A 72,089-nucleotide genomic window follows, 5' to 3' on the forward strand; every position below is an offset into this window, starting at 1 on the left:
TTTTTTTTTTTTTTTAGATAAATGACTTAAAAACATTAATTCCAGCAACTCAACATTCAACTGCAATGTTTCACAAGACAAATATCACACCTTTAGACAAATTGACAAGTTATAACAACAACAACAACAAAAAATAAATAAATAAATAAATAAAAAAATATAAAATAAAAATAAAGCAAACCACATATTTCCTCCTTTTTCCTAATAAGACATTCAATATATATAAATTTAGTGAACACAATGGGGACATTACAGTATCAAAAATTTCTCCATAAATTTTAACAAAATTTCGTTCTTTTTATTTTTAACTAACTTTAACGATTTCTTTAGCGATTCCATCTCGATTAAGAATAGACTACATTTAGGTATGCATTTTGCAAATTTTTGTTTATGGATGTAATATTTACCATGCAAGATATAAAAGTTCACCACATATTCAAACATTTTGCTTCTATGTGTGAAAGAACATATAACATCTTTTATCTTTGATTTACCTTTATTGAGTTAAAGAAGGCCTAATGACGTCACTCAGTCTCGTGAACTGTCTCGTCTTGTCGCGGTGCAGTTTGATCTCTCGCCAGTAGATGGCACTAAGACGCCTTTTGAAACACATTTTTGCGTTTACTCATCACCTCGTGATCGTTTCCAGAGGTCTTTCAAAGTAGTAGTTAACACTACGAGTAAACTAAAAATAAATAAATAAATAAACCCGCCTGCGACGTTCCTTTTTTTTTATATATATTTTATTTAAGTATAACAAAAAATACAAGTTTACAGAACAAATTGGCATACAATTTACATTCAAAAACATCAATTTTGAAAGGGGCTAAAGTTTATACAAAAAAACAAAACAAACAATATATATATATATAAAACATCAATATATAAACAATACATATATATATATAATAAATTATATTTATCAAATAATCTGTATTAATATACAGATTAAGACAGGGGATGAAAAAAAGTGTTATAATAAATTATATTTATCAAATAAATCTAACAGGATTCCAGCTTTTTTATTTTTTTGTTTTCGATAAAGTTTTTAAATATTGTCTCAAATAATTCTTAAATACTATAAACCTAGGGGGTGATTTAAAGAATCTACATTTATGAATAAAGTTCTTCGCTAACAAAAGTAAGACATTAATCAACAAACCTTTTTTGCCATCTTCTTCATAGTTTCCATATTTAATATCTATAAAGGACAGGTTCAATTTAACCACATTTCTCTCTTTTAACCATAATTGCATTTTGTCCCAGAAAACACTAGAATATTTACAAGCAAAGAAAATATGCTCTGTATCATCTGGAGATGAGTTACAAAATGTACATAATAGCATATCAAAATTAAATCTAACCCTTTCCTGCGATATTCCTCGTTTATCAAGCGATTGTGTGATTTGTCATCGCTTGGCGCGCCGGAAGTTGTCCGCACGTCATATTCATGCGTCGTGCGCGCCCACCGTTGATCGCACGCAGGATTGAACGTCTACAGCTACAAACATGGTAAAACATACATTCCTCTTTAGCTAATGAGTTTTAAATGATCATAATTGTATTGTTGTACATTTATAAAAGTTATAGTGTCGCCTTTCGTCTGAAAACGAACGCATGAATGTAATAAGAGGCGAAACTCGAGAGCAGGGTCATTTTCACCGTTGACAGAAGTTTTCAAATAACGTAAACAGATTTAATAATAAACGTAACGTTACGGACTTCCACTAATTAGATGCTTATAAGGTTCTCAAGTTTGAGAGTTGCATTTTCATACGAATATATGTGTTACACCGAGCACTTAAACACAAACTGCTTAAATCAACTGTTCTTATTGTTTACTTTCAGGCTCGAAACGCAGAGAAGGCCATGTAAGTGTTCTCTCTTTATATTTCTGTCCTTGCTGTCTGCACAAGCTCCTCTCAATGCTTCTCCCTTTCTTCCTCAGGACGGCCCTGGCCAGGTTTCGTCAAGCCCAGCTGGAGGAGGGCAAGGTCAAAGTGAGTCCAGCAGCGCTCTTTATTATTATTATTATCATCTAGACACTGATGTGCTGCTTGTGTTCACCTGATCTCATGACACCTCCACAGGAGAGAAGACCGTTTCTAGCGTCGGAGTGTAATGAGCTCCCTAAAGCGGAGAAGTGGAGGAGACAGGTCAGTGCTTCTGATAGATGTTGGTTAGATACACATGCAGATTAACTCTCACGTGTCTGGCTTAACCTCCGTTTCTCTTACTCTGCTAGATCATCAGCGAGATTTCAAAGAAAGTCGCTCAGATTCAAAACGGTGAGAAATATATATAAATACACACACATGTGTTAATGTACATGTGGTGTTTACTGAGTAACTCCATCCTGTCTTCCTCAGCTGGTTTGGGTGAGTTTAAGATTCGCGATCTGAATGATGAAATCAACAAACTGCTCCGAGAGAAAGGGCACTGGGAGCACCGAATCAAGGAACTGGGAGGCCCTGACTATAGGGTGAGAATATGAGTGCTGCATTACATGCTTTTAGTGCATTTCATCTCAAATCATGTTACGTTCAATGCATGTGGATGCTGTATTGAATCAAATAAATTATTAATCTGCCATTGTGTGTTTTATCAGAATGAGCTTGTGCAAGCACACACAAGTGTTTTCATAGCATCTACAGTGAGGTCCAAAAATCTGAGAGAAGATAGTTCAGTTTTGCATTTTTCCGTAATTAGTGTTCATCTCAGAAATGAACACGAGAATGTTTCAGTGTCTGGTTTTGTCTTTTCGAGTTAACCGGAGCGATGTCACACATTTACGTTATGTGGTTAGTGGCTTAAAAATAGTCAAATACATCTGAAATATCTCTTTGTTTTATATAATGTACATATTTTTTTTTTAATTCTACAAAATCATGTAATACTTGGTTTATTTCCGTATGTAAATGCCAGATTGTGCACGGTATTTGCCTTACGGTGGTGTTTGTGTTTAATAGAGAGTGGGGCCGAAGATGTTGGACCATGAGGGTAAAGAGGTGCCGGGAAACAGAGGATACAAGTATTTCGGTGCGGCCAAAGACTTACCAGGAGTCAGAGAGTTGTTCGAAAAAGAGCGTAAGTTTTTGTGTGATGATCTGTTGTAGCTGAGAGGTTCGTGATATCTCTGGTTTAAGAAAAGCATTGTGACTTGCTGTGAATTATTGCTGTTTTGCTGACGTCCTTTGACCAGAAATGTGCATTTTGGGCATCCGGTATAACACGATCATCTGCCTGACGTTTTTCTGTGTGATTTCCCATTGCAGCTGTGCCAGCGCCCAGAAAAACACGAGCTGAGATGATGAAGGAGATAGATGCGGACTATTATGGCTATAGAGATGAGGACGATGGTGTTTTAGTACCGTTGGAACAGGAATATGAGAAACAAGGTGGGGCAAGTTGAGCTGAACACTAGAAATACAGATTATCAGTGACTGTGATGACCAATACTGATGCTGGTAATGTAAGGGCCCTTGTTTTCTCATTTATAGAAGTTGTTCAGCTAAAAATGGGAGCTGGTACATTTCTTTATTTAGCATACAACCCAACAGTATTTCAATACAGCAATGTCAAGTTTTAAGCATAAGGTAGATTATTCATTTAATTCACAGTACGTGTTGTTTCAAAGCAGCTTTACAGAAAATGCATGTGTCTACATTATAAAGCAGAAGTAATGTTCTTTTCACAAATGAACAGTTCAAGATAATAGAATCATACAACTAGCTAACATTAATTAATTACAGACAGAAGCTCATTAAAGCGATTAGTGATAAGTGTGATCAAAATGATTAAAGTTTACTTCATTAACTTAAATTAATAACATGCAGCATATGCAATTTTGTATTAAGTAAAATGAGAAAGTCAGCAAATAAAAATGAAAATAATACAGAATGAAAAAGGGGTAAAGCAGGTAGCAGAATATGGAATAAACACACACTGCCTGTGAAAGATTTTTATTGATTCTGAAAGACATCTGTTCTGATCACCGAGGCTGCATTTATTTGACGAAAAATACAGTAAAAACTGTAATATTGTGAAATATTATTATAATTTAAAACAGCTGTTTTCCATGTGAATATCTGTTAAACTGTAATGTATTTCTGTGATGTGCAGCTGTATTTTCAGCATCATTACTCCAGTCTTCAGTGTCACATGATCTTCAGAAATCATTCTAATATGATGATCTGCTGCTCAAGAAACATTTCTGATTATTATCAATGTTGAACACAGTTGTGCTGCACAATATTTTTGTGAAAGTTTAGAGTATGTATAAAAAAAATACTTGCACATTAAATAGTTTGTGACAGTAAAGACATTTATAATGCTACAAAAGATTTTTAGTTTAAATGAATGCTGTTCTTTTGAAATTTCTATTCATCTGTGAATCCTGAAAAATCAAATGTATCAGTTTCCACAAAAATATGAAGCAGAACAACTGTTTTAACTTGATGATGAGGGTTATGATGGTTTCTGAAGGATCATGTGACCTTTGATTGTGTTTTACATTACATTCACACAGAAAACAATTATTTGAAACTAATAATATTTCACAATATTGCAGTTTTTACTGTATATTTCAATAAATAAATGCAGCCTAAGTTAACATAATAAAATAAAAAAACATAAATAAACATAAAAAAAATTTATAAACCAAAAATAATTTTCTAGCATGGGAAAAATATTTTGATAGTCCAAAAAGAATTTTCTAGCATGGGACAAATACAGTATAATCATGATGTCATAACTGATTCATTCTGCGCTTTTGATAGATTGATTGATTTTTTTTATTTTGTGTTACTTTACATTTTAACAAGCTCAAGTGTTTCATTCATCAGGAAATGGATGAAGTTGATTATGCATTGCTCATTTATGAATCAAACCCAACTGATACATGTAACGAAAATGCAAAATCATTTAATTGTCATCAAAGCTCAACCAGTGACTGATTGGGATGTTAATGTGAACACCGCTGGAAGACTGCATCTTTACACACTGTGTCTAAACCTGGCCGTAGATTGAGAGCGAAGTTGTTTTTTATTATTATTAGTAGTACTAGTACTGCTACTACTGTTATTGTTATGCCATTACATATTCATATTTTGTGTTGATTGTCAAGTTTATTGTAAATAATTGCGGGTCAGTTGACGGCAGGAGTAAATCAACTGCATCACTCACTTTACTTGATTTAGTGCTGAAGACCATTAACAAGAGCGAAACCAGCACGTGTTTTGAGCTCCTCGTGCCTTTAGATGAACCGAGCAACCACAAGACCCCTCTGAAACCAGATTTAGGGGGTTGTGGACACTCGCACACTGGCATCATCCGGATGAAGCACTGCATTGTGTGAATGTACGCCGTGGTACAGTTGTGGCATTGTGTGCTGATAGCATTTCCTGACATGTGTTTCCCATTTGTGTCTGTTAAAGCGAATGCTAGACGTGCAGCAGAAGGTTTGGTGCGACTCATAAGAAGCATCACTCTGCAGCTGACTGTCCAGTGACCTGAAGCGCACGCTCGCGTCACATGACCGCTGCCTTTCTCATCTGAGACCTCTGCAGTTGCAGTTTAAAATTCATGCACAGTTCATATATATGATGTTAGGAGTGTATGGATGCTGTATGTTTTCTACAACTGTAGAAATAACAGCGGGGAGAGATTCTGCCCTCATATAAGACTTTGCTTACACCGCCTCCTCTGAGTTACATGCAATGCAGAAGTATTGATCCTGATTTGTGTTTTCTGTTCCGGCAGTCATAGCAGAGGCTGTGGAGAAATGGAAAGCAGACAAAGAGGCTCGATTAGCTGTTGGTGGAGGTGTGAAAGACACGGAAGAGGAGGAGGAATATATTTACGCTGTCAGGGATGAAGAGGTAAACCTCTCCGTCCGTGCCGCTCTGTTTAATTCAGTTTCTGCCACTGCATTTATTCCATTCGTCTCCTTTTGTAATGTGTTTTGAGCAGTCTGATGATGAAATGGGAGAACAGATGGAGGGAGAAGATGGTTCACAGGCGTTCATCGCTCATGTTCCTGTTCCCACGCAGAAGGAGGTTTGTTTCAGTTTAAACTGAGTTCAGTTCAAATCATGTAAAAAATCCAGAAATGAAAGTGCCATCATTTACTCGCCCTCATGTCCTTCTGAGCCCAAACGACATCCATGAAATACAAAAGAATCTCATAAGAATCCAGTAGTAGTCCAAATGATTTATGCACGATGCTTCGAGTCACTTTTTAGAAAAAATAACATCATTTATTCTCTAAAAATTTACAGCTTTCAAATCATGGCCAAAAATGGAACTAAAACAGAAAAAAAAAAATCAATCTCCAAGCAATTGTAGTTTTTGGGTGAACCGATACTTTAATAAATCACACCATTTAAAATGTGTAAAGTAAAAATCTGTTGAAATGATGATGTTGTTGTGGCTCACAGATTGAGGAAGCCCTGGTGAGACGGAAGAAAATGGAGCTGCTGCAGAAATACGCCAGCGAGAGTCTGATGGCACAGAGTGAAGAGGCCAAAGCATTGCTGGGTTTATAGAGGCATCGGTGTGTTGGGCTGGAATGGGGTCATAGGTCTTACACAGCCATGATTGTTAATGTGAACGAACGCTGATGCCAGAGCTGGCATTATTTGATGACATGTGCTGTATAAGAAACAGAATCGATGTGGTTGAAGATGCTTCTGAACATCAAAGTGCAAGCTGAAAATATTCATCTAGATTAACTTGACATGATCAGTGTGATGCAGATCAACATGTAGTGGTTTAGCTGCTATTTGGACTATACTTTTGTCAGTGTTGTTATGCTGATCATGTCAAATTGTGTCTTACATTTAAGTACGAACCGTTTTTTTGTTTTTGTTTCGTTTTGCAAATTGGTTCTTTAAAATGGAAAAACAACTTAAATTGTTCATCCTTCATTTGTTCAAACTGTGGAAGGACAAGAAATCTCTGTAAATATTTTGTATGCCATGTTCACTTACCCTTCTTGGACAAGTAAACTGCTTTTTTTACAACACTGTATACTGTTAATGTGCTTCTTTTGTAAATGCATTTGAAAGGTACTAACACACCGAAAATACTGACGCGTAACTTTAAGGTCCAAACCGATCTCTGATGAGAGACTTTCTGGTTCATGTGACCAGCCAAACCAGCGTTACTCAAATAAACCACAGTCACATTTACACAATCAGAGCTTAATCTAATATTCTTGTTCAGTGCCCCTTTTCTGCAGTGTAAGGGATGTAATACAGGCTTTGTGTCTTTCTTTTCTTTCTTTTTTTTTTTTTTTTTTTTTTTTTTTTTTAATCAAAACCTATTCAACAACGTTATATTAAAATTAGTGCTGGGCAACATTAATCGCATCCAAAATAAAAGTTTTTGTTTACGTTAGTATATGTGTGTTTAGTGTGTATATTTATTATGTGTATATAAATGCACACGCATACAGTATATATTTTGAAAATATTTACATGTATATATTTATATAGAAATATATTTAATATAGAAACAATATATTTTTCTTAAATATATACATACATTTGTGTGTATTTATATATACATGATAAATAAACACAATACACACACATATATACTATGTAAAAAAAAAACTTATTTTGGATGTGATTAATAATTGCCCAGCACTAATTAAAATGTATTTTAAAAAAAATAATTACAAATGTAAAAACAAATTTACAATAAAAAATTGTGATCAATTTTTTTTTTTTATAAAAAATGTAAAATAAGAAATTTTAAACAAAAGTAAATTAGAAATTAAGATATGCTATTCCACTCTATTTTTTGGCAGACAAATTCAAAGTTCCTCATGGCCCAGTCATTAACGTTGGCTCGTGGGTCTGGTTTGGGCATCTCTGATTTTTATTTTATTTTATTGATTGATTGATAGATGCACTCAGTAGCCTAAGCTTGGCTCTTATCAGTACATCAATATTATCTGTGCTTTATGACTTTATATAGACACCTTCTGTTCTTCATCTTTAGGCTACATAAAGTTATAATAACTCATTAGTAGTAGTAGTTTCTAATAGGTGCTGATAGTTTCGTTGTGTAAAACAATTAGTAAATAAATAAATACAGAACGCACGTTTAAAGCAACAGCAAGAAACCATTTCTTCACGTTATGATTCGTCATATCTTTTTTTATATCATTTATGGGACTCATTATTTTGTAATCACGTTTTCTAGGTGGCCCGTTCGTGCGGGTGACGTCACTAGTAGCCTACTTCCACATCTGCCGCAGTAGTAGGCTTTGTTTCGATTCGTACACCCTCCCCCTCCAGACCACTCTGTTTTTCTTAATAAAGACATGTAGCTTTGTGGGAGCATTTATTGCGCTTCATCGTGTGGATTTTAATGTATGACGGCTAGCGTCTCGAAGTGAACACTAGTGTTGTCTGCTGTCTAGTGGAGGGTGCTGGTTCAGTGTGGATGGGGGTGTCTCATTTCCCCATTTGCCGGCGAGAAGGCTGTCTGTTTCCTGACTGGACTCGGACCACCTCCTCTCTGTCGTCACATCACACCGCTACAAAACTTCATGGAGACACTGGACCCGGTCGAATCCGGCCAGAAAAGCGTCGCATCGAAATGAAGATCCTTCTGAACGCGCTGCGGAGGTCGGCGAGCGGCGTGGGTCTGCGGCAGCAGCGCGTCGCGGCGCCGGGGCGACGCGGACTGTGCAGTAAGGTAGAGGACGTGTTTACATTCCTACATCAGCAAGCATCATGTGATGTTTGCTTAACCTGGATCCATTGTTAGTGTGCATTTAAACTAGGTGCGTTAGACTGTCAGAAATGCGTGTTCGTTCCTTGTCTGCAGGTTTTTTCGTTTCCCAATTGTTATTCCACAGAGAGCTCTCGCTTGAGAATGAACTCTTTTCTTTCATTTTCCCTCTCGTGTGCTTGGATGAATGTGAATATTTGCTGCTATACTAGTGGAGCTTGGTTTCTGGAGTGCTGCTGAACGCTGTGGTTCCTCGAGTGTCCAGAGGAGCCCTCTGTATAGCACACAGTGTACAGCTGTGCACTTACTGATCCGTGTGTCATACTGAGGCGCACACTGTCTGCAGTGCTTTAGATTCACAATCAGTATCCTGACATCTGCGAGTATAATCAGTTAATGCATTTTATATGCGTAAAAATATATTTTGATCCTGTCCCTTGTTTATGTCATTACACGGTTACTACAAAGTTAGTACAGTTCATTTTGTAGCTCTGAGCAAAAGCAGTATCATATGCTTGAATAGATGTAATGATCTGTCAATAGTTTTATGTTATAATACATTACAGATTGTATTCTGACTAGTTCACGTGTCTGATAGCTAATATACAAAAAAGAATATTAGTTTTCAATATTTTATTAATATGCAAGCAGCGATGACGGGCCCAAGCCATTGGCACAACCGGTTCCACGGTGGCACAGCGGACACACGCATTTACAAAAACCCTCTGCAACCATCTACAGACACCTTGCCGATTGAATCGCCATTGGCTAGCAAATTTTTTAGTTTACTCGCCAGATTGAAAAACTATACTGATGTTTGTAAAGTGGCACAGCTTTTTAAATATCTGAAAATACACTCTTAACACCAGTCAGTCAAGAATTATAACATGACAATCAAGTATTATTTAATAATAGAAGTTTAGTAATTAGAATTAAATCTTGGCAACAATGTATGAATGCAAATTAGTCATTTTAACTGAACTTAGGACTGGTGGTGGTGCTTTTTTTGGTCATTCGGTGTTCCTGTAAAAAATTGGGAAAAACTAACAATAATACTGATAAGATAATAATAATAATAATTAATATTATTATACAAATTCTACTAATAAGAACCATGTAAAACGCACTAAGGATTAATGAGCTGCTGGGTCAATGAATATTAATCAGTTGTGTGTGTTCGCTTGAACTGATTCGCTGAAACCAAAACAGGGATGATGAAAGGGGAGTGCCAGCCAATGAGATTGCCAATTGTGCATTAGCTCCGCCCACTACCAGAGAAAGCGGCAGTTCTTAAAAGCTGAAGAATTCCAAAGGAACGGTGTTATTTTGACAGGAAAATACAACAAATCATATTGTTTACATGTAGCGTGGCAATTCTGCATCTTATGTAAGACTCTCTCGCTCGCTCTCACTTTGCGCATGTGAGAGAAAGCGACAGCGAGACGTGCGCCTGAACACTATAGTTTACTAACTATTACTTTATTAAAAGATTAATAAATGCTGTAAAAATATATTGTTCATTGTTAGTTCATGTTAGTTAATGCATTAACTAATGTTAACAAATGAAACCTTATTGTAAAGTGTTTTTAAAGCTTTTAATGATCTGTATTTATGAAATAATTATATGAAACTATATTACCAGTACATATTAACTTATTTGATGTATTTGTTTGTCATTCTAACTAACTGAACTGTGTAGTAAAATATTTTTAATTATATGAGTGAGAGAGAGGATGTATAAAACTTTTAATGATCTATAAGATTTTATTTATTTATTGATATTTGAATGCTCTATAAGCATTTCTAAAATAACTGTAAAAATGCACTGACAATATAGTACATTTCAACTAATTCTATGCATTTATTTGTCATTCTAATAGTTCAAGACTGAGCTGAACAAGATTAGGCTTAAAAGATTTCTTATCCTATGAGCCCATCTTGTGGATAACCTTAGTATTACAGCCTTCATCTGCCAGCTGAAATGTCATAGTTTTTCATTTTCTGTTGGCCCCTAAGCATTTTAAATTTATGAAACTAAGCATGTTTCCTAAGAATGACTTGTTCTCCATAAGTAAAAAATTTTGAAAGTTTGGATAATACAATTTAAAGACATAAGAAAATTACTGTTTCCTTTTTTACTGTAAATTTAATAAATAACCATGGCAACACCATTCAAAAAATTCAAAATCTGTTCGCAATTTATAATCTTCAATATGTTGACAAAGTTTGGTGTGAATTGATTGATCGTTAAAGGAGGAATAGGCCTATGCATTAATTCACAGCCTGATTTTTCCAAAAATCCACATTCAAACCAAAATAGCCGACTCCCTGTTGGTCGTAGCTAAACACTGTAAATTAGGAAGTTGTCTGGCTTGATGGGAACAATATATGTACCGAGTTTGGTGACTGTAGGCAAAACTAAACTCCCCACTTTTATCAAAAGGTGGCGCTATAGAGTACCTGCTCCACACCCATTTATGAGCTTTTGCCAGTGTCTAACTATTATTAATACAGATATGAGTGTCGAATTTCATGAAATTCTAAGCATGTTAAGTGCCTTAAAAACACCTGAAAAGAATATTCAAGTTTGACATTGAGTATTTAAGATATCAAAAATCCCTTCACAGCTTTACATCTTCCATGTTTTGACATTATTCTGATGAAGTTTGAAGAAAATCTAGTAAAAATTACAGGCTGATTTCAAAGCATTTTGAAAATTACACACTTCCTGCTGCCAGTTGCTGGCACTATAACTTTGACTCCTAATGGTTACATCTGTGTGATCATCTTTGTGATACAACAAACTGCTAAAGTTTGATCAAAATCTGACAATGTGTGCAAAAGTTATTAGACACTTCCTGTTTCTCATTTCTCGTCATAAATTTGTTGCCTTGCCATGGCCAAACCGTTCAAGATATAAAAAAAATACTTTGGCAATTTTGCATCCCCAATGTCTTGAGGTCATGTTGACCAAGTTTGGTGGCAATCGGTTGAAAATCCTAGGAGGAGTACTGCAAATTCCACAGTGTGCGCTTTTCTCAAAACCCTGAATGGCCAACTTCCTGTTGGTTGGAGTGCTGACTGTCAGTGCTAAAGTTGTTCGGCCTGATAAGATCTATTTATGTTAGGGCTGTCAAAAAAACAAAAAAAAAACAAATTGAATTTCGAATATTCATAGATTTTAAAATAAAAATCCACATTCGAATGCAAAAATGTTGCCATTTTGGATGTGCTTCAGGTTGCCTTATCAATGGCACACAAGATGTGATGATGATGTAAGTGTCGTTGTATTTTAATGTTTTTCTTAGCTTATCCAGTTGAACCCACTAGATGCAGCACTGCGACGTAGTTCATTCAAAATATTGCGGAAAAAGAGAACATAAATGCGGAGAAGATCTTGTTTACGTCAAAACTGAAATCAAGTTGTTCATACAGAACACATATTTATATATCGCATTTTCTAGAGGGACATCTATCACCGTTGCATGTTTAGAAAGCCATGTAAAATTTATGTAAGTTAAAACAAGTAAAAAACATGTCTCGAGACTTTATGGTGGGTTTTCCCCATTCCACTGCATGTTTTTAAAGGGGTCATATAACATTGCTAAAAAAGAACATTATGTTGTGTATTTGGTGTAATGCAATGTGTTTATGCGGTTTAAGGTTAAATAAAACATCATTTTCCACATACTGTACATTATTGTTTCTCCTCTATGCCCCGGCTTTCTGAAACACGTCAGTTTTTCCAAAGCCCATCGTTCTGAAAAGCGAGGTGTACGCTGATTGGCCAGCTATCCAGTGCTTTGTGAGTGACTGAATACCTCAAGCGTGTGACGGAAATGTTACGCCCCTTACTATACTGTGGTGCCGTGTCCCGGTGCGATGAGACAAAACCAATACAACCCATTATAAATGAGGCATTTGTAACATACAGTGGGGACATAATTACTGATAATGACTTATACTAGGGTTGTGACGGTGAGGAAATTTTCCCACTGGTTAATCGACGTGTGACAACACCAGTAATACCGGTATCACCGTGGGGGCGGGAGCGTTCCTCTTTTCCTTGCTTTCCTTTGCTTTTAAATAGCTTCTAAAAGTAGCGTCGGCATTTTACTTTCACTTTCAAATAGCAGCAATTCGTGTAAAGCAGTTGTTCGTTTTTAGTTTGTTTGAATTTTCCCTCTTTTCCTCGCTTTCCTTCGAATTAGCAGCTGTTCGGCTCAACTGCTTGAATGCAACAACAAAATACAACGTCAAACTCACTTTAGCCTATATATAAAACATAGAACTTTTATTAACAAAACAAATAAACATACACCATGTTATAGGGCAGGCTATGCCTAATATAAAATAACAAATAACTTGCATAAAGTTTAAATAGGTATACAAAACTGGAAATAGACTAAGTAAACATGTATAATATATAACCAAATAAATAAGAAACGTAGAATGTTTATTAGCAAAACAAATAAGAAAGCCTAAACGTATATCCATGTCTGCATTTGTGATCGGAGAAAAGACAAACAACAAGTGCTACTCTTCACTGCTCAAAACTTGCGATGGAATCATCAGTGGCAAATCCTTTAAATATGAAAACATACTTACAGACTGTGAGTCAGAACAGCCGGCATTGTAGTCTTCTCTCCCAGAAAACAGTCCTCCGTTAAATGCGTTGCACATACACGAGTTAAATACAACTTAACCACTGATTTCTAGTTGTGTCCTCTTTTGGAAGACCAAACGAAGTAGTTTCGCACACAGCAAGAATCAAAGAACATTTGGGCGGTGTTATCCAAATCATCCCACATTGTGACATAGACATGTGGGGGCGTGTTTAAACGAGGCGTTTTAGGAGGTCGTGGACGAGTCTTAACTTTAATAAAGAATATCTCTTTGGGTTTGAGACTTTAGTCTTTGCAACTTTAGGGATCTTATCTATTCACGAACAGCTTGTGACACTCCAAAGAGAAAGGAAAACTAGAAATCGCATCATATGACCCCTTTAAATGAAAAAGTGCTGTTTATGATTGGTTTTCGTTCCTTTGTATGAAATACATACATACATGATGCTGTTTCATTTCTAATTGTTTAAGCAACTTAATTAATTATATATGGTTTATAAACATTATAACACATTAAACATTATGCACTTTTTTCAAAGATAGGCATGTTATTTTATTGCTTTGAAGAAACGTCTATTAGTAGCATTTTGCTCGATGAGAAGTCAAAAGCTTTTTTCCCCCTTACTGAAATTATGCCTTTTAAATTTGGGGCAGATCATACACCAGTGGCAGTATACTAAAGGAAAAAATAAAAATAAAAAATTAGGCAAAATAAGAAAAATGTTCACATCTTCATTCTGTTCAAAAGTTTTCACCTTCTGGCTCTTAATGCATGTTTTTTCCTTCTGGAGCATATGTGAGTGTTTGAACCTTCTGTAATAGTTGTGTTTGAGTGCCTCAATTGTCCTCAGTGTGAAAAGATGGATCTCAAAATCATACAGTCACTGCTGGAAAGGGTTCAGATACACAAAAAACACACTAAAAAACAAAATACTCAGCAGCAGCAGTATTATTCTTAAGAACAAAACACATCATAATAACTGTTCAGAACAAACAAGGGATTAATGAACAACTATCACAAAAAAAAAAAAATAATAATAATCATAATAAAACCAGCTGTGGGTCATCCAGGTAATAACACATTATTAAGAATCAAGTGTATGTAAACTTTTGAATGGGGTCATTTTTATGAATTCAACTATTATTTTCTCTTGTGGACTATATGCAAATGTATTTAATGTTAAATTTCTTATTCAGGTCAGTACTAAATAAAAAATAACATGCATTTTGTATGATCCCTCTTAATTTTGGTAAAATAAGATTTTGCAGATATATCAAAAAATGTAAAAATATAACCAAAAATTTTAGAATGTAAAAGTAAAAAAAAATGTAAAAAAAAAAAAATAAAATATTCATAATTATTAAATATAAATAACACCGAATTGACTATAATTTTTGCAGTCAATATCAATATTCGCAGTGCATAATACTTTTCTTTGTTATAACTTTTAACATTGCTTGAGGCATACATTAGACACAAATGCATTAATTTTTTCATATTGCTCAGTGAAGTTCAGCTCTGTGCAAAGGCAGTATTACAGACTTCCAGACTAAAGCTGTGTCTGTTACCATCGTCTCAGCAGTTTGTTTGTTGACCATGCAATTCATTGCACACACAGTGAAACCAAACCTCTTCCCCATACTGAAGATGTGCATATCTTAAGAAAAAAAATCTCTATCTAGCTAATAAATATCAAGCAGTTGCTATGGTCTTGCTATGCTCTGCTTTTAGAAATCTAGTCTTCTGTTGTAAGAGCTGGAGAGACATCAATGGCTTTTTACAGAGAAAAACACAAAAGCTCCCTAAGGGGAAGTGCAGCTGTTCTATTTGAGCAGATTGAAGCGAACTGGTCGTAATCCTCAAGTGATTGCAGACAGAAGACATGTTAGGGACAAATGTCCAGCAGGGGTCAAGTGTGACGCAGCATCATCTTCTCTTGTGCGTAATCGTGTGCGATCTAATCTGTCTTGGGAAAGAAAAATCTTGGAATGAGGTTATGCATTGTGTAGGTGGCTTAGCATTTTATTCAGTTAGATAATGTTTTAATTTTATTATATCTTTATTTCATGTTGCCAAAGCATGAATTTAAACATTCAGTGTTGCTTTCTTTGTATTTAAAACAGTCGTAACAGTAAATAGTGTGTAATTACAAGCACCTAACACTAAAATCCTAAACCTAAAGTAAATACATGTTGTTAAATAATTATATTTATGTAATTATGTTATGTTTTAGAACATAATCAATATACTTCTTTGGGTAATTACATTGTATCAAGGACACCTTAAAATAAACGAACATTCTAATTTTATTTTATTTTTTTACGGCGAAATTTCACTGGCAAACGTCAGTCTGTTGCGAAATCTTTCGTTCTCATTTGAAATATATATGTATATAATGTACTGTAATAAGAATTTGAACTTTTGCATTATGGTAACAATGCCAAAAACCTTTATGATCCTATATACATTGACTAAATAGCTGCTTTTCACTCACTGAACTATAAATTATATATATATATAGCATATAATATATCTATTAATATATATATATATATATATATCTATATATATATATATAGAATATCTCTATTATTTATAGGTCAGTGAGTGAAAAGCAGCTATTTAGTCAATGTGTCAAGTGAATCACTCACTCAGTCACTCATAGTTTGCTTTATGTAACAAAAACATTCATTGTTAATGTAATAAGTAACAGAAATAAATATTTTTCATCACTTTGAATGTAGTTATTTGGGTTTAATGCTCACAATATATTTTTTGTTGTGTTTTGACACACACCACACAGGGTTATTTTTATTAATAGAAACTAAAACTAAAACCATACACACACACACACACACACACACACACACACACACACACACACACACTTTAAATAACATTTACTTATATATATAAAATAAAAACGTTGTTTCCACAGCAACATTTCTCATTTTAATTTAGTTTAACTTGATGTTCTATAATAACAAAATAAAAAAAAGAAAATAAAAATTAATAAAAAAAATCTGAAAACACACACACACACACACACACACACACACACACACACACACACACAAAATACAAACACAACATATATATATACTAATATCAACTTAAAAAAAGATATATATGTTTAATAATTTAACTGTAATAGTGAAATAACACTGCTTCCGTGTTATTTTTTCCAACTTGAATGTGTAACATTTCGTGATAACAGTCGCCCAACTTGGAGATAGGAGTTTCTCAGGTGCACATAAATGCATTATATTTTTAAATTGGGCTGTAATGGTGCACAGAATTCACAGTTCAGTATGCATCTCAGTGTTCAGGGCACGGTTTGGTTTTGAAACAGCAGGGTGTGCAAAGCATCTGTCTTAAGGTGCCTGACTGTGAAGCACAGACAAGCTCGGTATACTGTGAGTGATTTACAGCAATAACAATCATGTGCAAGAAGTAGTCCTGTGTGCTTCATTTCCTTTAGGCACTGCAGAATATAATTTCTCATGCTTATGTTGTAATCTCCTCAACAGTCCGAGCCGAGCTTTGGGTTGCTGTTTGACATCGATGGCGTCTTGGTGCGAGGAAAAACCCCCATCCCAGCAGCAAAGAGAGCTTTCCAGAAGCTGGTGGACGCAAAGGGACAGTTCCTGGTTCCGGTTGTCTTTGTCACCAACGCTGGCAACTGTTTACGACAGAAGAAGGCAGATCAGCTGTCTCACATACTGGGTGTTCCTGTGAGTTCTGCTCGCTCATATTCATGATGAGAGCTCGGCTTGATGCAGGCATTGCAACTTTTTGTATAAAATTAATTCAGCTTGAGTCTCAGTTCACTGAAGGCATGACAAATCAAAGTAACCTTGATATTTTGAGATACTTATGAAAATGTACTGTACACTCCTTACCCGGTCCAAAAGATCACTTACCTTTCCACATTTACACTTCAGAAACATGGCCTGTTCGGTCCTACAGAGGTATTTGGGTTAGAGCTGAATATCTTTGCTACACACCAGCAGAACGAAGCACGAAAGTTTGTCGAAACAACACATTTGTGTTATTCTTTTAAGATAATTTGCCCACTCAATATAATTATTACCTAAATGAACACCGAGACCTAAATATTTGGTACACTATACACAATGACTGTAACAATCAGTGAATAGTGTTTGAGTGTGAATGTGTCATTTTGACTAGAAAATGAACTCCAGATGCCACAAAACAGTAAGTTACTAAACCTAACAACAAAAGCAACCATAAACAGTGTAAATACTACTCAAAAACAGTGAAACATTTCACCTTTTTAATTATTCATGCCCCAGTGAAATACGGGATCATAACTTTGATATTTACTTAAAGAATCCTTGTAAACATAACAAACAATTCCAAGTAAAATATACTTTATAAAAGTTCAAACTTTAATTTCTACAAGCTTAAATTGAGTATTAATATAGAATTTACTTTAATTTTTTTAATTCTTGCCTGAACTGAATTAATGTAGAAATTGCATTTGTTTTTATGTAGTATTTACTTAACCACAAAATAATTTTTATCAGTGCACATTAGTTTGTTTTCCATGTACCAGTTAAGACTTTGGTCCGCATGGGTCTGAACACAATCAGCAGACAGTCTGAATAAAAGCGTAAATCCGCTGTCTGACAGAAGGGGGCGCTGATGGAACAGCAGAAATACAGCTGTTTCCGCTAACCTCTGTAACCAAAGCAGCGCTGCACTTTAAAAGGAAAACACCAGTTTTTCCGTATTCCAGTATGTTCTTCCCTCAACTTAGACGAGTTGACAAGTAGCTCTCCTGTCTCGGTGCGTGCACTCAATCGCTGTAGCGCGCGGCGCCACTATGCTAGCATTTAGCTTAGCACTGTTCATTCCTTAGGATCCAAACAGGGATGGATTTCGAAGCCACCAAACACTTCCATGTTCTCCCTATTTAAAGATAGTTACATTAGTAGTTACACGAGTAAGTATGGTGACACAAAATAAATCGTGGCGATTTTCTAAGCGGATAAAAATTATAACTATATATATCCGCTTAGAAAATCGCCACGTTTTATTTTGTGTAAATAAGAGATTGAGTGCATGCACCGAGACGGGAGAGATATGTATCAACTCGTCTAAGTTGAGGGAAGAACATAGTGGAATATGGAAAAACAGTGGTGTTTTCCTTTAAACATTGATTTATCAGGCATTAAACTTGCTTAATACTGAGCAGCATTTACCACGGGTTCTTCAAGTCACGATAATCAAAGACGGCTTTAATGATAATTAAAATAAGAAACCGTGTTACTGTCCATAAGGACTTTTTACCGTGGTTTATCGTCAAACCGATAACCGTTTCATCCCTAGAATCCTCTGGGTTTGGTCATGTTATTTAAAAAGTTACAATAAATAAAATTTTTGCTACATGCTCCAAACCATAAAGCATTAATGTATGGTTTATAATAACTATTGATATGGATGATAATCTGCTTGTTTGATTTGTAGATATCGCAAGACCAAGTCATGATGTCTCACAGCCCTTTGCGAATGTTCAAGAAATATCACGACAAGTACGTGCTGGTGTCTGGACAAGGTCCTGTGCTCGACATCGCCAAGAAGTATCCTTCCCTGTCCAGTGTCTCGGGCTCTTCTCTGTAAACCCGATGTCTGCATTTTAGTGAAATAAATATACAGATTGCATGCGGTTTGTAAAAATAACCACAGTGGGATTTTTGGCCAAATCCTGTCGCTCTGGTTTGAACAAAGCCACATGGTAGAGGACGGCCAAACATGAGTTGCTGGCTAGTTGTGTAACAAGAACTTGGATTAATGACAGCAGGGTGGACAGCTAGTACACGAGCTAAACAAATGAAACAACTGTGATGCTTTTTATCGAGAGCGATTATCTCTGGTCTGTGTGATTATGACACTCTCTCTCTTTCCAGCAGCTCAAAGATATCATTAGATGGGACTGTATTATAATGTGATAGTATTTACAAGCTTTCCACGAGGAAAAAGGATTATCGTAATCCCCCAAATCTCCTGTATTTGTTTGTGAATACAAATGGATTTGAATCATTAAAACAGTGATAATGACTTTTAGGTTAATCCATGAGTCAGATGAACTCTTGACTCACTGAATCAGTGTGGGCTTCACAAACGTGGTCAGTATCGACATGCTGCGTGAATCTTTCCCTCTGCTGGACATGGTGGACCACAACAGACGGCCCAAAGTACCGGTAAGTCATTAAGTTAAACATCTTATGAAAAACGACTAAGGATGTAAATATTTGCTGTGCTTTGATTATTACTTTTGATTATTATTTACTAAATGATGCATCACGAAATCTGAATTCTGTACCAGTGTGATTTAACTTGATTGCTTCGGTACAATTCACCGTAAAAAACAAAAACAAATGTACACTAGTATTTAAAAGTAAAAATACTTCTAAAACAAATAAACGCCTTTATTCAGCAATTGATCAGAAGATTTATTATGTTACAAAAGATTTCTATATCAAATAAACGCTGTTCTTTTGAACTTTCGATTCATCAAAGAATAATGAAAAATAAAATGTAGCACAGTTTCTACAAAAATATGAAGCAGCACAACTCTAATAATATTTAGAAATGTTTCTTGAGCAGCAAATCATCATATTATTATGATTTCTGAAGATCATGTGACACTGAAGACTGGAGTAATGATGCTGAAAATTCAGCTGTGCATCACAGAAATACATTACAGTTTAACAGATATTCACATAGGAAACAGTTATTTTAAATTGTAATAATATTTCACAATATTGCTGCTTTTACTGTATTTTTTGATCAAATATTAAAATATTAAAATTAAAAATCAAACCAGCCCCAAACTATTTAATGGTGGTCTATCTAGATGCACAGTTTACACTGTGGAATATTGTCAAAACATTGTAAATATTGGATTGTATGAAATTAATAACGGAGTAATTATTATTTTTTACATTCCATAATCAATGTTTTTTTGTGTACTCAAGATAATTAGGGTTGTTGTAAGTGTGTGCTTTACACTCTATTAATACCTTTTTTGTAACCAGTTTTGTCATTGATTCTTCTGGGCAGAGATACACTGTGTTATTCACCGTCAGGTCAGGTTAGAACAGGTGAAACATTAATGTAATGTGAAGAGACTGGCCAGAGGCAATGATGAGGAGGTTATTTATAGGATAAAACACAAGAACAGAAGATTCTGCTGAATTCACAGATTTCCTGTGACTGTGTATTTGAAGAATTTAAAATGGTTTGTACTTGTATATATAGTCTCATAGGTTTTCTAAATCCCCAAAGCTGTTGTTCTGTGAGGGAATCAGTTGCTGGATAGTTTATGAGATCGCTCAGATGACAAATAATGGTGCATACTTTCCTTGTTGTTTCAGTCTTCGCCTGTGGTGAACCTGCCCAGAGTTGAAGGTAAGATATTTCTGAAGATAACTGGATAGTTGTGGGATTTGGTGCTTCAATGGGAAACATGGCATGGCTGTACTGTAACCATATATTCAGCTTTACCATGAAATCAAGATCTTTTTTTTTTTTTTTTTTTTTAACAAATTTTTTAATTTTTTTTAAATTATGCACATAATTATTTTTAAAAACTTCACGTGTTCTCGTAGTCTTTAAACAAAACAATGTCCAGTAAAGACATTTATAATGTTGCAAAAGATTTATATTTCAAATAAATGCTGTTCTTTTGAACTTTATCATCAAAGAATCCTGAAAAATAAAATGTTTCTCAGTGTCTACAAAAATATTGGGCATAAAAAATATTGATTGAACTGATTTCAACACTGATAATAATCAGAAATGTTTCTTGAGCAGCAAATCATCATATTATTATGATTTCTGAAGATCATGTGACACTGAAGACTGGAGTTATGATGCTGAAAATACAGCTGCGCATCACAGAAATAAATTACACTTTAACAGATATTCACAGAGAAAACTATAATAATATTTCACAATATTACCGTTTTTACAAATTTTTTACAAATTAAAAAAATCTTACCGACCCCAAACTTTAAACGGTAGTCTGTATGTACTTCATATGTATTAAGCTGGAACCTGTATTATAAAAGAAAAATCAAACAATAATGTAATCACATAAATAATAGAGTGTAGTTTTTGTTTTTTAATTTGCTTGTTTTCTGCTGTTACTCTAGCTGTAGTTCTGTTTGGGGAGCCCATCCGATGGGAAACAAACTTACAGCTCATCATTGATGTGCTTCTCACCAACGGCAATCTGAGCAATGTCTATGAAACCACTCACTCCACTCATCTGCCCCTCTTGGCCTGCAACATGGATCTCATGTGGATGGCAGAGGCACACTCACCAAGGTGATCAGCTCGCTCTGAACGCTGATTTATTAGTTGTCAGACTTCTTACACCAGTGAATATTTCTAAGCAAAGATACAAAATTTAAAAGTCTCGGCTACAAAAAAACCTGTTTAACACGTTTACATTTTGTGACACTATGCTCCAATAGCAGTTTTATCGTGTTTGCTTGTTGCATCATATCCATAAAGGACTTACAATCTCTAATACACTCTTAAAGGGATACTCCACACAAAATGAAAATGTTGTCATTAATCACTGACCCCCATGTCATTCCAAACCTGTAAAGGCTTCGTTCGTCTTCAGAACACAATTTAAGATATTTTGGATGAAAACCGGGAGGCTTGTGACTGTCCCATAGACTGCCAAATAAATAACAGTGTCAAGGTCAAGGAAAGTATGAAAAGCATCATCAGAATACTCCATCTGCCATCAGTGATTCAACCATAACGTTAGGAAGTGACGAGAATACTTTTTGTAAGCGAAGAAAACAAAAAAATAATGACTTTATTGTATTTGACAACAGTCTCCTCTGTGTCTCTCCACATCACCGTATGCTCTTCTGTATCATCCGCGCCACAAGGATGCGCTGTTTTTACATGTATTTAGCTTTGATTTGAAATAAAACAGAAGAAATGAAATGATACAGAAGAGCATACGCAGCATACGGTGATATGGAGAGACACAGAGAAGACTGCTGACAAAGGAATTATTGACAAAAATATTTTTGTTTTCTTCGTGTACAAAAAGTATTCTCGTCTCTTCATAACGTTATGGTTGAATCACTGATGGCAGATGGAGTATTCTGACGATGCTTTTCATACTTTCCTGGACCTTGACACTGTTATTTACTTGGCAGTCTATGGGACAGTCTCAAGCCTCTCTGTTTTCATCCAAAATATCTTAAATTGTGTTCTTAATACAAAATAATCACATACTGCATAATAACAAAATTGCATTCAATCAATTATTACAAAAATCTAAACTCTTAAAAAATTATCCCTCCAAAAATAAAACTTAACAATCATGACTGATGGTTCCATGAAGAACATTTAACATCCATGGAACCTTTCCATTGCACAAATGGTTCTTTATAGTGGTAAAAAAAAGATTATTTATTTATTGCATCCCGGGGTTAAAATATAAGTTTTTTTGTCAGGGTTCCCCTGGTAATATTCACATTTTAGGGGCTAAATATCACGTTATTGGTATTGGGGTCGCTTCAACCCGCAGACATGAAAAACAACCGCAGACTTGGCAACACTGGTTGGCATTTACTACACAGAGCCGTAATTCACTGCCAATCTACACAAAATTGGACTACAAAATCGCAGGCGATTCTTTGTCGATTTTGAAAGCGATTTTGTGTAGCTTGTCGGTGGACTACAGCCATGTCCACTAAATGAAGCTACACCAAAACCAATAACGCCAAATCTGCGGTTGTTTTTCATGTCCGCGGGTTGAAGCGACCCCAATACCAATAACGTGATATTTAGCCCCTAAAATGTGAATATTACCAGGGCAACCCTGACAAAAACGTATATTTTTACCCCGGGATGCAATTTTTATCGGGGAACCTCCTGGAAACGCGATTGGGCTAGTTTTGGACTAGTTTTGAGAAGCAACTGGGCAGGATTTGTTGTGAAAACCTGGCAACCCTGATCTGAACGCACGTGCTGGAGATATACTACTAATCACAGGAGCGTCTTTACTGAGGAGATGCGCGTGAAAATCGCATTCGCTTTTTTGCACAGCCCTAAGTTATAGTATTAAAATGTTCTCTACACTAGGAAAGTAATGGTTCTTTCAAGAGCTGTTTGCTTAAAAGGTTCTTCTTTGGCATCGATGTGAAATAACACTTTTGGAACCTTTATGATGGATCTCGTATAAATACACATGCTGGTAAATGCATTCTGCTCTTATATACATGTAGACAATGTAGGTATGATGCATTGAAGTGTACAGTAGTAGTAAATTGAGCAAAGCCACCTCCAAAGATCTGAGACTGGCCAATTAATGAATGAACAATCTCCCATCAACAGATTCGGTCACGGCACTTTCATGGTGTGTTTGGAGAACATCTATAAGAAGATCACTGGCAAAGATCTGAAGTACGAGGCCCTCATGGGGAAGCCCAGTGAACTCACCTACCATTTTGCTGAGTTCCTCATTAGAGAACAAGCTGCTGAGAGAGGCTGGAGGGCACCGATCAGATCCCTGTATGCTATCGGGTGAGACACATGCACAGTATAGCTTTCCTAAGAGTGGATGGGAGAAAATCTACCCTGTGCCTACACTGTTTGTTTAAAAAAAGTGTTGTTTTATGCTTATGATATTATTTATCATATCCCGTTTCCAGAGCAAAATATACAGTGCTTTGCAAATGTCTTCTTGATGCATGTTTGATTTTTCCATACATTCCTTTTGTGATAAAATATTCAGGTTTTTGACAAATGGCCCACACACATATCTGATCTAAGAATCATCCAGTATGTCTGTAATTACATGAAGAGATGAAACATCATAAGACACTTGGAGAAATGTAGTATTGTGAAAAGTTTCAGGCAACTGTGGAAAAATAAAATTTGTAAAGTAAGCGTGTTTTCAAAAATAATGCCATAGACAGATTTGATCACTTAACTTCTATTAACTACATCACTTCAGTATTTGATATGACCGTCCTTTAGTTTTGTTCTTATTAAAATTGTACAGTTTTTAATGTAGTTTTGCAAGTAGATTTCTCTCAGCATGAAATTTGCACACTAAAACTAAAAATACAAAAAAACTTTATAAAAACATATACACCAAAACAAATGGTCACACACACACACAGTCAGTGTCATATACATACAAATTTAATTGTATATATATATATATATATATATATATATATATATAAATATATTTATTTATATATATAAACAAACAAAATTTATTTTTTTTTTTTTTAATAATCTAACATTCATTTTGCACAATACATGTCTGATCATAATAGTTTGGGGAATAGTTCACCCAAAAAGGGAAATTTGTTGTCAGTGTACTCAACCACAGGACATCCAAGATGTAGATTTGTAGAAATGTAGCACTGCATCAGTGTCTCAGCAATGGATGCTCTGCAGTGAATGGGTGCCGTCAGAATCAGAGTCCAAACAGCTGATAAAAACATCACAATAATCCACAAGTAATCCACAGCACTCCAGTCCATCAGTTAATGACATGCGCAGCGAAAAGCTGTGTGAAAGTAATAAAGCCATCATTAAATCAAAGTCATCATTAAAATGTTTTTAACTTCAAACAGTTGCTTCCAGCTAAAATATGAGTCCATAATTCATAACGCTACATAAAGTGAAAAAGTCCTGTTGTCTCTCACATCAAAATCCAGCCACATATTTGTTTAGAGCTGTTTTGGCTTGTAAACGGTGCTTGATTTCTCTGCAGAGTCAGACCAGAACACTTTTTCACTGGAGAATGCAATATTATGAATTATGGACTGGTATTTTAGCCAGAAGCTAAAAATGTCTAAATGATAAATTCATGACAAACACACAGCTTTTGTCTTCTCCAGATGTTAACTGATGGACTGGAGTGGTGTAGATTATTGTGATGTTTTTATCAGCTGTTTGGACTCATTCTGATGGCACCCATTCACTGCAGAGCATCCATTGCTGAGACACAGATGCAATGCTACATTTCTACAAATCTGATGAAGAAACAAACTCATCCACATCTTGTATGGCCTCAGGAAAATAATTTTTGGAGGAACTTCACCTTTAAGGGTTACTACATATTACAACAGTAATATTTAGAGGCCAAGCACAGCAAGTTTGTAGATACCTTTTAGTTTTTTTGCTGAAAGTCTATTGCCCTCTAGAGCCGTATAGCAGAAAGTAGTGAAATTTGATTCCATTCGTGATTTCACGCATGTTCTGGCTTCAAACTTTTTTACTCCTCCTTTCACTGGTGTAAAAATCACTACATAAGCACTGGACACATGACAGGTGAAGTAATTCACAAAGCAACAGCTATGCTGTGTTGAGCCCCATCTTACTCTTGCAAACATCACTTTCCTTCTTCTATTTTGAACAACTGAATAAATAAATTTATGAATAAAAAATAAATGTACAACAAATCAACCATGACAGAAAACAAAGCAGAATACCAAACGTGTCTATTAAATTGAAGAACTGGACATTTTAGGAATGAATTGCTAATCTTCTATATGCAATTAGGGACAACCTGATGACTGATATTTATGGTGCCAACCTCTACAACCGCTACCTCGATGAACGGATGGCCAGGAAGTCCACCAAAGCAGTGGCGAACATGGTGACTGGAGCAGGGACGCCCGCCAGCGTCCCTCAGGAGGTGGACATGGACAACGGCTGGGAAAGTGAGCTTGCGTCGCCCTCCGCCACGTCCTGCAAGTCCATCCTGGTGTGCACCGGCGTCTACAACCCCCACATGGAGTTACCTAAAGACGCCAACCAGTGCATCAAAGAGACAGTCTTCCACGGCCACCGAGACTTCCGCTTCGACCCTGCTCTGGTGGAGCCGGAGAAGATCGTGGAGGACGTGGACGCTGCTGTTGAGCTCATCTTTGAGATGGAGAAGTTCGGGACAGCCGTTTAGTGACGTAAATATAGTGATGTTATTGATTTAATATCAACAGTCTGTATGAATCCGCCTTTCCATTTTAGTATGTGTTTTATGGAGAAAACCTCCACAGATAAGCACAATGCATAACTGAGAAAACAGGAGCGATCATTAAAGATCTCGTGGCATTTTAGCTTTACTGGATAGCATGATTTCATTTTACCTGTCAAGTGTTCGTGGTCCAACAGTATTGTTTCAGAAGCTCTGACTGAACAGATTTGCATATTCTACTCTCTAGTGTGAGTCGAGAGGCCACTGAGTCATGAATAGGCTGATGTGGGATGAATTAAATAAGGGCAAAACTGTGGCAGAAGCACAAAATGGATTGAATCTGTGTCCTTCTGGAAGCGGTTTTCAGCTCCGACAGCTACTCTTCTGCACCCCTGGATTGCAAGGGCTATCAGTCTGCCTTTTTAAATAGACCATTAGTACTTTTATTATTTTTTTTAGTTAGTTTAACATCATATTACAGTAACTTGCTGTTTTGTTGTTGTAGCATTACAGGTCATTTTTATAGAGTTGTTTGTATAATACCTCATATTAATTCAACATGTTTCGTATTGTTATCTTCATTGTGCCATTATTACATAGGTAACTGTTACATTGTTATGCCTCCATTCTTTTTTTTTTTATTAGCTTATTTATGTTTGTTTTGGTTACTGTTACACTGTAACATTATGGTGAGATTTGCACTGAGACAAGACAACCTGTAAAAAATAAAAGCCATCTACTTGGATAAATGATCTTGTGTAAGGTTTACAACTCCAATATACAAATCTACTAGTTCAGAATTCTGCTAGTACATTAAAGGCTGATAAACAGTTGCCAGTTTTGTCACTTGAAACAATAAAGCAAATAAAGTTTAACCTCAAATGAATAATCTGTACATATATCTGATTTAAGAATTTTGAGGTAGTTTTGTGACCATTAAAGACGTGTTTTTTTCTTTTCTAAATTAATTAAACATTTAAAACAAACATAATTCTGTAGTAAATTCTTAAAGTCTTGCATACAAGTTATGCTGTGATAGTTTTATTGATAAAATGATAATAGGACAATTTATTACCAAATACAAATTGATCATGGTTCTCAAAACTGATTGACAAACAGCAAAATGCATAGTAATAACATGATGACAATACTACAACAATATTAAAAGGCACTATAAATGATCTGAAGAATGCTCTTGTCCAATGATTTACCTTCTAGTACAAACATAAAATATCAAATACCAAATACTTTCACCCATAAACCACATAAACAAACAACAAAAATTCTGTATAATGAAAAAGCAAATAATTTTTTTTTCCAAACTACAAATTTGTGAAACTAAAGACTTAACATTCTTAAAGGCTGCCACCATACCATATCCTAAATATATATTTTGATTTAAAAGACCTATATATATTTTTTTTTCTCGATTTAAAAAGACGTACGTGTCAGTCGGTGATATATAAAAAGTACCAAACTGAACTCTTAACCTTAAGAAGATATTGCAAGCAAATACAAATACACTATTGCATGTGAAATGGCTTTCTTGAGATTGATGTTACTTCCTAATTCATCAGTGCAATCTTGTCACAAATTAGACATGGTACAATATTATGTACCGACTATTAGAAAAATGCTTTTTTTGCAAGTTTAAAAAGCTAGTTTATTATACTCTATTATAATTTAACAAGGCTTTGTGGTACTAAATGAATGCAAAATACAAAATACCAATGCCCATGTGACATCTATAATAAAATGTCACTTCAAAAGGGTTGCATTTTTAAAATTGGCCGGTTTATAAAAACACATTTACACAAAATAGTACATAATTAGAGTGTAAAGTAACCCATCATGGCAGCCGTTAAACACTGTATACAAACCAATTTACCCTAGAGAACTGCAGATGGCCACTCGTTTACCACAGTACCTGGCTACCTTCATTTTCAAATGCACTCTTAAAAATGTTGCTTTTTTTTTCTTCTTTAAATCTTAAAAATTAACTGAAAACATTGGCAAAATGCCTTAAGACCGTGGCTGCTGATACCATGCTGAGAATTCAGGTCAGCCAAATCTATGAAGAACGAGAGATTTCTGGTCAATATGGATGAAAGGGAAAGTCACGAACCCAATGTACCTCAACAAATCCCCTTCCGTGGAATAGAAGTCATTTGATTCTGTGTTCTGGTGCAAATGTCCATTTCAACATTTTCACTGCTGCATCTGCACTTGAAATCTTGAGTAGCTATAAAATGTAGGAATATTGATGACAATGACTTAAGCCTTGCTGAGCCGTTGTTACAAAAGGTCTTGAAACAGTTACATAACTATTAGGAAGATTAAGCAAGTGGCAGTGGACCTTAGTCTGGCTAGATGACATTTCATTTACTACTAATGGAATGTGAAAGAGTTCAGTGTCGATCATACAGATGACAAAGCGCTAAAAATATGTCCACAGTCTATCCCTCACAGCCTCGTATCATTTGCATCAAATAAATGCAACCAAAACATACAGTACAAAACTTCTGCTGAGATGTAAATGTGTCACATACTGTACACGTGTAACTTTAACAGCGATAGGATATTTTATCAACAGCTTGGTTTCTGTTTGTTAGTTGTTGCTCTAGGAAGCCCCGCCCATTCTTGCTACACATAACTGCACATTAAAAATCTAACACGATCTGATTGGCTGATTGTGTCACATCGCACAGTAATTTTGCGTTCAATGGTGAAACAAATAGTTTTTTTTTATTGGTTTTTGACACTGTGATATTTGTCCTTTCAAGCCTAAATTTAAAGAAAATAATTGCACATCATTTTTGGCTGGTTATGATTTTGTGCTTGGCAATCAAAATGGTCTCTACCCAGCGTCTTCACAGTTAAGTTATAAAATCACATGGTGCTGTTTTGTGGGTCTTTTATAAACCACTCCTAGAAATGTATCCTCAGCGTCTCCCGCTTCAAATTCAGCATCTGCCTGACGGGACCCAATTTATATAACTGAGTTAAAGTGGTAAGAACCAGAGCTTTTTATTGCTTTCTGAATAGTGATCAACACCCACACCCCCAGCCCTCATTGGTCACATCCTTGCTGTTGAGTTTAAAGCTGTCTGTTACATTTTCAGTGAACATGGGCCCGCCATGTCTGAGAATGAGCTCAATGGCCATTTGGTTAAATGCCTCTTCCACGTTGCTAGAGTCCTTGGCTGAAGTCTCGATGGCACTAACAAAATCCAGCTGATGAGCCATGGTCTGTGCGTCCTCAAATGGAACTTCACGCAAGTCGGTCAAGTCTGATTTATTACCTGGGATGCAAAAAGTATTTAACAGTGCTTAACAGATCAGGAGACTTTCCTAAAACAGTTTCTTTATAGGAATAGTTCACCCCAAACTGAAAATGTGCTCACCCTCAGGCCATCCCAGATGTGGATGAGTTTGTTTCTTCATCAGATTTGTAGAAATGTAGCATTGCATCAGTGTCTCAGCAATGGATGCTCTGCAGTGAATGGGTGCCGTCAGAATGACAGTCCAAACAGCTGATAAAAACATCAATGTTTTGGACTGTTTTTGCTCGTAAACGGTGCTTGATCAGGTCAGATTTCTCTCCTGATTCAGACAAGATGGACTCTTTCACTGGAGTTTTAATTTTAGTTAAAAACATCTTAATGATGGATTCGTTTCAGCTTTTGGCAGCACAAGACCTGACTGACAGGTGATGTTTTTATTCAGCTCATTCTGACGGCACCCATTCACTGCAGAGCATCCATTGCTGAGACACTGATGCAATGCTACATTTCTCCAAACCTGATGAAGAAACAAACTCATCTACATCTGGGATGGACTGAGGGTGAGCACATTTTCAGCTAATTTCAATTTTTAGGGTGATCTATTTCTTTAAAGCAATTATGATTCATAAAGGACACATGTCAGACACACTCATTCTTTAGCTCTGCACTCACCAATTAACAGAGGAACAATGTTGGAACCCCCATATTTCTTCACATCCTCCATCCACTTGGGCACAGACATGAAAGTGGCTCTCTTCGTGATGTCGTAAGTGATGATGGCACCATTGGCACTGCGGTAGTAACTCTGTGTGATCGTGCGAAACCGCTCCTGTCCAGCTGTATCCCAAATCTGTAACTACACCACAAAATATTCATCTATTTATTTATTGTACTGAACTACTATCGTGCTTATACACTGCACACACTCTATATTAGGTGACTTTTTAACAAATATGTACTTATTCACATTGAAATTATATGCACAATTTACTCATTGTCACTAATTCAATCTCAAGTTAACAGATTACAGAATTGGTCATGCCCAGCTCATCACTACAATGATGATGTTTGCGCTTGTTTATTGTAAATGCAAATCATATTTAGATTGTAAAGGATTATAAGTTGTGCAGAAACTAGACAAACAATCTTGGCACGGTAAAAGACATTAGACACAGACAATAAAAAGTGCTGACGTTCGCTGAGTCAGCCGATGAAACACAGTGAGATTTCACAATGGAGTCCCATACTGGCTGAGCTAGCATCCAACAGCCGGCTGGAAACTGGACCAGTGTCACGCCACCACTAACAGAACAGCATCGAAGTGCTCACTACAGCACCAGATGAACACAAGCTCATCCGGTCTACATGTCTTTACATGAAGCTCTTCTTATAACATGACGGTTTTGTATGCAGCAGTATCTATGAAAAACTTAGTTTCACAATGCTCTGACCTCTGTCTGCTTGACATGTAATACATAACTTTGTACTCATATCATATTTATTTGAAGCTCCTTTATCAAGATTGCACACGTACACTACTGTTCAAAAGTTTGGGGTCAGTAAGACTAGTCAGTAATGTTTTTTTTAAAAAAAGTCTCTTCTGCTCATCAAGCCTGCATTTATTTGATCAAAAATGCAAAAAAACCTGTAATGTTGCAAAATGTTATTAGAATATAAAATAATGGTTTCTATTTAAATATCCTTTAAAATATAATTTATATCTGTGATGCAAAGCTGAATTACCAGCATCATGACTCCAGTATAAAGTGTCACATGATCCTTCAGAAATCATTCTAATATGCTGATTTATTATTAGAATTATCAATGTTGGCAACAGCCAAATATTTTTTGGAAGCTGTGATACTTTTTTTTCAGGATTCTTTGATGAATAAAAAGTTAAAAAGAACAGCATTTATTTAAAATAGAAATCTTTTTTAACAATATACACTACCATTCAAAAGTTTGGGGGTCAGTACATTTTTATTCTTTCTTTTTTTGAAAGAAATTAAAACTTTCATTCAGCAAGTATGTGTTTAATTGATAAGAAGTGATAGAAAAGATTTATATTGTTAGAAAAGATTTCTATTTTGAATAAATGCTGTTCTTTTTAACTTTTTATTCATCAAAGAATCCTGAAAAAAGTATCTCAGTTTTCAAAAAAAAACTGTTGCCAACATTGATAATTCTAATAATAAATCAGCATATTGGAATGATTTCTTAATGATCGTGCGACACTTTATACTGGAGTAATGATGATTTAAATTCAGCTTTGCGTCACAGAAATAAATTATATTTTAAAGGATATTAAAATAGAAAACATTATTTCATATTGTAATAACATTTTGGCAGATTACCGTTTTTTTTTCTGTATTTTTGATCAAATAAATGCAGGCCTGACGAGCATAAGAGACTTTTTTAAAAAACATTACAAGTCTTACTGACCCCAAACTTTTGAACGGTAGTGTACATCTACAAGATGTCTGTTAAAGATCTGCTGTGTCCAAACATCTGATAGACGTCTTTAAGATCTCATCTTTAAATCAGAAACATCTTATGGACATCTGATAGGAAAGACGTCCTATAGACGTATCACAGATGAGCAAAAAACACTCTTGCAGATGTCAAAGAGACGTCTCTGTGATGTATTATCAGGAATCGAGATAAAACACAACTTTAATCAGAGGTCAACAGAAAATACAGAGAGTTTTTTAGTGGAGATTTGTACCAAACTACCAGCAAAAGCCCAGGTAGAGCTCCATGAAGAGTCTGTGTTGTAAATCCAGCAGACACATGCTTCTGAATTTTCCTAATCGTGTTACAGAATATAGTTTAAATGTCCATTATTATGTACACAGACAGTTTCATTCAGACACTGTTTACAGCTTAACAACCACCTCGGCTATTGCATAACTGTCCAGTGACACTGTGTGCCAACTTTAAGCCCTAAAGCCAACAACAAACTTCACAGTATTTTCACTTGTATTCCTCCACGTCAAAAGTGTCAACGTGGAAAGGAAACGTTAAAATGGTTAACATGATATCTGACAAAACATCAAAGGAGCGGCAGTTATTATTAAAACTGCGATGCACAATCACCCTCAGCTTTAAAAACTAACAACAATGATTCGAATGAAACCCTAGATGAATGTGACAAGGCTTACAGTAACAACAATAAACGTTCTTTTGGTACAAAATGTGGATTTATGGGGACACTTATGTGAGGACAGACACGCTGTCGCCAGTGAAGAGAAACTGAGACACGACATTAATGAGTGCAGGACTAACCTTAACCCTCTTCCCGTGGATTTCCAGCGTCTTCATGGTGAAATCCACACCGATCGTGTTCCCCTGTTTTTCGATGAATATACCGGTCTTGAAACGCTGGACCACACACGTTTTGCCGACACCGACATCTCCAACTAGAACGATTTTGAAGACTAGATCGTAGCTGTCGTCAGAGTCCAGCAGTGACATGCCGTTAGCCGTGCAGCGCGTGCTCGCCTATAAACCGATAATCGATGCCTCCGGTTGTTTCGCGTGGACGCTCGCCAACGCGGAAGAGCTCAGGCGCGTCCGCGGCGCTGCTTTAGGTGTCTCCGCGCGGCGCCTGACAGAACACGAGAGCGTCCTCGCTGCGCAAGACATCAAACACTCCCAGCTCGTTATCGCCGGAAAAACTGTAACAGTTAACAGTTACGTTGTGACAAACGAATTGTGACGTCGGCGTCCAGTCGACCAATCGTGGACTTTGTTTATGCGCACATCACCACGCTGCAAGGCTTCTCAAAACTATCCGAGTATCGGAATATAGATACGATTTGACTTGACTTTATTAGGAATAAATCTCACAAACTGAAGAAATGTGTTTTGGCACAGAAAAGCAGTGATGGGGGGTCTTGAAGTCCCGAATTTTGATGATACAAACAACACAATTAAAATTACTTAAATTAATTGGTTAAACAGATGCTTGCTTGGGTCAGATCCTATGTGGTATTTTATCCCTGATAAAAACATATTTAGAAAGGTAGAAGGCCTCTCTGTCTCTCTCTTTTTTATAAAATGTAATTACTCCACTGGTAAATTATCTAGATTTATCAACAGTCCCTGTTAGCCCGGAAACTGGTTTGCAACCACTTCCCCCATATTTTTCTAATATTAAAATTGGAAACAGATCAGTCTTTTATTATCTATTTAACTCTAATGGTAATCTTTTATCTTATGAATATTTTATGAATATCTACCAATGTCCTGTCCCATTTAAAGAATTTAACTCTGTTATAAAGTCTATTCCGAGTGGACTGATATGTCTGATGAAAGGCTCTCTTGCACATGAGTCGTGTTCAGTCCAGCTATATCAATTAAGTCTTTCACTATTAAGTAAAAAAAGTAATACATTTATTCATCAACTTTCTCAATCTAGAAAATCAATTATTTCAAAAGGAAATTTTGGGGGGTCATGTGATAGATAACATTCAGTGGAGAAAAACATTGTTATTACCATATAGATACTGCATACCCGATAATATGAGAGAAGTGCATTTTAAGACTTCCCCCCTCAAGAACAACAACACCACCAACAACAACAAAAAGTATTTAAAAGACATTGCTTTTGTGTTTAAAATGTATTGAATGCATAATCTCAGGAATAGATTTTGTAAGAATTGTTTGCAAGAGAAGTTTTTGAACTCTTTGAAATGATTAGGCATTCTGCAGCATAAATTAGTACAGGCTATATACTTTAACTTCGCCATAAACACTCGAGGACTCGATTTTCCAGATGAATTTCCACACTGCATATGAAACCCCAAACAGCTCAGTGGTCAAGACTGTATAATTAGCCTGTCTTATAATATTTAGGGTCTGTTATTAGACTCTTATAAGGGACAGTGAGCCAAACTGTGATACGAGTCCCGCTTTTTCCCTCATTTTTCTGTAGTCTATTTTTTCTGAAAAAGGTGCATTACTAAATAAACATAAGCTCATCTGTACAAAAATCCCATGACGTTTTAATTAATAGTAATTAATAATGATTACTACATAATTTATCCCAGTACTAATTATAACTGTACATGTATTATTTATTGAAATAAAACTACTCCTAACTGTGCATGTTTGAGCATAAACTGTCCAGTAGAGGGCGCCACACGCTTTGTTTTTGCGACGACTCGTGACGTAATGCCCCCAATCCAAAGGTAAAATATAATTATCCACATATGCACGTCTTGATGAACTATTCCGGGTTTCCAGAGCCCTAGAAACAAAGGATTTTTGAAAAACTACATCCGGTGATAGTGATGGAAGTTCGGATCATTTTACTGACTCGGATCTTTGAATCTCGTTCAGCAAAATGAACGAATCCCTTTTCAAGTAATTTCGTTCATTTCAGCAGAATATAATTCAAATGTTACGTGTTAATATCCAAATTCCCCAACACGTCTATTTACTCAAACATTGATTACATCATATAGACTACAATGCAACCAAGACCAAATTATAAGCAACAGCTATGCAGTGTTAACAGGAAAGATACATTATTATTCATCTCCCGAGTCTGCTTTTGTCACGTGACTGCTTCCAGGATCAGTCTTATCAGTAATGTTGTTATATTTAGGAATTATTAAAGTGATTTTCCCCATCATATGGACAAGGTTTAAAGCATTAACCAACTCTTTATTACCACATTAGTTATGGTAAAAAAAAAAAAAAAATTATAAATTGTCAGAAATAAAAAAAAGCTCAAATAAAATTTGAGAGCAGAAAAATGAGGTTACTGTAAGAGTAAAGAAACAAACTACGTGCTTGTTTGTAAGGAAGGTTGGGAATTATTAACTCATTTCTATAATTTCCAGTGTTTGTTATTATTTTACTTATTTTTGTTTGTTTGTTGCCCTGCGCCTGTATTCACTGACCCCACGGAAGAATGATGTTTTTAGACATTTATTTTTAGACACACATTTTTGTTTTGTTTAATACAAATTAGTGTCTTACTGCACACCCTTGCAGTGCTGGTTACTTAATGTAATAGTTCACCCAAAAATATTAATGTTGAACATATTCAAGCCACCATAAAATAGAAATTGTGAACATTGTTTAAATAATTTAAGTTTAAATTTCGTTTTAAACTTTAATGCAGATTTAATGTTTAAAAGTGATGCAGAGCTGAATTATTTTTAACCCTTTTGTCAGAGAGCAAGCGAACAATCACTATACTGAGAACATTTTTAAAAATAGACAAGAAGTTTTTTTAATCATCGCTTCCAATTTCTTAAGTTTTAATAACGGTCACCATTTTAAATAACGGGAAATTGTGGAATCGGGTAATCGTGACATTCCTTTTGTCTACAAGCACCGTTTGAGCAGTGCGTGGTTAATCATAAAAGCATGCATCACAAACCTGTAGTTAATGGACAGGGCTCCAATGCTTTATTCATAGTTGCTATGGTTTCACTGAATGTGTGGGTGCTTGTTTGTGCACTGTTTTATAATACAATTTTTTTTTTTTGGACTAAAATTTTCCCTTACGGATCAGTCTGTGTGTATAATTTCTCATGAACTTTTGTTCTTTTGTGGCAATTCTAAGAAGATGAAACTAATCTTATCGATACGCATTTCAAATCACTTATGCATTTAGCTTAAAATCATACAGTAAAATATTACACTCTTGCAAATACTGTGAATAATAGCAAAAATTATGCTTCAAACATTGAAATATTAAAGATATTGTAAGCTGAGAACATGATGTGTAACTTGCTTTTCCAGACCAGAGTGTGGAAGCAGTGCATTATTTTGACCCACTTTGGTTCAAAGTTCACTTTCCATTCATACTGTGGTTTGGAAGCTGTCCAACTTGGTATCATGGAATGTTATACAATTTCTAAAATCTTTACTAAAATCCTTAACTCTTAAATTATACATTATTAAGACATTCTGGTTATAGCAACAGTTCCTTTTTGGCATGAAGATAGACCTTTGAATGTAAACTATTTGGCAGTAGTTTTGTCATCTGCATGAAAAGGGTGTCATCTTTCTTCAAAGGGATAAGTCACCCAAGAAGGAATACTGTCTTTTACCCACCTTCATGTTTTTCCAAACACTAGACTTCCATTCGTAAAATATTTTTAATAGTCTTGTTTTTGTCCATCTTTTGAAACTCCATGCCACCAGACCTCGTAAATCTAATTGATATGAATTAATCCAGTGATTTCCAACCCTGTTCCTGGAGAGCTACTGTCCTGCAGATTTCAGTTCTGACCCTAATTACTTGATAATTACAGGCAGGTGTGTTGGAGCAGGACTGCACCTGAAGTCTGCAGGATGGTTAAACCCCAGGAGAAGGGTTGGAGATGCCTGCTATAATCCATATGTTTAATTTAGGCTTTTATTCATCTATAAACTGATCAACACCCATCAAATATAGTAAGTGAATGTGTGCTTGACACGCAAGAGCCAATGAGGTTTTTGCTGCGTGTCAAGCAAGCATGGTTGAGCTGCTGGATGGGCAAATGTTTTGACTATCCCTGTAACTTTATATGATAACATGTAGCGACCAAAAATATTTACTATTTATGTGGGTAGTAAAATAAAGTGAAATTGGATTATTTTGTTTAATGCACATCAAAAGCTCAGTGAAATCTTATCTTATTATTTGTCATTTATTTGTTTTTCTGTATTTGTTTGTGATTGGAATATGAAGTGCAAAGTGTGTGTGTGTGTGTGTGTGTGTGTTTTTAATAATTCCTCTACAGACTCAAAGGAAAGTGGATGTGTGTGGTCGTTCTGGTGCTCAGGGCCCTGTAGCGTCGACCAGATGGCAACAGGTCAAAGAGGAAGTGTGCTGGATGTGAGGGGTCCAGAGTGATTTTGCCAGCCCTTTTGCTCACTCTGGATAAGTACAGTTCTTGAATAGAAGGGAGGGTTGTACCAGTGATTCGCTCAGCAAGTGCGGACTACCCTCTTTAGTCTTCTGAGGTCAGATTTAGAAGCTGAGCTGAACCAGATAATTACTGAAGTGCAGAGGATGGATTCAATGATGGTGGAGTAGAGCTGTTTCAGCAGCTCCTGTGGCAGGTTAAATGGCGAAGAAAGTACAACCTCTGCTGAGCCTTTTTCACAATGGAGTCAATGTGATTGTCCCACTTCAGGTCCTGAGAGATGGTGGTTCCCAGGAACCTGAATGACTCCACTGCAGCCACAGTGCTGTTCATGATGGTGAGTGGGGGGAGAGCAGGGGGGTTTCTCCTGAAGTCAACGATCATCTCAACTGTTTTGAGTGTGTTGAGCTCCAGGTTGTTGAGACTGCACCAGACAGCCAGCCCTTTAACCTCCTGTCTGTAAGCAGACTCGTCACCGTCCTGAATGAGACCGATGAGTGAGGTGTCATCTGCAAACTTCAGGAGCTTGACAGAGGGGTCATTAGATGTGCAGTCGTTGGTTTACAGGGAGAAGAGCAGTGGGGAGAGAACACAACCCTGGGGAGCTCCAGTGCTGATTGTACGGGTGCTGGATGTGTATTTTCCCCAGCCTCACTAGCTGCTCCCTGTCTGTCAGGAAGCTGTTGATCCACTGACAGATGGAGGTGGGCACAGAGAGCTGAGTTAATTTGGCCAGGAGAAGGTTTGGGTTGATAGTGTTAAATGCCGAGCTGAAGTCCACAAACAGGATCCTCACATAAGTCCCTGGTCTGTCTAGATGTTGCAGAACATAATGCAATCCAATGTTGACTGCATTGTCCACAGACCTGTTTGCTCTGTAGGCAAACTGAAGAGGATCCAGTAAGGGTCCAGTAATGTCCTTCAGGTGGGCCAGCACCAGTTTTTCAAAAGACTTCATGACCACAGACGTTAGAGCCACAGGCCTGTAGTCATTTAGTCCTGTAATTTTTGATTTTTTTTGGGATGGGGATGATGGTGGAGCGCTTGAAGCATGAAGGGACTTCGCACAGCTCCAGTGATCTGTTGAAGATCTGTGTGAAGATGGGGGCCAGCTGGTCAGCACAGCACAGCACATTTTTTCCTTTTCTGCTTCCAGAAGATCTGGCGCACCTCATCTTCACTGATTTGAGGTGCAGGTGTGGGGGAGAAGGGGGTTGCAGGAGGTGTGAATAGTTGTGTGGAGAGGTGTTCAGAGCGGGTGTGGGATGTTTTTTCAAACCTGCAGTAAAACTCGTTCAGATCGTCTGCCAGCTGTTGATTCTTCACTCTCCACCCAGATATTAAAGCTGCTGATGTTTATTGAAGATTTGACAGGTGAACTCGCAGCTTGATTGGACTCTTGTCATGTCAAAAAGTTAAACAACTTTTCAGTTTTATGGATGTCGACATCTTTGGTCACTGTCGCTTTGGTTACTAGTTAGAAATACGGGCTTGACTCCCTTTGCACGTTGAATGGGACATTTTGAGACACACACCTGTAAGTAAATGAGGTTGTCAATCCCAAAAACTGACAGTGTGAACTTAGCCATACAATAGCATACATTGCAACATGAGTGACAGACCATTGGCAATGAGTGCATGCTACATTAATAAGTGTCAATGCCTTTCAATAAAGTAATGTCTGAGTATTTTCAAACTTCTTTTTCTGTAATTTGTATGTAAAAATGAATGGAATTGCAGTGTTTATAGGCTGATTGGACTGGACACAACATTTGGTGTTTGTTGAAAGTATTAAAAACTTAAATAATTTTTCCAGTTATGTTTGGTATTGCCATTAATGCAGAAATGTACATTTTTGAATTTCTTGATTTTTACCCTTTTTTCCCCTCTTCAACCTTTTTTAAATGATCTTTTATTATACAGGTCCCGAGCTTAGCAGCCATGAATGAAACCTTGCAGAAAAAGCTGAAGAGGCTCAGCTGAAGAGGGCACTTGCCATGAGACTTGACAAGGAGTCTAAACAACAGATTCGTCGTCAGAAGAAAAAAGAGGTGAAAGATCAGAAAGTCAAAAATATTTATGGGTAAGTGTAAAATATCAACTAGATTTTAAGCTTTGTTGTTTTTTGGGTTTTTTTGAGCTTTTTTGAATGATGACTTTAATTAATTTGATACCTGTTATAAATAGCATTAAAAAAGCATAAGTAGCATAAATAAAATGATTGTGTTTAGCTGACAAGTATTTTTTTTTAAACCTATTTGCTTTAGAAGACACTGATTTGTTCTCTGAAATCATATAAATTATGGCCATGTTTTAATTTTTTTAATTTTGCTGTTCTTGCACCTGAAGAAACATAAAATGAGTATTTTCACTGTTTGGTGAAAATTTTGCACATTTGTACAGTATAAAGTGTCTAGATTAGGTTGTGTAAGAATTTTTTATTTTTTGGAACTGTACAAACAATTTTTTTCCCCCTTAATCTTTCAATGCCCTGTAGTCAAATGTTTATATGCATTTAAATTTGTGCAGAATAACTACTTTAAAAGTATTATTTTCCAGAATTATTGGGAATACCTAATCCTAATAGGTAAATATTAGGGTCACGGCAGACCCACGCAAACCTTTTTTCTGTTCCCTGTGTAAAAGAAGCACTTGATTGTATACCTTACAAAACATATTGGTGTCTTCATCTGACACCAAGAAGTGGTGTTTTTTTTCATTTAAAAAACACTTCCTTTTTTTTCTTCTTATTTGCAGTGTAAAATGGTTTCAGAGCCTGTTTCCTCTGTGATGATTAATTTTGGTTAACAGGCTCTTAGAGAAGTAAGGAAGTATCACTTTGACTCTAGAGAATCACCCTGTGCTCTAGTTGAATGTCCTGATTTGATCAAGGAAGTACTTGGCCTGAAATGTTTGGGAACCACTGTTCTAACTTTCTATTTATTTATTATTCAGGCAATATGACAAAATTCACCAGAAACGGGAGGAAATTGTGAAAATGATAGAAGAAAGCAACTGTGGAACTAAACAGTTCAAGGAAAAGATGCAGAAGTTTAGAGAAAAATGCAACCAGCAAGCTCAAAAAGCCCAGATGCACTTACTTTTCCAATAGTTTTTAAGTAAATCTAGTTCTTGCTTTTATATATCATAAACATTGTTTATGATATATAAACAATGTTTATATAAAGGGTGTTCAGGGCTCACAAAATTTCAAAATCACTGGTAGCCCTTTGGGCAGGCGTTCTTCAGGTTTTGGTAGCCCAAAATGAATTTAACTAGCCCGAATAAAAAAAGTCATCAGCTGAACTTTACTGTGGACAAATCAGCATGATCAGCAAAAACTAGTAGCATATAGTATCATATAGGGATGTAACGATTCACTAAACTTACAATGCTATAAAATTCACCATACAGATTACACCATACAATTTTCTTACAATTTATTTATGTGTATATAAATATATATACAGGTCCTTCTCAAAAAAATAGCATATTGTGATAAAAGTTCATTATTTTCCATAATGTAATGATAAAAATTAAACTTTCATATATTTTAGATTCATTGCACACCAACTGAAATATTTCAGGTCTTTTATTGTTTTAATACTGATGATTTTGGCATACAGCTCATGAAAACCCAAAATTCCTATCTCAAAAAAATTAGCATATCATGAAAAGGTTCTCTAAACGAGCTATTAACCTAATCATCTGAATCAACTAATTAACTCTAAACACCTGCAAAAGATTCCTGAGGTTTTTAAAAAACTCCCAGCCTGGTTCATTACTCAAAACCGCAATCATGGGTAAGACTGCCGACCTGACTGCTGTCCAGAAGGCCATCATTGACACCCTCAAGCGAGAGGGTAAGACACAGAAAGAAAATTTCTGAACGAATAGGCTGTTCCCAGAGTGCTGTATCAAGGCACCTCAGTGGGAAGTCTGTGGGAAGGAAAAAGTGTGGCAAAAAAACACTGCACAACGAGAAGAGGTGACCGGACCCTGAGGAAGATTGTGGAGAAGGACCGATTCCAGACCTTGGGGGACCTGCGGAAGCAGTGGACTTAGTCTGGAGTAGAAACATCCAGAGCCACCGTGCACAGGCGTGTGCTTTTGAACCAGAAACAGCGGCAGAAGCGCCTGACCTGGGCTACAGAGAAGCAGCACTGGACTGTTGCTCAGTGGTCCAAAGTACTTTTTTCGGATGAAAGCAAATTTTGCATGTCATTCGGAAATCAAGGTGCCAGAGTCTGGAGGAAGACTGGGGAGAAGGAAATGCCAAAATGCCTGAAGTCCAGTGTCAAGTACCACAGTCAGTGATGGTCTGGGGTGCCATGTCAGCTGCTGGTGTTGGTCCACTGTGTTTTATCAAGGGCAGGGTCAATGCAGCTAGCTATCAGGAGATTTTGGAGCACTTCATGCTTCCATCTGCTGAAAAGCTTTATGGAGATGAAGATTTCGTTTTTCAGCACGACCTGGCACCTGCTCACAGTGCCAAAACCACTGGTAAATGGTTTACTGACCATGGTATTACTGTGCTCAATTGGCCTGCCAACTCTCCTGACCTGAACCCCATAGAGAATCTGTGGGATATTGTGAAGAGAAAGTTGAGAGACGCAAGACCCAACACTCTGGATGAGCTTAAGGCCGCTATCGAAGCATCCTGGGCCTCCATAACACCTCAGCAGTGCCACAGGCTGATTGCCTCCATGCCACACCGCATTGAAGCAGTCATTTCTGCAAAAGGATTCCCGACCAAGTATTGAGTGCATAACTGAACATAATTATTTGAAGGTTGACTTTTTTTTCTATTAAAAACACTTTTCTTTTATTGGTCGGATGAAATATGCTAATTTTTTGAGATAGGAATTTTGGGTTTTCATGAGCTGTATGCCAAAATCATCAGTATTAAAACAATAAAAGACCTGAAATATTTCAGTTGGTGTGCAATGAATCTAAAATATATGAAAGTTTAATTTTTATCAGCTAATTTTTTGAGAAGGACCTGTATGTATTTATTTATTTATTTTTTTTACGAAATGAGATTTAAGAAAAATTATAAATGAAAAGGTGTCATTTTACTCTATTTAAAATCAGAGGCAACCACTGCATTTGAATTACTATCCAAAAAATATGTTAAATACGTGTTATTTAGATTGTATAATTTCAAAATTGAAAACAAAAACAGAATGGTCTGATTTTAGCTTTGTAAATGAGACACAAATGTCACTCTCTGACAGAAGGTGGCACTAATGGAACAGCAGGTATTTATAGGCTGCTGCCCCTTTAAGACCGAATGCATGGATCCAGTATAATGATGCACAGGAGATTTCTTTCTCCACTGTATATGTTCACTTTAGACATAACCGACTGCGTTTACGAGAATACTTGCAGAGACAATTATTTTGAGATAATTTTGTGTGTATGTGTTAATTCAGAAGCAAAGATACGCAAAAGAGGAATCAATTCTGTGTACGGAAATTGTCTGCAATGAGGCAAGCTGTGCGCACTTTGAATGAGTGCGCGCAGAAACCAGCATGCTAGCTACGAATGTGTGTGAATGTTTTAAAATGCTTGACTGTTTAAATCGGCAAAACTTAGAAACAAGTGTAAACAATCAACTACGATCCGTTTCACCCCCCTACAAGTGAGTGAACAACGTGAATCAAGGAAGGAATATTATATCACTATTCAAGATAGCCCCGTCGTGCAGAGCGGTGATACATTTTGGTAGCCCCACTGGAAAACACAATAGCCCCGGGATGTCGGGCTAGCGATTTTGCAAGCCCTGGTGTTTTCACACCTTATTCGTTTGAGCCCTCTAAACGCTCATGGAGCGGTTCAGCTCATATATGTGTAAAAGCCAAGTGATCTCAGACCCCATTAAAAGGACACAAAAACGTACAGTACTCAGACCACCTCTGGTGGGTTATTTATTGGTTTGTTAGTGGTTCATTTTCCTCGTGATTTGTGAACCAAGCCTATTTTATGTTTGATCATTTGGATGAAGCAAAGGATGAGATACGTTATAGGCCTAGGGAAGAGAGAGAAAATCCAGAGCGAATTGTATCTATCCTTAAAGACCTTTATGGATGTTCAACATCTTATGTTGCCTTACAAGAGCAGTTTTTCTCCCGTAAACAACTTGATGGGGAATCGCTACAGGAGTATTCTCATGCTCTTCTCTCTTTAATGGATAAGGTTAAACAAACTTCCCCTGAATCAGTGCCCCAATCTGACTTACTGCTGCGTGATCAGTTTGTAGAGCATGTCATTGACTCTGATCTCCGTAGAGAATTAAAGCGTTTGGTACGTCAGACCCCAGGGCTGTCCATGTTGGAGGTGCGGGCTGCAGCCATTCGGTGGGAGCGGGTAGGTGGGCCTAGCGATGTTACCCGAGGTAGAAGTTATTCAGTCCTTCTCTCTGTGCCATGCAGACTTCTAGGGGCCAGTATATTCCCTCTCCCCCTGTGAACTTAGCTAGTTCATAAATGGTAGAATTGAGAGCGATGTTGCTGAAACAACAGGAACAGATTAATATGTTAACTAGAAGTTTGACTGCTTTACAGGGGCCTGTATGCCATGTTGGGTCTCGCCGTCCTTCCCCCGTCATCTGCAGGCGATGTCAAAAACCTGGTCATTATGCAAGAGAGTGTGACAATGAGCGAGTGGTTCTCAGGTTGATAGTGTGAAGGAGCAGATTCAGGCTATTGACCTATCCGTACTCTCTGAGTCTGTACAAGAACAAGTGAGGGCCTTCCTGTTGAAGCATGAGTCCGTTTTTTCAGATTTTGAGGGTGATCTTGGCTGTACCAATCTGCTGTCACATGACATTCCCTTGTTAGACGACCAGCCTGTTAGGTAGAGGTATAGGCGTCTACCCCTTTCTGACTATGAGGCTGTGAAGGCTCACTTACAGCAGCTTTTAGACAGTCAGGTAATTCGGGAAAGTAGTAGCCCATATGCCTCTCCCATTGTTCTGGTGAGGAAGAAGGACGGCAGCCTTCATATGTGTGTGGATTACCGACAACGCAATCACAAGACACGGAGGGATGCCTTTCCACTTCCCCATATAGAGGAGTCCTTAGATGCATTGTCTGGGGCACAGTGGTTTTCCACGCTTGATTTAGCTAGTGGCTATAACCAGGTACCAGTGACTGAGAAAGACCCCCCAAAGACTGCCTTTTGCACGCCCTTTGGGCTATTTGAGTTCAATCGAATGCCTTTTGGGCTGTGCAATGCTCCAGGCACCTTCCAGCAGTTAACCCTCTGGAGTCGATTAATGCGTATATGCGTTATGAGGCATTTTGTCCTGATAACCCCGAAAAGACCTTAAATTACACTTTCAGTTTTGATCGTACAGATAAGAGCAATACATCAATCGAATCTGTAAAGGGTCTACTTTTTTTTGTATACAGACATAATAACAACAAAACTTTGTGCATTTATAAAATAAAGATAACAAACAAGGAGTGCTGTCTGCAGCCTTTGTCTGCGCTGATCTTCATTTACAAACGCGTCATTAAAATGAACTGTAACTCGGTGAATACTCAACAAAGAGACATGAGAGAGATATCTATAGAAAGCTTGACATGTCTACTTTTAAACTAAACAAGTGCTGCCGAAAACAAATATTCTGTGATAAAGTAATCCATATGAAAACAACGCGATGTTCGTTTTTCACGTCTCCCTTCATTATCTTCTAATGTGACCATGCCCACATGCTGAACGCACTTTTGAGATGATAATGTTTCACTGAAGTGCGCGGCTTGAATACGCCCACACAACAGAAGACAACGCAGCGAGACTGTTCTTCAAGTTTTTTATTTTTACTGTTTGCTTCGCGATGAGAGGAATAAGACATAATTCAGCCCAAAAAGATGTGATGTGGTTGAGGATTTGAGATTTGGATTTCCTCAAAAAAAAAAGAATGAAGCACTTTATTCAGCAGAGATCATAAACATGAGTAAGTCTCTTTTTATTTATTTATATACTTGTACTAGTTTTCACATAACGTATAAACATTTTACTAGTTAGACTTTTTCCAAACTACATTTCCTGACTAAATGTATAATCAAGTGAAACATCATGAAGTTTCAATAACAATATACACTACTATACCATTCAAAAGCTTGATGTAAATAATATAAATGTTACAAATAAATGTAAATGTAACAAACAATGATGTTCTTTCAATTTATCCCCCCTCCCCAAAAATAAAACCTGAAAAAATATTCTCAGCTCTTTTCAACATTAATAATAATAATAATAATAATAATAATAATAATAATAATAATAATAATAATAATAATAATAAATTTTTTTTTTTTTTTTTTTTTTTTTAGAAAATCAGATTGTTAAAAGGATTTCTGAAGGATTGTGTGACTGGAGTAATGATGCAAAAAAATTCAGCTTTAAAAGTCAGCTTTGATTGTTCCTAATAAACTGTTTAACTGCACTCGCAAGTGGATATTAAATTGTGTTGTGGGATAATTAAATATATTCTAAATAAACTACAAACATAAAATTATATACATTTATTTTGTCCTCACATTTTTTCTTGTAACTCATCCCTCTCAGTGACAGAGCTGACTGAATGGCTCATTATGCAGCTCATTATGCAGGCCTTTGTCTTCTCAGGTGTGAATCACAATGATATTCATGATAGTTGACGCCTGCTCGCATATGACTTTTACCAACAAAAAGTGTCTTATTAAAATTTAAATCAATATATTGTTTTCTGTGAGTGAGTAAACAAGATGATTTTCACATCATTTAGAAAGAAAAATTCTAGGCTACAAGCTCCAGTTCTCAAAAGTCCCGGGAACCAATGTTCTGTATGTGTTTTATGGCCTTATTCAAGTGATTTAACATTTTTAGTTTTTCACTAACCACGCATAACATTTTTTTTCTCAAAAACACAATCATGTACATACATGCTGCTCACATTTATTATAGCGCAGTTTGTGCTGATTACAGTGATATTAGACTTTAGCCATTTAGATATTTATAAGAAACTGAAAAAAAGCACAAATATCAGGGCATGACAAAACTTCTCCAGGCCCCAAAAATACCCTTAGACTCCAGAGGGTTAACATTAAACTAGACCATTTACATGAACACACTAAAGAACAAACAGAAGACACGTCAAAGATTGTAACTCAAAAAAAAAAAAAAAAAAAAAAAAAAAAAAACCTATCATTGGGTGTTTGCACACAACTCAAATTAAAAGAACCAAACCCATTTCACTTAAATTGAACAAGAGGGAACAAGAGAACTTGTTTCTTTTTTCGTTCCTCTTCAGCACTTAAGGGATCTCAGACCCTTTCTTGTTCACACCACAACTTCATGAGCGCTCAGACTCCAGCTTCCTGTGCAGCAGTGGAATGCTGGAGTCTGACCTACTGGAAAATTTGGAAGATGAACAGGGAAGGGGGTGAGGAAGAGCTGGTGATCCCTGATCATGTCACCAGTCAAGACATTTACAGAGCTTTAACAATGCATTACAGTCAAATTTTTAATTAAAAAGGAGCATTATGTATAAAGTTCATTCAGCTTTCTTTATCAGATAAGACAGTATTACCTCTTTACAAGGTCTTTTTTTCTTTTTTTTTTCTTTTTAGTAACTATGTAATTTTCAGTTTTAGTAATTATGTAATATTATGGTCTGTCTGAATACTGGATTCTGATAGGTTGGCAGGTATGCATTAAAACCGTTTAATGCACAGGTAGCTCCGAGTCAGTTTAATCACCGTTCTATACTGTTGGGCTGCTTTCATTGACATACGCGCATGCACACACAGAATGCTAGATCTCAGCTGTGCATCGTGGTGGCTCTTTGCCTCCATGTCATATATTAAAATCATTTAATGCACAGCTAGCTCTAGATTACATAAATGACAACAGAATTGTTTTGTATTTTTAGAGTTAACAGTTGGCTGATGTATGGAAAATGTAACAAGAGACTGAAACATCTGAAATAACATTGGTAAATAAACTATAAACTATACATAAAAAAACAAACATAATAAACTGCTTAGTTCAACCTCAAGCATTACGGTTATGTTAGTCCATACAAAGTGTACCACTAAATTATTGCTTTTGTGACCTACGGGAGTAAAGTGACAAAGGTATTGAAGGGTGCTTGACTACGCCACCTGGGGCCTTTCACACCAAGATGTACCTTAGGTAAACCTCCAACACCTTGATTTAGACAAGAGAGCTCTCACACACAGATACTAAAGTAATGACAGAGACGTGATTTCAATATAAAAATACAACAATATTTATTAACAAATAATTCAATACAAAAACAGTCTGGGGCTTGTTTCTCAGAATAATGAGACAATACAGATTAGACACCCTAGACCAGCCAGAGGGAGATAGTGGCTGCCACCAGAAATATCAAAAACACAAACAAATAATGTTTCGATGGATCAGCTGTTTGGGGAGAGGTTACCTGTCCTAGAAGAGGAATGAGACAGACACACCACCCGTGCTGCTGATTCTGTTGCCTATTCACACAGACATACTCACACACCCACACTCATAGGCACAGACACTACAAGAGCGATCACTGCAAATAGTGGGGTGCATGTTACCACTGCAAATACTGTGTGCAACATGCAAAAAAAACAAGGAGGACTCAAATCCGGCAGCCTGCTCCACAAACTAGCTTCAACACTCTACTTCCCCAAAGAGGAGAACGAAAATTGATGTTACTATTAAACCTACTGGGGCAGCCAATATTACTCCAGTTATGGCCCACAAACAAACAAAAAGGAGAACCAACCACGCCTATGTTTAGGCCAGCTCAGATGGGCAAACAAACTAACAAAACTGGATCCACATCAATTTGCCTACCGCAGAAATAGGAGCACAGAGGATGCAGTATGCACAGTGCTGCACTCTGCACTCACACACTTGGACAATAACAACACATATGTTCGGATGTTGTTTGTTGACTTCAGTTCAGCATTTAACACCGTCATTCCCTCCAAGCTGACCACAAAACTTGGAGACCTGGACATTAATACCTCCCTCTGCAACTGGATCATGGACTTTCTGACCAACAGGCCTCAGCATGTTAGGTCAGGCCACACCCACTCCACCACCATCACACTCAACACCGGCGTACCACAGGGCTGTGTGCTGAGTCCATTCCTCTACTCCCTCTACACCCAAGACTGCAAGCCTGTGCATGGCTCCAACTCCATCATTAAGTTTGCAGATGACACCACGGTGATTGGCCTCATCAGTGACAACGATGAGACTGCCTACAGGAAAGAGGTACAGCACCTGGCCACATGGTGCGCTGACAATAACCTGCTCCTTAACACCAGTAAGACAAAGGAGCTCACTGTGGACTTCAGGAAGAAGAAAGGAAGCACGCATGACCCCATCCACATTAACGGGATGGTTGTTGAACGTGTCTCCAGCTTCAAGTTCCTGGGAACCACCATCACGGAGGACCTGTCCTGGACTACAAACACCTCCAGCCTGGTCAAGAAGGCTCACCAACGCCTCTTCTTCCTCAGAACACTGAAGAAGAACCAGCTGTCTTCAGCCATAGAGGTGAACTTTTACCGGTGTGCGATCGAGAGCATCCTGACCAGTTGTATTACAGTCTGGTATGGGAACTGCTCGGTGGCTGACCGCAAAGCACTGTAGAGGGTGGTGAAAAAACTGCCCAACGCATCACAGGGACACCACTTCCTGCTATTGAGGACATCCAGAGGAAACACTGTCTACGTCGAGCTTGCAGCATTCTTAAGGACTCCTCTCACCCTGACCATGGACTGTTTAACCTCCTGCCCTCCGGGAGACGCTTCAGGCCTCAATCAAAATGTGACCACCACATCCACAAACACACATCACAACAAAACTGTCTCCTTACTGAACTCTGCCCTCTGACACCCCCCACACCATACACACAGACTCCTCCCCCACTTCATCACTACATCTGCCCGATTTATTTATATTATTTATTTACAAGCAAAAACAGTAAACTTGTTATAACTTGCACTACTGTCTGTTCATCCAGAAACACTGAATAACCCATTTGCACACTGAAATATTTCTATGCAGTTTACAATACTATTGCAATAGTGTAAATTATGTTCATATGTTCATAGTTCTGCCTATAGTGTACATACACTTTCACATATTCCATCTGTATAGTATGTTCATAGTACACCTATCTGTATATCATGCTGATAGTATTTAAAATTTAAAATCTGTAAATTATGTCCATAATACTTATCTGTATAGTTATTGTACATATTGTAGACCTTGTATATTCTGTACTTACTGCTTATTGCACTTCTGGTTAGATGCTAACTGCATTTCGTTGCCTTGTACCTTACATGTGCAGTGACAATAAAGTTGAATCTAAATCTAAAAAATAAAGAAAACGAAATGAGGCAAAAGCTACAATTACATTAAATCTACAGGAGGCAAAGCAGCAGTGACTATCTTTCTAAAAGGAGAAATGCATAAATGCATAAATTTAGAAACAAACACAATTAAAATCCATTATGTACAGTAAATATAACCTAACCATTATCAATCAATGATAGGTAATACAGGTACAATAACCAAGATTTCCTTTTACCTCTAGGAATACAAAACTCAACATAAACGGAAATGGGACTCCCTGGTTACTTCCCCCGCATACGAACCTACATGAAATCACACACAAGCATAGTTCACATACAAAGTATTTACAGTGAAACATAATCCTATTATAGTAAATCAACTTACTATAAACATACATATACAAACACGTTACATGGCGAACACTACTCTATTGCTGTGAGCCATACAGCCAATGTTACCTCAACTCGTATTCCAACACGCGCACACCGTATTCCGGCCAAGACCTTCGGTAGATCAACAATATGCTACCCGGAAGCATCTTTCATAGGCGACAACACAGCGAACACAATATCAGGAGGACATACAAGCCAAGGGATTACTTCGTCTTCCACCCGATGTCCCGGTTTTATACGAAGTGCCATTAACGCTAATGAATGACTAGCCACCTGCAAGCTAACTAGGGGGCGTGGCTGAGAGGAAGAGGGATACGGTGAGAACAAGAGGACAAACTTGCTACGGCAGTTTCTCTGCTGGTTACATTCTACCCCCCTATTCTTTATCAACGTCCCGTAGATAAATTAAAATAAAATAAGGAGTTCTATCGACACCAGGGTCGGAAAACTGCCGTCACCCTACTACTAAAACCAGATTCTTTGGAGTTCATAGCCCTGTCTGCCCTACTCACCACTGACACTGGGAGATTCTGGGGGTTTCCATGCCTTCCGGCGGTGGTCCGGGAGGTTCTACATGGAGCTAGAACACTGTGATCAGGGCTAGCTACTGTGGGAGTTACTGGAGCCGGAGCAGGCAGTTCGACTTGCTCCAAAGGGCTGACTGAACCAGACAATTCCGAAGGAGAGGCAACTGGGTCGAGATGGACAGGCTGTGTCTGAATTTCAGGTGCACTCACCACGACCCACTGACCGGCGTGATCATCTTCAGTCTCATGATCCACTAATGTCGGAGACTCCAAGGGTACGCCGGGAGGCTCCAGCCAGTGATTTTGACCGGCAAGCTTCAGGATCATCCGATGTACTTGCCGACTCATGTTAAGGTCGTGCACGGGGGATACGGAGTGTACCACACCACCAGGGGGTGGGGCTCGGACCACTTGATGTAGGGTTGGGCTCCAGGCATCCTGGATCTTAGTGTGCCCTCTCACTCCCTGGTCTCTGAGATAAACAAACTGTCCTACCTCCAATGGCACATTCTGGGCTTCTTGATCATGCCGTTCCTTCCGCCATGCAGCCGCCGCCTGCAACCGTTCCCTGACACCATGGAAGGCCACGTTTAGATGTCTCTGATGTTCCTGCACCCACTCACTCACTCTGCCACCCCCCGGTTCTGGTACTCTAACCAAAAGAAAATCAACAGGTAGTTGAGGCTCCTGACCGAACATTATAAAATGTGGGGACTCACCCATTGACTGATGATTTGGTGGTGTTATAACTGAACACCAACTGAGGTAGATACTCAGGCCAGCGGCTCTTCTGCTCAGCCGAGGGCGTACGCAACAGATCGTGCATTGTGCGATTAAACCGCTCGCACTGGCCATTGCCCTGCGGATGGTAGGGTGTCGTCCGGGTCTTTTGGACCCCGTATAGGTTGCACAGCTGATAAATAACAGCATTCTCAAAACTGCGGCCTTGGTCAGAGTGGAGACGAGCAGGGACCCCATACCAGAAAAGAACCACTCCCGGACCAGCACGTTGGCCACTGTTGCCGCCTTCTGGTCCCGGGTAGGCACCGCCTGTGTGAATTTAGAAAACACATCAGTTATAATTAAGACCTGTTCTTTACCATCTCTGGAAGGTTCCAGGAAGGTGAAGTCCACTGCTAGGATCTGGTTGGGACAAAACGCGAGCAGGTGTCCCATGGGCACATAGGGCTTGGGGTGAGCGGACTTGGCAGGGGTACATCTCACACAGTCTAGGCACCACTGTTTAATGTCGTCCCTCATCCCTGGCCAATAGCACCTCTGTTGCACTAACTCGGAGGTGCGTTCAATGCCCTGATGACCGTGCTCATCGTGGAGCTGCTTCAGTACTTCACCCTTTAAGCATCCTGGCAGCAGGAGTTGATAAACTTCCTCACCGCCATCAGGCTGGTGAATCCGGCCAGTGGTTTCCACCATACGATCCCAGTGGCGAAATAGTACCTTGGTTGGTCCAGGCAGATGCCCCCGGGCTACAGAGCCAGGGGGCTGCCGCCTCTGCCAGAATGGGAGGAAAGCAACGATAGCAGGATCCATCCCTTGCAGGGCCTTTAGGTCCTCAGCAGTATAAGAAGGAAAGACAGACATGGTCTCTTGGGTCACCTGAAAACACCCCTCTCGTCGGGCAGCTTGTTGCACATGCACAGGTAGAGCAGTTCCTACAGCCGATGGCCCTGAAACAGAGTTAAGGCATTCTGCAGGAGGCTGTCTAGACAGAGAGTCTGCATTTTTATTTGAGCGACCAGAACGGTAACGAATGGTGTAATTGTAGGCAGACAACTCCGCTATCCATCGCTGCTCGGTCGCGCCCAACTTAGCTGTATCCAGATGGCTCAAAGGGTTGTTATCAGTCCAGACTGTACACTGTTGGCCCCACAAGTACTCCCGGAACTTCTCTGTCATTGCCCATTTCATGCCCAGAAATTCCAGCTTCATGGAACTATAGTTCTTCTCGGCAGGGCTAAGACTCCGACTGGCGTAGGCAATTGGGCAAACTTTACCATCCTGTTCTTGCGAGAGCACTGCTCCAAGACCAATATGGCTGGCGTCCACCTCAAGGATAAAGGGGAGAGTTTGTTTGTTTGTTTGTTTATTTATTTATTTCAACAGGGACAATGTGCAAAAACATTAATTAAAGATGTTTTTTGCACCAGATTTAGCTCAAGCTAGTTTCCATCTGCAGTCCCCGAGCAGGTGAATTACAATACAAAATATACAATATAAAATGTAATTAGTCACTCAAATACAACTATTAATTCATTCATTCAAATATTCTCCATTACAACCATCAATCAGTAAATCATACCAAAATTACTACAATAAAACTTAACTAAAAATCATATTTACATACACCGTTATCTATGCTGACACAACTGGTTTTCCAATAGCACTTTCCTAGTATTGCGAGAAAAATCTTTCAGGTCTAAGGTAAGTTTCAGACTCTGTGGGAGTTTGTTCCATTCTTTGATGCCTTTAAATGAGAACGCTGTCTGTGCAAAGGCCGAGCCACGTTTAGGCAGTCTACAATCATTGCAACTTGTAGATCTGGAGCTCCTAGTCATCTGTTCAGAACAGAGCTGGACAAATGTTTTCAGGGGAGGAGGCGCAATATTATTTAAAATTTTAAAAACTTATCGCACATTGACATACACAATTATATTGTCAAAATTTAAAATGCTGTATTTTCCAAGAATCAGACAGTGATGATATCTCAGTGGCTTTTTGTCTAATACTTTAATAGCTTGATTATATAACGATTTTAAAGGTTTTATTGCTGTTTCACTCATCTGTGACCAACAAGAAATACAGTAATTAATATGAGGAATTATCATTGCCTCCAAGTAAATTTTTGCAGCATCATGAGTCAATGTATTCCTAATATGTCTAAAAACAGACAAACTGTATTTTAAGGTGCTGCAAATTTTCTTAACATGTTTTTTAAAAGTGAAGGTTGAATCCAAAACAAGGCCTAGATATTTAAATTCCTTCACTACTTTTATTTGACTCTGATTTGCATAAATACATGGAAAGGAAGACTTCAGTCGTTGAGTTTTAGTAAAATACATTGCTACTGTTTTATTTACATTCAGTGTGAGCGAGGCAGAGGAAAGCCAATTTAAGATGTTTCCCATAACATTGGTTAGTTTATTAGCTACACTGGTCGCATCGCTTCCATGCACGTAAACTACAGTATCGTCCGCGTACATCTGCATGTCCACCTCACCGCACACTGAAGGAATATCATTTATGTAAAGTGCGAACAGCAATGGCCCAAGAACAGAGCCTTGTGGGACACCTATGTCATTACCCTTAGATGTTGATAACTTACTTTTAACTCTTACGCACTGGACACGGTCACTAAGATATGATTCTACTCACTGTAGTGCACTCAGTGATAAATTATAGTTGCTCAGCTTCCTCAGTAGCACAGAGTGGTTGACCGTGTCAAACGCCATGCTTAAATCAAAAAACACGGCGCCCACAACCCGGCCCTTTTCCAGCTTTGCCTTCACCACCTCAATAAAGTAACAACATGCAGTTTCGGTGGAATGGTGTTTTCTATATCCAAATTGCATGGGATGTAGCATTTTATTTTTGTTTAAATGTTCTTTTAGTTGCTCCACAATTACTTTCTCTGCAATGTTTGAGACAACAGGAAGTATGCTAATCGGCCTGTAATTACAGACCTCATATTTGTCCCCCGATTTGAATACTGGAGTGATTACTGCGGTTTTAAAAGCAGTGGGAAAAAAGCTTTCTTCTATTGATTTATTTATCAGGTATGTAATAGGAGTAAGAAGAGCATTGTCCATTCCCCAAATATCTTTACTTTTAGAATTTGTCAATGATTGCATACATTTTTTTTATTTCAAGTTCGTTTGCCAATTTAAAATGTAGCATATTTTGTTCATATGAAATACAATCAGACTTCGTACATAAATCAATACAATCAGATGCTTGTACATAATTATTTAAGTCTCTATTTTGAATTCCCAGTTCTTTGACTGATTCTATGAAGTAATTATTAAAATGATTCGCCACTATTTGAGCATCAGTTTCCAGATTTCCATTAACCCTCTGGAGTTAGCAAAGGCCAAGGTAGGTGAATTCACTAACCTCCTCTTTGAACTCCGGGAAACTCTGCTCAGAGGAGTCTGTCCAGGCCCCATTTAGCCGTGGTCCGTGGCCCTTCCTCATCTTATTCCCTGCCAGTTCAGCTACCAGGCGATGTAATGGAGCTGCTAGTTTTGAAAATCCCTCAACAAACCACCTGTAGTAACTTGCAAATCCAAGGAAGGACCTCAACTCTGAGACATTGGTAGGGTGAGGCCAGTTAGCAACAGCAGACACCTTGGCTGTATCCGTAGACACACCTTCACGGGAGATTAAATGGCCCAGATACTGGACCTCCTTCCTAAAGAAACAACATTTCTCCAGTTTTGCCTTCAATCCTTCTTCCTGGAGTCGACTCAGCACCAGATCTAAATGGGTCATGTGGTCATTCACGCTAGACGAGAACACAAAAATGTCATCCAGGTACAACAAGAGGGACTGACAATTTTGGGCTCCAAACATCCTTTCCATAAAGGCTGTTTAATGTTTTGTCATATCTATCCCTTTTTTTCCACAGGAGTTCTATGAACGTCTTCTCACAACTTTGGAGCAGTACAATAAGCGGATTGAGAGCATTGTGGTAGAGACCTTAAAATTAAATCACATTTCTAGAATTTCTATTTAATACTATTTACTGTTATTTCAAATCCATTTTCAGTGATCACATACAGATATCGGATACAAAGCTTATACATCTCCAAATCACAAGTCTTCAACCCTGCCCCTGGAGACCCGCTGTCCAGCTAAATTCAGTTCCATTTCATCCTGAAAATGTTGATTAGCTTGTTCAGGTTTGTGTGATTAGGGTTGAAGCTAAACTTTGCAGTACAGTGGGTCTCCATGACCTCTGTCTTATAATGTATGTAGCACTTTATGTTGTAACTTTATGTAATGCCAGCAGGGAGCATCCAGATTTGAATCTTAGACTTTTTTACTGACAGTCAGTTACTGGATCACTGATCTGTACCTCCCTACCTGCTTCATCTTCAGGGTGTTACATACATATTTTCAACCACTAGATGTCACACAGGAGCACCGCATTTCACACCAAAACTAATGTGCCCTCAAGCAACACATCAAGAAAACAACCAGACATATGTTTATTCTATATTTGTGTCTTAAAATATTCAGGAGTCTGCTGGCTGTGTATAATCACTAAGCAATAATTCTTTGTGGTTCTTTTATTGATTCTGGATTCATTTTTACTTCAATCAGTTGTATTTAACCAGGCTTCATAGATCAGGGGGCCCCCTCTGTTTTTTAGTGGTTGTTTTTTTAAATATTTATTTTTGTATTTGTATTTATTTATTTATTTTTGGTTAAACAGCTCCTAGAGCATTTTTTTGGACTCTTGCAGAGTCATGCCAAGGCCGCCCACCACAAATGATGTCAAGAGTGGGATCTGGCCTTAACACAAGGCTGCAGTCATGTGATTTTCAGGAGCATTGCAACCAGCTGAGCTTACCATCTCTGAGCTAGCAGACAAGCTCAAGTCATCTCTCCTAGAGAGAGATTAACTGATAAACTCAGTGACGCCATGATAAGAACTGACATGGTATAGCATCCAGCATCAGTTTTGCCAGCTGCAGCTGCAGCTGCAGCTGCAGCTGCAGCAGCAGCAGCAGCAGCAGCAGCAGCAGCAGCAGCAGCAGCTGCAGCTGCAGCAGCAGCAGCAGCAGCAGCAGCAGCAAAGGGTTAAACCAAAGGTGTCCATGACTTGGTGTCATGATTTTGATGACTTGTGACTTGACTTGGGAGAAGGCTTGGGACTCCACTTAGACTTGGTGTAGCTGTATAGCTACCATTTTTCTGTTGAACTTCTTTTAGACTGCAGATCAAAATATGCAGCTTTATCCTGTATGCAAAATTTTATGGTCCATAAAAAAGATTGACAGAGTAAAATGTTCAGTCTGCACACGTAGCAACAATCTTTAACAAAGACTACCCTTTAACATGCAGTCAAGCCAGTCGTGATTTGACATGGCTGAGAATGCAGGGATTTAGGTATTCAGATCATTCTAAACAAAAACAGAATTTGTTCTGGTTTTAGTATTCTGATTTCACTTTTCCAAAATGATACCAGTTACAGTGAAAGAACATGTGGATTTAAAAATGTTAAATGGTGCCTTCAGTTGACTAATGCTGTCTTTATTCTAACATAGAAATTTTAAAATTAATTTAGAGCTTTTTTAATTTAACCCACTTTATTTTCCTCATCCATTTCAAATAAAATGATATTACATAATAAACTTTGTTTATAAAATTATTTTATTTACAAGTGTCATGTTTGTTATATTTCAGTTGCGTAGGACAGCTTCTGACCTTGCAAAAAAATAAAAATTAACTCATGACATCAGTTACATCAACACTGTTTTTTCAGATACAGACACAACCTGTTATTCTTTTAGTGAGCATTTTTGTTTTTGATGAGCTGCAGAATTTTTCAAGACACTATTTCCTCATCCGATTAACAATACAATTATTAAAATGTATACATCAAATGTTTTTATTTAGAAGCGTTGTATTGGTACTTGTTTATGGAGACAATTTAAATCCTTCAAGAAATATTCAGAAGCCACCAACTTGCAAACCTGTAACCTTCCTTCATCTCCGATTTATTAAAGCTACATTACATCCCAAAAACAAACTCAAAATCACCACAGAACCTAAATTAATAACGTAAACTATAACCCTTTCTAAAAACATACAATAACCTCCTTGATTCAATACTGCAACCCAATTAATTAATCGGCCACAGTGACTAACCAAGCCAAGGAAACTCCTAACGCATATATTAGTTCTGTGAAGCAAAGCAAAACCAATGTTACTCACCTATCGAGAAGAAACAAAACAACCTCGGCATCCGATCGCAGGCCTTCCCACTCCTTAAATTCTCTTCATTGCCGGAAACCCGATCCGACATTTACACGGGTCCTACTTCTTGCCTTATCATAAGCCTATTTTTGTTTCACAGATATTTTCCTCTTTTGTTTTTTATCCAAAGTCTTTATTTTAAAGTAAAGATGTTGTTGTTTGATTTAGTATAAAGTAAGGATCTAATTTCCTGTATGTGGTTTTGAGCTTCTGATTCTTTGGGGGTATTGCTCAGCAGTAGAGCATTTGACTGCAGTTCAAAAATCTGGGTGCCCCCTTTGGACTTGGTAGCTTTGGAATAACCAAAGCCTTTATTTTAAAGTGAAGATGTTGATGTTTGATATTGTCAAAATTTAGGATCTAATTTCCTGTGTGCAGTTTTGAGCTACAGGTTCTGTGGGGGGGGGATACCTCAGTGGTAGAGTATTTAAGTGCAGATCAAGAGGTCCCCAGTTCAAATCTGGTTGGCCCCTTTGGATTTGGCAGATTAGGAATAATCTAATCCTTGATTTAAATTCCTTTTTGTGGTATGTGCGTCATAATGTACGGTGTTATAGCTCAATGGCAGAGCATTTGACTGCATATCAAGAGGTTCCTGTTTTGGATCTAGCATGCTTGGCATAACCAAAGACTTAATTTCAAAGTGAGTATGTCGTTGTTGGATATTGTCAAAATGTTTGAACTTCTTGTCTTTCTATGCTCTTGTTCAACAGAAATAAGCAGACTGCAGATCAAGTCATCCCAATTTCAAATCCAGGTGGCACCTTTGGTCTTGGCAAGCTTTGGAGTAACCAAATACTTTACAAAATGAGTTTACAGCAAAGCTGTCAATGTTTGATATTGTGAAATTGAAGGATCTAATTTCTTGTGTATGGTTTTGAGTTGTTGACTTTGTTGGGTATAGCTTGGTATAGAGCATTTGACTGCAGATGAAGAGGTCCACGATTCAAATTCTGGTGCCCCCTTTGGACTTGGCAGATTTGGAACAATCAAATCCTTGGCTTAAGTTTGTTTTTGTGGCTTGTGCGTCATACTATCAAGGGGGTTATAGGTCAATGGCAGAGCATTTGAATGCTTATCAAGAGATCCCTGTTTTGGATGTAGCATGCTTGGCATAACCAAAGACCTTGATTTCAAACGGCAGCTGTTGTTGTTTATTATTGCCAGAATGAACAAGTTGTTGTTTAGTATTCTCAATATTTAGGATCTAATTTACTGTGTCCGGTTTTGAGGTATTGCTTCTGTATAGTTTAGCTCAGTATAGAGCATTTGACTCCAGATCAAGAGTTCAAATCTGGGTGCCCCCTTTGGTCTTGTCAGATTTGGAGTAACCAAAGAATTCATTTTAAAGGGAAGATGTTGTTGTTTGATATTTTCAAAATTTAGGATCTAATTTCGTGTATGCAGATTTGAGCTGGGTGCCCCCTTTGGTCTTGGCAGATTTGGAGTAACCAAATATCTTATTTTAAAGGGAAGATGTTGTTGTTTCATAGTCTCAAAATTTTGGATCTAAGTTCCTCTGTGCGGTTTTGTGCCATTGGTTGTGAGGGGGTATAGCTCAGTGGTAGAATATTGGACTGCAGCTCAAGAGATCCCCATTTCAAATCTGGGTGCCCCCTTAGGACTTGGCAGATTTGGAGTAACGATAGAATTTATTTTAAAGGGAAGATGTTGTTGTTTGATATTCTCAAAATTTTGGATCTAATTTCCTCTGTGCAGTTTTGGGTTGCTGGTTGTGAGGGGGTATAGCTCAGTGGTAGAGCATTTAACTGCAGATCAAGAGTTCCCCAATTCAAATCTGAGTGCCCCCTTTGGATTTGGCAGATTTGGAGTAAAAAAATTATTTATTTTAAAGGGAAGATGTTGTTGTTTGATGAACACAAAATTTAGGATGTAATTTACTGTGTCCGGTTTTGAGATATTGCTTCTGTATGGTATAGCTCAGTATAGAGCATTTGACTCCAGATCAAGAGGTTCCAGTTCAAATCTGGGTTTTTACTTTACCCTTTGGTCTTGGCAGATTTGGAGTAAGCAAAGATTTCATTTTAAAGGGAAAATGTTGTTGTTTGATATTTTCAAAATTTAGGATCTAATTTCGTGTATACAGATTTGAGCTGGGTGCCCCATTTGGTCTTGGCAGATTTGTAGTAACCAAATATCTTATTTTAAAGGGAAGATGTTGTTGTTTGATATTCTCAAAATTTTGGATCTAATTTCATATATGCAATTTTGAGACACTGGATGTGTGGGGGTATAGCCCAGTGGTAGGGCATTTGACTGCAGATCAAGAGGTTCCCCAGTTCAAATCTGGGTGCCCCCTTAGGACCTGGCAGATTTGGAGTCATGATAGAACTTTTTTTTTTTAAAGGGAAGATGTTGTTGTTTCATAGTCTCAAAATTTTGGATCTAAGTTCCTCTGTGCAGTTTTGTGGGGGTATGGCTCAGTGGTAGAGCATTTTACTACAGATCAACAGGTCCCCAGTTCAAATCTGGGTGCCCCCTTTGGTCTTGGCAGATTTGAGAGTAAAAAAAGCTGTTTTTTTTTAAAGGGAAGAACAAGTTGTTGTTTGATATTCTCAAAATTTAGGATCTAATTTACTGTGTCCGGTTTTGAGGTATTGTTCTGTATAGGGGTATAGCTCAGTATAGAGCATTTGACTCCAGATCAAGAGGTCCCCAGTTCAAATCTGGGTGCCCCCTTTGGTCTTGGCAGATTTGGAGTAACCAAAGATATTTTTTTAAAAGGGAAGATGTTGTTGTTTGATATTCATCAAAATTTTGGATCTAATTTCATGTATGCAGTTTTGAGCTGCTGGTTGTGTGGGGGTATAGCTCAGTGGTAGAGCATTTTGACTGCAGATCAAGAGGTCCCCAGTTCAAATCTGGGTGCCCCCTTTGGTCTTGGCAGATTTGGAGTAACCAAAGATCTTTTTTTTTTAAAGGGAAGATGTTGTTGTTTGATATTATCAAAATTTTGGATCTAATTTCACGTATGCAGTTTAGAGCTGCTGGTTGTGTGGGGGTATAGCTCAGGGATGGAGCATTTGACTGCAGATCAAGAGGTCCCCAATTCAAATCTGATTGCCCGCTTAGGACTTGGCAGATTTTTGAGTCACAATAGAACTTTAGAACTTTTTTTTAAAAGGAAGATGTTGTTGTTTGATAGTCTCAAAATTTTGGATCTAATTTCATGTATGGAGTTTTGAGCTGCTTGATGTGTGGGGTTATAGCTCAGTGGTAGAGCATTTGACTGCAGATCAAGAGGTCCCCAATTCAAGTCTGGGTGCCCCCTTTGTACTTGGCAGATTTGGAGTCACGAAAAACTTCTTGATAAAGGTGTTGTTGTTTGATATTCTCAAAATTTTGGATCTAATTTCATGTATGCAGTTTTTAGCTGCTTGATACGTGGGGGTATAGCTCAGTGGTAGAGCATTTGACTGCAGATCAAGAGGTCCCCAGTTCAAATCTGGGTGCCCCCTAAGGACCTGACAGATTTGGAGGAGTAAAAAAAGTGATTTTTTTTAAAGGGAAGAAGTTGTTGTTTGAGAAACACAAAATTTAGGATGTAATTTACTGTGTCCGGTTTTGAGGTATTGCTTCTCTATGGTATAGCTCAGTATAGAGCATTTGACTCCAGATTAAGAGGTCCCCAGTTCAAATCTGGGTTCCCCCTTTGGTCTTGGCAGATTTGGAGTAAGCAAAGATTTCATTTTAAAGGGAAGATGTTGTTGTTTGATATTTTCAAAATTTAGGATCTAATTTCTTGTATGCAGTTTTGAGCTGGTTGTGAGGGGGTATAAACTCAGTGGTAGAGTATTTGACTGCAGATCAAGAGGTCCCCAGTTCAAATCTGGGTGCCCCCTATGGAGTTGGCAGATCTGGAGTCACAAAAGAACTTTTTTTTTTTTAAAAGGAAGATGTTGTTGTTTGATAGTCTCAAAATGTTGGATCTAATTTCATGTATGCAGTTTAGAGCTGCTAGTTGTGTGGGGGTATAGCTCAGTGGTAGAGCATTTAACTGCAGATCAAGAGGTCCCCAGTTCAAATCTGGGTGCCCCCTTTGGACTTGGCAGATTTGGAACAACCAAATCTTTGGCTTAAGTTTGTTTTTGTGGCTTGTGCGTTATACTATCAAGGGGGTTATAGGTCAATGGCAGAGCATTTGAATGCTTATCAAGAGATCCCTGTTTTGGATGTAGCATGCTTGGCATAACCAAAGACCTTGACGTCAAATGGCAGCTGTTGTTTTTTTATTATTGCCAGATTGAACAAGTTGTTGTTTAGTATTCTCAAAATTTAGGATCTAATTTACTGTGTCCGGTTTTGAGGTTTAACTTCTGTATAGATTAGCTCAGTATAGAGCATTTGACTCCAGATCAAGAGGTCCCCAGTTCAAATCTGGGTGCCCCCTTTGGTCTTGGCATATTTGGAGTAACCAAAGATCTTTTTTTTTTAAAGGTAAGACGTTGTTGTTTGATATCATCAAAATTTTGGATCTAATTTCATGTATGCAGTTTAGAGCTGCTGGTTGTGTGGGGGTATAGCTCAGTGGTAGAGCATTTGACTGCAGATCAAGAGGTCCTCAGTTCAAATCTGGGTGCCCCTTGTGGTCTTGGCAGATTTGGAGTAACCAAAGATTTTTTTTTTTTTTTAAAGGGAAGATGTTGTTGTTTGATATTCTCAAAATTTTGGATCTAATTTCATGTATGCAGTTTAGAGCTGCTGGTTGTGTGGGGGTATAGCTCAGGGATGGAGCATTTGACTGCAGATCAAGAGGTCCCCAATTGAAATCTGGGTGCCCCCTTTGTACTTGGCAGATTTGGAGTCAACCAAAGATTTTTTTTTTTTAAAGGGAAGATGTTGTTGTTTGATATTCTCAAAATTTTGGATCTAATTTCATGTATAGAGTTTTGAGCTACTTGACGTGTGGGGGTATAGCTCAGTGGTAGAGCATTTGACTGCAGATCAAGAGGTCCCCAATTTCAAATCTGGGTGCCCCCTTTGGACCTGGCAGATTTGGAGTAACGAAAAGTTTTTTTTTAAAGGGAAGAAAGTTGTTGTTTGATATTCACAAAATTTAGGATCTATTTTACTGTATGCGGTTTTGAGGTGCTTCTGTGTGGGGTATAGCTCAGTATAGAGCATTTGACTCCAGATCAAGAGGTCCCCAGTTCAAATCTGTGGTGCCCCCTTTGGTCTTGGCAGATTTGGAGTAACCAAAAAAGATTTTTTTTAAAGGGAAGATGTTGTTGTTTGATATTCTCAAAATTTTGGATCTAATTTCATGTATGCAGTTTTTAGCTGCTGGTTGTGTGGGGGTATAGCTCAGTGGTAGAGCATTTGACTGCAGATCAAGAGGTCCCCAGTTCAAATCTGGGTGCCCCCTTTGGTCTTGGCAGATTTGGAGTCACGAAATAGTTTATTTTGAAGGTGTTATTGTTTGATATTCTCAAAATTTTGGATCTAATTTCATGTATGGAGTTTTGAGCTGCTTGATGTGTGGGGGGTATAGCTCAGTGGTAGAGCATTTGACTGCAGATCAAGAGGTCCCCAGTTCAAATCTGGGTGCCACCTAAGGACCTGGCAGATTTGGAGTAAAAAAAGTGATTTATTTTAAAGGGAAGAAGTTGTTGTTTGAGAAACACAAAATTTAGGATGTAATTTACTGTCCGGTTTTGAGGTATTGCTTCTCTATGGTATAGCTCAGTATAGAGCATTTGACTCCAGATTAAGAGGTCCCCAGTTCAAATCTGGGTTCCCCCTTTGGTCTTGGCAGATTTGGAGTAAGCAAAGATTTCATTTTAAAAGGGAAGATGTTGTTGTTTGATATTTTCAAAATTTAGGATCTAATTTCGTGTATGCAGTTTTGAGCTGGTTGTGTGGGGGGTATAGCTCAGTGGTAGAGTATTTGACTGCAGATCAAGAGGTCCCCAGTTCAAATCTGGGTGCCCCCTATGGAGTTGGCAGATCTGGAGTCACAATAGAACTTTTTTTTTTTTAAAAAGGAGATGTTGTTGTTTGATAGTCTCAAAATGTTGGATCTAATTTCATGTATGCAGTTTAGAGCTGCTGGTTGTGTGGGGGTATAGCGCAGTGGTAGAGCATTTGACTGCAGATCAACAGGTCCCCAGTTCAAATCTGGGTGCCCCCTTTGGACTTGGCAGATTTGGAACAACCAAATCTTTGGCTTAAGTTTTTTTTGTGGCTTGTGCGTTATACTATCAAGGGGGTTATAGGTCAATGGCAGAGCATTTGAATGCTTATCAAGAGATCCCTGTTTTGGATGTAGCATGCTTGGCATAACCAAAGACCTTGACTTCAAACGGCAGCTGTTGTTTTTTTATTATTGCCAGATTGAACAAGTTGTTGTTTAGTATTCTCAAAATTTAGGATCTAATTTACTGTGTCCGGTTTTGAGGTTTAACTTCTGTATAGTTTAGCTCAGTATAGAGCATTTGACTCCAGATCAAGAGGTCCCCAGTTCAAATCTGGGTGCCCCCTTTGGTCTTGGCAGATTTGGAGTAACCAAAGATATTTTTTTAAAGGTAAGATGTTGTTGTTTGATATCATCAAAATTTTGGATCTAATTTCATGTATGCAGTTTAGAGCTGCTGGTTGTGTGGGGGTATAGCTCAGTGGTAGAGCATTTGACTGCAGATCAAGAGGTCCTCAGTTCAAATCTGGGTGCCCCCTTTGGTCTTGGCAGATTTGGAGTCACGAAATATTTGTTGTTTGATATTCTCAAAATTTTGGATCTAATTTCAAGTTTAGAGCTGCTTTGTGTGGGGGTATAGCTCAGTGGGATGGAGCATTTGACTGCAGATCAAGAGGTCCCCAGTTCAAATCTGGGTGCCCCCTTGTGGTTTGAGTATTTTTTTTTTAAAGGGAAGATTTGTTGTTTGATATTATCAAAATTTTGGATCTAATTTCATATGCAGTTTAGAGCTGCTGGTTGTGTGGGGGTATAGCTCAGGGATGGAGCATTTGACTGCAGATCAAGAGGTCCCCAATTCAAATCTGATTGCCCGCTTAGGACTTGGCAGATTTTGAGTCACAATAGAACTTTAGAACTTTTTTTTAAAGGGAAGATGTTGTTGTTTGATATTATCAAAATTTTGGATCTAATTTCACGTATGCAGTTTAGAGCTGCTGGTTGTGTGGGGGTATAGCTCAGTGGTAGAGCATTTGACTGCAGATCAAGAGGTCCCCAGTTCAAATCTGGGTGCCCCCTTTGTACTTGGCAGATTTGGAGTCACGAAATAGTTTATTTTTGAAGGTGTTGTTGTTTGATATTCTCAAAATTTTGGATCTAATTTCATGTATGCAGTTTTTAGCTGCTTGATACGTGGGGGTATAGCTCAGTGGTAGAGCATTTGACTGCAGATCAAGAGGTCCCCAGTTCAAATCTGGGTGCCCCCTAAGGACCTGACAGATTTGGAGTAAAAAAAAGTGATTTTTTATTTTAAAGGGAAGAAGTTGTTGTTTGAGAAACACAAAATTTAGGATGTAATTTACTGTGTCCGGTTTTGAGGTATTGCTTCTCTATGGTATAGCTCAGTATAGAGCATTTGACTCCAGATTAAGAGGTCCCCAGTTCAAATCTGGGTTCCCCCTTTGGTCTTGGCAGATTTGGAGTAAGCAAAGATTTCATTTTAAAGGGAAGATGTTGTTGTTTGATAGTCTCAAAATGTTGGATCTAATTTCATGTATGGAGTTTTGAGCTGCTTGATGTGTGGGGGTATAGCTCAGTGGTAGAGCATTTGACTGCAGATCAAGAGGTCCCCAGTTCAAATCTGGGTGCCCCCTATGGAGCTGGCAGATCTGGAGTCACAATAGAACTTTTTTTTTTTTTTAAAGGGAAGATGTTGTTGTTTGATAGTCTCAAAATTTTGGATCTAATTTCATGTATGCAGTTTTGAGCTGCTTGTTGTGTGTGGGTATAGCTCAGTGGTAGAGCATTTGACTGCAGATCAAGAGGTCCCCAGTTCGAATCTGGGTGCCCCCTTTGGACTTGGCAGATCTGGAGTCACGAAATAGTTTATTTTGAAGGTGTTGTTGTTTGATAGTCTCAAAATTTTGGATCTAATTTCATGTATGCAGTTTTTAGCTGCTTGATGTGTGGGGGTATAGCTCAGTGGTAGAGCATTTGACTGCAGATCAAGAGGTCCCCAGTTCAAATCTGGGTTACCCCTAAGGACCTGACAGATTTGGAGTAAAAAAGTGATTTATTTTAAAGGGAAGAAGTTGTTGTTTGAGAAACACAAAATTTAGGATGTAATTTACTGTGTCCGGTTTTGAGGTATTGCTTTTCTATGGTATAGCTCAGTATAGAGCATTTGACTCCAGATTAAGAGGTCCCCAGTTCAAATCTGGGTTCCCCCTTTGGTCTTGGCAGATTTGGAGTAAGCAAAGATTTCATTTTAAAGGGAAGATGTTGTTGTTTGATATTTTCAAAAATTTGGATAGGATCTAATTTCGTGTATGCAGTTTTGAGCTGCTTGATGTGTGGGGGTATAGCTCAGTGGTAGAGCATTTGACTGCAGATCAAGAGGTCCCCAGTTCAAATCTGGGTTCCCCCTATGGAGTTGGAAGATCTGGAGTCACAATAGAAATTTTTTTTTTTTTAAAGGGAAGATGTTGTTGTTTTATAGTCTCAAAATGTTGGATCTAATTTCATGTATGCAGTTTAGAGCTGCTGGTTGTGTGTGGGGGTATAGCTCAGTGGTAGAGCATTTGACTGCAGATCAAGAGGTCCCCAGTTCAAAATCTGGGTGCCCCCTTTGGACTTGGCAGATTTGGAACAACCAAATCTTTGGCTTAAGTTTGTTTTTGTGGCTTGTGCGTTATACTATCAAGGGGGTTATAGGTCAATGGCAGAGCATTTGAATGCTAATCAAGAGATCCCTGTTTTGGATGTAGCATGCTTGGCATAACCAAAGACCTTGACTTCAAACGGCAGCTGTTGTTTTTTATTATTGCCACATTGAACAAGTTGTTGTTTAGTATTCTCAAAATTTAGGATCTAATTTACTGTGTCCAGTTTTGAGGTTTAACTTCTGTATAGTTTAGCTCAGTATAGAGCATTTGACTCCAGATCAAGAGGTCCCCAGTTCAAATCTGGGTGCCCCCTTTGGTCTTGGCAGATTTGGAGTAACCAAAGATATTTTTTTTAAAGGTAAGATGTTGTTGTTTGATATCATCAAAATTTTGGATCTAATTTCATGTATGCAGTTTAGAGCTGCTGGTTGTGTGGGGGGATATAGCTCAGTTTTAGAGCATTTGACTGCAGATCAAGATGTCCTCAGTTCAAATCTGGGTGCCCCCTTTGGTCTTGGCAGATTTGGAGTAACCAAAGATCTTTTTTTTTTTTAAAGGGAAGATGTTGTTGTTTGATATTATCAAAAATTTGGATCTAATTTCACGTATGCAGTTTAGAGCTGCTGGTTGTGTGGGGGTATAGCTCAGGGATGGAGCATTTGACTGCAGATCAAGAGGTCCCCAATTCAAATCTGATTGCCCGCTTAGGACTTGGCAGATTATTGAGTCACAATAGAACTTTAGAACTTTTTTTTAAAAGGAAGATGTTGTTGTTTGATAGTCTCAAAATTTTGGATCTAATTTCATGTATGGAGTTTTGAGCTGCTTGATGTGTGGGGGTATAGCTCAGTGGTAGAGCATTTTACTGCAGATCAAGAGGTCCCCAGTTCAAATCTGGGTGCCCCCTTTGTACTTGGCAGATTTGGAGTCACGAAATAGTTTATTTTGAAGGTGTTGTTGTTTGATATTCTCAAAATTTTGGATCTAATTTCATGTATGCAGTTTTTAGCTGCTTGATACGTGGGGGTATAGCTCAGTGGTAGAGCATTTGACTGCAGATCAAGAGGTCCCCAGTTCAAATCTGGGTGCCCCCTAAGGACCTGACAGATTTGGAGTAAAAAAGTGATATATTTTAAAGGGAAGAAATGTTGTTTGAGAAACACAAAATTTAGGATGTAATTTACTGTGTCCGGTTTTGAGGTATTTCTTCTCTATGGGTATAGCTCAGTAAAGAGCATTTGACTCCAGATTAAGAGGTCCCCAGTTCAAATCCGGGTTCCCCCTTTGGTCTTGGCAGATTTGGAGTAAGCAAAGATTTCATTTTAAAGGGAAGATGTTGTTGTTTGATGATCTAATTTCGTGTATGCAGTTTTGAGCTGGTTGTGCGTTATACTATCTGGGGGGTATAACTCAGTGGTAGAGTATCTTGACTGCAGATCAAGAGGTCCCCAGTTCAAATCTGGGTGCCCCCCTATGGAGTTTGCAGATCTGGAGTCACAATAGAACTTTTTTTTTTTTAAAAGGAAGATGTTGTTGTTTGATAGTCTCAAAATGTTGGATCTAATTTCATGTATGCAGTTTAGAGCTGCTGGTTGTGTGGGGGTATAGCTCAGTGGTAGAGCATTTAACTGCAGATCAAGAGGTCCCCAGTTCAAATCTGGTTGCCCCCTTTGGACTTGACAGATTTGGAACAACCAAATCTTTGGCTTAAGTTTGTTTTTGTGGCTTGTGCGTTATACTATCAAGGGGGTTATAGGTCAATGGCAGAGCATTTGAATGCTTATCAAGAGATCCCTGTTTTGGATGTAGCATGCTTGGCATAACCAAAGACCTTGACTTCAAACGGCAGCTGTTGTTTTTTATTATTGCCAGACTGAACAAGTTGTTGTTTAATATTCTCAAAATTTAGGATCTAATTTACTGTGTCCGGTTTTGAGGTTTAACTTCTGTATAGTTTAGCTCAGTATAGAGCATTTGACTGCAGATCAAGAGGTCCCCAGTTCAAATCTGGGTGCCCCCTTTGGTCTTGGCAGATTTGGAGTAACCAAAGACCTTTTTTTAAAGGTAAGATGTTGTTGTTTGATATCATTAAAATTTTGGATCTAATTTCATGTATGCAGTTTAGAGCTGCTAGTTGTGTGTGGGGTATAGCTCAGTGGTAGAGCATTTAACTGCAGATCAAGAGGTCCCCAGTTCAAATCTGGGTGCCCCCTTTGGTCTTGGCAGATTTGGAGTAACCAAAGATCTTTTTTTTTTAAAGGGAAGATGTTGTTGTTTGATATTCTCAAAATTTTGGATCTAATTTCACGTATGCAGTTTAGAGCTGCTGGTTGTGTGGGGGTATAGCTCAGGGATGGAGCATTTGACTGCAGATCAAGAGGTCCCCAGTTCAAATCTGGGTGCCCCCTTTGGTCTTGGCAGATTTGGAGTAACAATAGAACTTTTTTTTTTTTAAGGGAAGATGTTGTTGTTTGATAGTCTCAAAATTTTGGATCTAATTTCATGTATGCAGTTTTGAGGCTGGTGTGGGGGTATAGCTCAGTGGTAGAGCATTTGACTGCAGATCAAGAGGTCCCCAATTCAAAACTGGGTGCCCCCTTTGGACTTGGCAGATTTGGAGTACGAAAAAGATTTTTTTTTTAAGGGAAGATGTTGTTGTTTGATATTCTCAAAATTTTGGATCTAATTTCATGTATGCAGTTTAGAGCTGCTGGTTGTGTGGGGGGAATAGCTCAGTGGTAGAGCATTTGACTGCAGATCAAGAGGTCCCCAGTTCAAATCTGGGTGCCCCCTTTGGTCTTGGCAGATTTGGAGTAACAAAAAACTTTTTTTTTTTTAAAGGGAAGATGTTGTTGTTTGATATTCTCAAAATTTTGGATCTAATTTCATGTATGCAGTTTTGAGCTGCTGGTTGTGTGGGGGTATAGCTCAGTGGTAGAGCATTTGACTTCGGATCAAGAGGTCCCCAGTTCAAATCTGGGTGCCCCCTTTGGACTTGGCAGATTTGGAGTCACGAAGAACTTTAGAACTTTTTTTTTTAAAGGGAAGATGTTGTTGTTTGATATTGTCAAAATTTGGATCTAATTTCACGTATGCAGTTTAGAGATGCTTGATGTGTGGGGGGTATAGCTCAGTGGTAGAGCATTTGACTGCAGATCAAGAGGTCCCCAGTTCAAATCTGGGTGCCCCCTTTGGTCTTGGCAGATTTGGAGTCACCAAAGAGTTTATTTTGAAGGTGTTATTGTTTGATATTCTCAAAATTTTGGATCTAATTTCATGTATGCAGTTTTTAGAGCTGCTTGATGTGTGGGGGTATAGCTCAGTGGTAGAGCATTTGACTGCAGATCAAGAGGTCCCCAGTTCAAATCTGGGTGCCCCCTAAGGACCTGACAGATTTGGAGTAAAAAAGTGATTTTTTTATTAAAGGAAAGAAGTTGTTGTTTGAGAAACACAAAATTTTAGATGTAATTTACTGTGTCCGGTTTTGAGTTATTGCTTCTCTATGTTATAGCTCAGTATAGAGCATTTGACTCCAGATTAAGAGGTCCCCAGTTCAAATCTGGGTTCCCCCTTTGGTCTTGGCAGATTTGGAGTAAGCAAAGATTTCATTTTAAAGGGAAGATGTTGTTGTTTGATATTTTCAAAATTTAGGATCTAATTTCGTGTATGCAGTTTTGAGCTGGTTGTGAGGGGGTATAACTCAGTGGTAGAGAGCATTTGACTGCAGATCAAGAGGTCCCCAGTTCAAATCTGGGTGCCCCCTATGGAGTTGGCAGATCTGGAGTCACAATAGAACTTTTTTTTTTTAAAAGGAAGATGTTGTTGTTTGATAGTCTCAAAATGTTGGATCTAATTTCATGTATGCAGTTTAGAGCTGCTGGTTGTGTGGGGGTATAGCTCAGTGGTAGAGCATTTGACTGCAGATCAAGAGGTCCCCAGTTCAAATCTGGCTGCCCCCTTTGGACTTGACAGATTTGGAACAACCAAATCTTTGGCTTAAGTTTGTTTTTGTGGCTTGTGCGTTATACTATCAAGGGGGTTATAGGTCAATGGCAGAGCATTTGAATGCTTATCAAGAGATCCCTGTTTTGGATGTAGCATGCTTGGCATAACCAAAGACCTTGACTTCAAAACGGCAGCTGTTGTTTTTTATTATTGCCACATTGAACAAGTTGTTGTTTAGTATTCTCAAAATTTAGGATCTAATTTACTGTGTCCGGTTTTGAGGTTTAACTTCTGTATAGTTTAGCTCAGTATAGAGCATTTGACTCCAGATCAAGAGGTCCCCAGTTCAAATCTGGGTGCCCCCTTTGGTCTTGGCAGATTTGGAGTAACCAAAGATATTTTTTTAAAGGTAAGATGTTGTTGTTTGATATCATCAAAATTTTGGATCTAATTTCATGTATGCAGTTTAGAGCTGCTGGCTGTGTGGGGATATAGCTCAGTGGTAGAGCATTTGACTGCAGATCAAGAGGTCCTCAGTTCAAATCTGGGTGCCCACTTTGGTCTTGGCAGATTTGGAGTAACCAAAGATCTTTTTTTTTTAAAGGGAAGATGTTGTTGTTTGATATTATCAAAATTTTGGATCTAATTTCACGTATGCAGTTTAGAGCTGCTGGTTGTGTGGGGGTATAGCCTCAGGGATGGAGCATTTGACTGCAGATCAAGAGGTCCCCAATTCAAATCTGATTGCCCGCTTAGGACTTGGCAGATTTTGAGTCACAATAGAACTTTAGAACTTTTTTTTTAAAGGGAAGATGTTGTTGTTTGATAGTCTCAAAATTGTGTATCTAATTTCATGTATGGAGTTTTGCTGCTGCTTGATGTGTGGGGGGTATAGCTCAGTGGTAGAGCATTTGACTGCAGATCAAGAGGTCCCCAGTTCAAATCTGGGTGCCCCCTTTGGACTCGGCAGATTTGGAGTCACGAAATAGTTTTTTTTTTTGAAGATGTTGTTGTTTGATATTCTCAAAATTTTGGATCTAATTTCATGTATGCAGTTTTTAGCTGCTGGTTGTGTGGGGGTATAGCTCAGTGGTAGAGCATTTGACAGCAGATCAAGAGGTCCCCAGTTCAAATCTGGGTTCCCCCTATGGACTTGGCAGATTTGGAGTAACAAAAGATTTTTTTTTAAAGGGAAGAAGTTGTTGTTGTTTGATAAACAAAATTTAGGATCTAATTTCATGTATCCGGTTTTGAGGTATTGGTTGATGTATGGGTATAGCTCAGTATAGAGCATTTGACTGCAGATTAAAGAGGTCCCCAGTTCAAATCTGGGTGCCCCCTTTGGTCTTGGCAGATTTGGAGTAAGCAAAGAGAACTCATTTTAAAGGGATGTTGTTGTTTGATATTCTCAAAATTTAGGATCTAATTTCATGTATGCAGTTTATGAGCTGCTGGTTGTGTGGGGGTATAGCTCAGTGGTAGAGCATTTGACTGCAGATCAAGAG

General features: G+C 37.9%; 3 protein-coding genes and 4 non-coding genes across 7 annotated transcripts in view; 6 read left to right on the forward strand and 1 right to left on the reverse strand.

Annotated features, from left to right (window-relative positions):
- Window positions 1-1,383: 1,383 nt before the first annotated feature.
- Window positions 1,384-7,027, forward strand: isy1 (ISY1 splicing factor homolog). The gene is made up of 11 exons (XM_019096047.2): window positions 1,384-1,512; window positions 1,849-1,871; window positions 1,949-2,000; window positions 2,091-2,156; window positions 2,246-2,288; window positions 2,370-2,482; window positions 2,970-3,087; window positions 3,276-3,398; window positions 5,761-5,879; window positions 5,971-6,057; window positions 6,438-7,027. Exons 1-11 carry the CDS (start codon window positions 1,510-1,512, stop codon window positions 6,543-6,545), a joined length of 855 nt encoding a protein of 284 aa, XP_018951592.2. The 5' UTR covers window positions 1,384-1,509; the 3' UTR covers window positions 6,546-7,027.
- Window positions 7,028-8,283: 1,256 nt separating this feature from the next.
- Window positions 8,284-27,199, forward strand: zgc:77375 (uncharacterized protein LOC402927 homolog). Its single transcript, XM_042765866.1, has 8 exons — window positions 8,284-8,709; window positions 16,902-17,105; window positions 18,865-18,977; window positions 19,505-19,598; window positions 20,775-20,808; window positions 21,555-21,729; window positions 23,770-23,958; window positions 25,957-27,199. Exons 1-8 carry the CDS (start codon window positions 8,455-8,457, stop codon window positions 26,354-26,356), a joined length of 1,464 nt encoding a protein of 487 aa, XP_042621800.1. The 5' UTR covers window positions 8,284-8,454; the 3' UTR covers window positions 26,357-27,199.
- Window positions 27,200-27,689: 490 nt separating this feature from the next.
- On the reverse strand, window positions 27,690-33,376 carry rab43 (RAB43, member RAS oncogene family). The gene is made up of 3 exons (XM_019106158.2): window positions 32,941-33,376; window positions 30,328-30,511; window positions 27,690-29,673 (listed from the first exon to the last, which is right to left on the reverse strand). The coding sequence occupies exons 1-3, from the start codon at window positions 33,127-33,129 to the stop codon at window positions 29,420-29,422; spliced, it is 627 nt and encodes a 208-aa protein (XP_018961703.1). The 5' UTR covers window positions 33,130-33,376; the 3' UTR covers window positions 27,690-29,419.
- A 26,876-nt stretch (window positions 33,377-60,252) lies between these two features.
- trnac-aca lies at window positions 60,253-60,324 on the forward strand. Its single transcript has one exon. It is a non-coding gene; the product is annotated as a tRNA-Cys (tRNA).
- A 9,232-nt stretch (window positions 60,325-69,556) lies between these two features.
- Window positions 69,557-69,628, forward strand: trnar-ucg. Its single transcript has one exon. It is a non-coding gene; the product is annotated as a tRNA-Arg (tRNA).
- Window positions 69,629-71,469: 1,841 nt separating this feature from the next.
- Window positions 71,470-71,541, forward strand: trnac-gca. The gene has a single exon. It is a non-coding gene; the product is annotated as a tRNA-Cys (tRNA).
- A 504-nt stretch (window positions 71,542-72,045) lies between these two features.
- Window positions 72,046-72,089, forward strand: part of trnac-gca — a 72-nt gene continuing 28 nt past the window's right edge. Inside the window, exon 1 of the tRNA in view lies at window positions 72,046-72,089. This exon is cut by the window's right edge and continues 28 nt beyond it. This is a non-coding gene — a tRNA (tRNA-Cys).

The sequence above is a fragment of the Cyprinus carpio genome, chromosome A11 (genome assembly GCF_018340385.1).
Source record: "Cyprinus carpio isolate SPL01 chromosome A11, ASM1834038v1, whole genome shotgun sequence".
Taxonomy (NCBI): Eukaryota; Metazoa; Chordata; class Actinopteri; order Cypriniformes; family Cyprinidae; genus Cyprinus; species Cyprinus carpio.

Coding starts and splice junctions, on each gene's coding strand:
- isy1 (XM_019096047.2), top strand. Junction 2,289..2,369: donor AGTCGCTCAGATTCAAAACG/GTGAGAAATATA, acceptor TGTCTTCCTCAG/CTGGTTTGGGTGAGTTTAAG. Junction 5,880..5,970: donor ACGCTGTCAGGGATGAAGAG/GTAAACCTCTCC, acceptor TGTTTTGAGCAG/TCTGATGATGAAATGGGAGA.
- rab43 (XM_019106158.2), bottom strand. CDS start 33,129: ATGTCACTGCTGGACTCTGACGACAGCTACGATCTAGTCTTCAAAATC. Junction 30,512..32,940: donor TCCACGGGAAGAGGGTTAAG/GTTAGTCCTGCA, acceptor TTTGTGGTGTAG/TTACAGATTTGGGATACAGC. Junction 29,674..30,327: donor CATTGTTCCTCTGTTAATTG/GTGAGTGCAGAG, acceptor TTTGCATCCCAG/GTAATAAATCAGACTTGACC.
- zgc:77375 (XM_042765866.1), top strand. CDS start 8,455: ATGGGGGTGTCTCATTTCCCCATTTGCCGGCGAGAAGGCTGTCTGTTT. Junction 19,599..20,774: donor ACAGACGGCCCAAAGTACCG/GTAAGTCATTAA, acceptor TTGTTGTTTCAG/TCTTCGCCTGTGGTGAACCT. Junction 21,730..23,769: donor GCAGAGGCACACTCACCAAG/GTGATCAGCTCG, acceptor TCCCATCAACAG/ATTCGGTCACGGCACTTTCA.